The following is a 72089-nucleotide window of genomic DNA, read 5'->3' on the forward strand; positions in this document are numbered from 1 at the left end:
CAGAACACTATGGGAGTGGTGACAATGTTAGAACCACGGAAGTGGATGCATGGTGTTGAAAAGGTCGAGCTACTGAACTTATTATAGGTGTCACATTTCCACTGCGCACCCATAACCATTTTCGTCATCAGGCAACTATTTTTCCTAGTGCATGATGGGTATCTATGGCTTGAGGAGCCCATCCCCATCATCGCAGACCTCATTCACCACATTTCTCGGCTCCCCTGCAAAGGAAAGGACCCTGTGACCATAGCCAAAGTAAAGGGCCGTGATTTGGCCCTCGCAAAAGCCATGAAGACAAAATACAAGTTTGAGAAGAAGAAGAGGGGCTACGCCATCTCTAGGATCAAGGACAAAGGGGTATGCGTAGCAACCCATATCTTGGCCGGAAAAGTTATGAGGAAGTGTAGTGCCGATGAGGTACCAGTGTCGGTGGTCGCACTGGCCGAGCAATGCGCAGAGGGGGTCCAGTTCAACTGGTCCAAATTCCTCTGCGAGGAATTTTTGAAAAAATTTCACGAAGCCCAGGAGCAAGGTAAAACCTTCCACTATGCGTGTTTGTTGTTATCCATAATGCTGGTAGTGGGGGAACTGTCGGAGGACAGTCAATTCCCTAGCATTAGTAGAGAATTACTGGAGGCCATGAAGTACGCTTCGCTCTGGGCCACAAAGGATGCAAAATGGATACGCGACACCAAAATCTTCTAGGTGCTCATGGAGATGAGCATCTGGAAGTGGATCAATTGGAGGCCGCACCTGTCACCCATGGTGTATAATAGTCTATAGAGTTTTGTAGACTTTAAAGCTGATATGCACAACATTTTTATCAGGGGCGTAAGGATCCAACGAAGCAGTGGACAACGCTACCTTTTTTAGCCACTGACGACACAATTTTTATTGTCTTGGAGACCTGGCCTCCGGAATGGCGCACCCCAGGTCTTGTAGAACTTGAGAAGGTAGTAGCGCAGAAGAAGAAGGATGATGCCAAGTTGCACGTCACACAATTGGTCGAGAAAAGGCAGAAGGAAACAGTAGCAGCAGAGGTAAGGGCAGTGTGTGAAGCGGCATAGAAAGTTGCTTAGCAGAAGAAGGCCGCAGAAGCAACAACAACATCACAGGCGGCAGAGGCAATAACCATGAAGGAGGATGAGTGCCAAGCAACATCCTCGTAGGGGTAGGAGGCAGAGGAAGTAGAAACAACAGAAGCGAGCGTGGACCCAGGGACCACATCCACACAGTTAAAGTGCCCACACATGGCAGAAAGAGGACCAAGGAAGAAGGTCAAGGCCTTGAAGTTAGCCATTGACCCGATCACCTTAACAGAAGGTGATCTGCATGACATTGGTGACACAGTTCATGATGTCACAAATGAGGCCCTTCAGGATTTTATGCAGGAGCATCAGACTGTGTTGGGGGCCCTCAGGGCACAGCTACAAGAGTTACAGGTGCATCCCCCTCAGGTGGGTACCCTTTCCACCCACCTCGTAAGAGGATCCTCGACAGCAGAACAGATGTTGTGCTCACGAATGGAAAACACAATAGTGTTACTGGAAGGGGCCCTAGTAGCAGTGAATGAGACCAATAGATTTGTGTTAACATGATCAAAGGCCTTGCCCTTAATTTGGCTACCTTTCTGCGTGAGACACTGTATCTACTATAGGATGGGATAATGGTAGAGCTGCGTGCTAGGGAGTCGCACGATCCAAGTTCTCAACGAGCAAAAGATAATCATGGAACATCTCAGCTTGTAGCTCGATGAATTGGTTTTATAGAATCAACAGTCAGTACAAGTGGTAGACGACGCTTGCTGATGCATCCCGGAGCTGGCCATCCCAGCAGATCTACCAGTAGAGGTGCGGATCCACAAGTTGGAAACCAGAGTCCGCGAGGCTAGAGAAGAAAGGACCAAGGTTTAGCTGGAGCTAAATCTTCAGATCACCAAGCTGCAGTTAAAGGTGTAGCCTTCCACTCCCCTGGAGGTCCAAGAATAGTGCGCTAGCACTATCGCAATGGGATTGGAAGAAATTGGAGCTGCAGTGCAAGACTGTACCACTTTGTTGGAGCAAGCACTTGAGGTCCCCACAACTCTGCAGGAGGACCCCAACATCCAACGCCTGGAGACAGAGGCATGAGAACTCCAGCAGCAATACGATAGTGTCCGAGGAACTACACAGACAGTAGTCCTCACTTAGCAGCTTGCGAGGATGCAGCAAGCTAAGGCATTGAAGGAGCAGGTGGACGCGATGCGACATAAGGAGGCAATTCTCAAAGCGCGCGTCCAACTGTGGATTGACAAGGGTTTCACTATCATAGAAAACATCAAAGGAAATATCACGCACATACAGGGGATGCACACGTTAATGTAGAGAAGCGCCCCAGACACAGAGGTCTCAGAGCAAAGGATACAACAGATTCAGCAAGCAGCGGCTCAATGTGCTGCCAACATCAACACAGTTCGAGGATAGTTGGAGGAACTCCATTCCAAGATCGCCACGCCAACAGAGTGACTCGAGGGCAAGTCATGATGTTTGTGTTGGGGGCCTATTGGGCATGGAATCCCCCTGAGACATGTTTTTGGGCTCAAAGCCCAAGTTTTGACCCAATGTTGTTGTAAAGTCTCCGCGAATTGCCAGTGCGGAGTGTGAAATGTATGATAGAGTCATAGGGTTGTTCGCCCTAGTCTTGTAATGTAATTTCGGCCTACCCATGGTCTGTGGACCATGGGATTGTATAAATAGAGCGAGGCTCTAAGTGTAAAAAGAGAAAGGTATGAGATAGCAAAGTAGAAGAAAAGAGCGAGGCTCTAAGTGTAAGAAGAACAAAGTATGAGATAGAGAAGTAGAAGAAAATAGCAAGAGTCTAAGTGTGTCTTGGGTCGTAGAGTAGGAGAAGGCTCTATAGCTAAGTGCGCAGAGGCCTAGATGTCTGCAACTGAGTGTGCGGAGCCCTGCATCTGAGTGTGTAGGGCGGAGTCAAGTGTGTAACCAAAGAAGAGAATAATAAAGAGAAGTTTTATCATAATTTTGTGTATCTGTTCTAGGGTTATTACATGTTTGATATCAATTTCAATTGTACTATTTATTTACTCCATGCACCTATATGAATGATTTATATTGCTAAGTATACTTTACACATGCAAGTGAGCTAAGTTAATTAACTAGTAGTGAAATACTTGTAAAGGCTTGGGTAATAACAACATTCGGCCCCCAAGTAGGGCTGCGCAAAGGCAACATCTCAAGCTGCAAGGTACGGGTAAGTGCACGTAGCTACGTGCGCTCAAGGTCGAACCACAGACTACTTGAACTCATCAGACATCTCCAGGGTGTGAAAACTTGGTTCTAGCACCCTCCCATACTACTTCGGGTGAGACCTCAGTCCGTGCTCTATGGATTGTTTCCAAAAGGGCCAGTAGTACTAGGATTTATTTGGCTAAATCACCTCTGAACTTGGGTCAGGCCCCAACAAGGCAACATTATTTTTCTTTATTTTTTGATGACCATATTAGAATGATGTGGTTATATTTCATAAAATATAAATTTGAAGCATTTTAATGTTTTAAGAATCTTAAAGCTCTTGTATAAAATGAAAAGGATTCCAAAATTAAATGTCTTAGAACATATAGAGGAGGAGAATTCACATCAAAAGAATTTGATGAATTCTGTAAAGAACATGGAATTGAAAGATAGCTCTCTGCTGCTAGAACACCTAAGAAAAATGGGGTAGTTGAAAGGAGGAACCGAATTGTTCAAGAAATGGCCAGAACTATGTTACTAGTAGCTGACTTGCAGCCAAAATTTCAGAAGGAAGTAGGTGGGACAACATTTTATACCTTGAATAGAACTCAACTAAGACCAAATAATGAGAAGACTCCTTACAAATTATGGAAAGGAATACTTGCTTCAGTAAAATACTTCAGGATTTTTGGAAGCAAATGGTTCATAAAGATCAATTATGACTCACCACGAAAATTTGATTCTCGAGTTGACAAAGGAATATTTCTTGGGTATTCTACTAGAACCAAAGTTTACAAGTGCTACAATAATCAACTACGGAAAATAGTGGAAAGTATTGATGTGAAGATTGATGAAGGGCTTCTAGAAAAGAAAATTGAAGATCGTGAAATTGATCCCTTAATTCAAGAAAGCGAAGAAGAACTTGAAAAGGAAGAAAAAGATCAAGAAAAAGAAAAAGAAAAAGAACCATCTCAAACTCCTTCAAAAGTAAAATTCCTCCAAAAACATCACCCAGAAGAGCAGATTATTGGCAATGTAGATGAAGGAATACAAACCCAAAGAGGGATGACAAGTACACCAAAGAGAAATGATGTTTATCTCCTATCTATGATAGAACCAGAAAGTTTTACTCAAGCAAGGATCCTCATTGGGTGGAAGCCATGGAAGAAGAAATATATCAAATCAAGAAAAATGAGACATGGGATCTGGTACCACGTCCAAAGGATAAAAATATAATTGGAACTAATTGGGTGTTAAAAAAAGAAAAGAATGAATGAAGATGGACAAGTCATCAGAAATAAGGAAAGACTTGTCTGTAAAGGTTATTTACAAATTAAAGGAATCGATTTTGAAGAAACCTTTGCACCAGTAGCTTGTATGGAAGCTATAAGGATGTTCTTGGAATTTTCATGCTCAAAAGGATTCAAAGTCTATCAAATGGATGTAAAATCAACATTTCTAAATGGGGAACTCAAGGAAGAAGTCTACATGGAGCAACCAGAAGGCTTTGATCTAGCAGAAGGAAAAGACTTTGTATGTAAGTTGAAAAAGGCATTATATGGTTTGAAACAAGCTCCTAGAGCGTGGTACGCAAGATTGGATCATTATCTACAACAACAAAACTTCAAACAGGGGGTGGCAGGAAGTAATCTCTACATGAAGATGGATGAGGATAAATAACTAATCAACCTTGTATATGTTGATGATCTGATTTTTGCTAGCAATAATGATGAAATGAGCCATGCGTTTGCTCAAAATATGTCAAAAGAATTCGAAATATCAATGATTGGTGAGCTATCCTACTTCCTTGGACTACAAGTATCACAAACCAAAGTAGGCATGTCTATCTCTCAAACAAAATATCTCAAAGATATGCTTAAAACATATGGAATGGAAGAATGTGCACCTATGAGCACACCGATGACCACAAACTGCAAATTAAGCAAAGATGATGAATCCCCCCCGGTAGATGCAACTCTTTATAGGTCAATATTTGGAGCTCTCTTATACTTAACTACTACAAGGCCTGACATTATGCAAGCAGTGGGAATGGTGAGAAGATTTCAATCAGCTCCTAAGAAATCTCACATGTTGGCTGTGAAAAGAATTCTCAGATACTTGAAAGGAACCCCTGACTTTGGTATTTGGTATCCAAAAAGCACAAATACTATATTGAAAGCTTATACCGATGCTAATTGGGATGGAAGCATGGATGATTGTAAAAGCACCAGTGGAAATGCATTTTTTATGGGGAATTGCCTGGTAGCTTGCCTCAGCAAAAAATAATCATCTATATCTCTCTACAGCTGAAGCCGAATATATAGCCCTAGCTAACTGTTGTACACAAATATTATAGATGAAGGAATCTTTGAAGGATGTCAACATAGAAACTAACAACCAATCACCATATATTGTGACAACACAAGTTCTTTCGGTCTCAGTAAAAATCCATTGATGCACTCAAAGACCAAACATATACCAATCAAGTATCACTTTCTCCATGAATAGGTGGCTGAAAAAAACATCAAGTTGGAATATCAATACTAAGGAATATATTGCAAATATTTTCACCAAACGTCTTCCTCGAGAATCATTTGGACATCTCCATCAAAATATGGGGGTTATTGCTTTAGCATCACACTAAATCAATTCTTAAGATGTCGCATGATAGAGGGAGTAGTTTGACAGGGGGAGTAGTTCGACAGGGGGAATCCTTGTGTACTCATTTGCCATTGATGTCAAAGGGGGAGAGAACAAGAATATTGCCACCAATTTAAGGGGGAGATTGTTGATCTAGATTGTCATTGATGTCAATATGACAGTATTCAAGGATACCAAATGATGATGTGAAGCCAAGGAGAAGCAGATCTGTGGAGCAATAGGAGCAACAAGCCAAGGAAGAAAGCCATCAAGGAATTCAAAGAAGAGCTATTGGAAGAAAGGAAGAGTGAAGAGAAGTCATAGGAGCTAAGAACCCAATAGTGCTATCAGGAGTCATAGGAGTGAAGAGAAGCCACAGAAGCGAGAATCCAACAGTAAGGGGCAGAAGGAATAAAACAGTGATATTGGAGGAGCTAAGAAGCCAAGAGTGATATTGGTGAAATATCCAATAAAGAACCAAATCATATCATATCGATGATATATAATATTTGGCGTTTTTATTAATGTATTACCGCTCAAAACCTCTGATTGCGACATATGTTATGGACCTAATAGAACTATCAAAATAATTTTATTGAAATATCGCATCCACAGTGAATCGATAGCACAGACAACAACCTGTTGCAAAGAATACAAGGATAGGTTTTGGTAAAGAAGTCCTTGGAAGCAGTATAATACAATCAAACATTTCTTGACAGAGTAAATCTATAGGGTTAGAGCCCTTGGGGTTGGTTCCTCAGAATTTGAAGGCTTGGTGTCCTTGGAGTTGGTGCTCCTAAATTCAAGGTCAGTGCCTTGGTAAGATATGGTTGGAGCCCTAGAGATTGGAGCCTCATCAAAGTCCAAGTTTGTGCTTGGAAAAATTCATCATATATTGTATTCAATATTTTTCTATATTTAATAAAATCATTTCTTTGATTAAAATTGTAAAGAATCTAAAATTGTAATAATAAAAATTGAAAAGAAATACTTATTCACTCCCCTCTCAATATTTCCAACAGGTACATGGAGCAGCTCAAGCGAGAGGCCACCAGTGATGACTTGGAGATGAGTGCATAGAACATGCAGAAGTACATCGGTGGTCTTGTCGTAGTCAAGACCATGTTATACATGCTTAAGGATGATTTGGACAAAGGTTCCCAGATCATATACCCACAAGCTATGGATGCAAGAGTTTTCTTTCAAAAAGACACCATCAAGCATTATGGGGACACAATAGCACAATACTAAGCTTGGTATTAGTACATCACTAAGAGTCATTAGGTGGATGTTGCTGAGTTGGTCTTCCCCCAAACTTCTGAATCATAGTGTTGTGTCTTGTCTGGCTGTCTCTAGCCTATTTTGTCTCACATGGGTACATGTGCAAATTGTATATTATTTGTGAATATATTGTAAGTGAAATTCCAAGTGTCATTAGTCGAATGTAAATAGTCACTATGTCATGTAATGAGTTATTTGTAAAGAAGTTGAAGAGTCATGAGGGTAGTCAAAGAGTCAAAGGGGAATGTCAAGGGTCACCCCACTGTTTGTTATAAATAGAACCTCATAACTCATAGAATGGGCTTTTGGGAGCCAAGGTTTTGGCCAGACTTAGGCTTAGAGAAGGCTTGGGTGTATTGTGATGAGCCTTGGCTTCTCCACAACGTACAGTGAGTATATTTCTTTGGAGGAGTAGGTGTTCACGACTGTAATATTCCACTATTGGGGCTAGAGGTTGTCAATGGTGTATGTATGGATGGAACTCTCACATATAATAATAATAACTGATCCAACACGTTTTCATTCATATGTTGTTATTTTAGTTGGACTATTCTGGTTGCTTTAGCGATGTATGTTGTTTAACTTACACATTTTCTTATGAACTATTTGTTTGCAATTATATGAATCTGGTTGAGAGCATGTTGTTGGATTAGCTCGTCACTTTGTTTTTTGGACTATTCTACATTGCATCTTGTGATGTCATTCCGCTCATGTGTTCTTTTCAGGTTATGTACTATTACATGATTCTAAGGGACACACTTATTTTTCCCCTCTATGTGTTAGAATGCCCATGCATCTCACTTGACTCGTTGCATGGTCACACACTTGCTTTTGACCAAATTTATCATACTTATCTTTACGTGCTACCGCAATCAAGGCACTTCATTACAACCCATTGTTGGGACTCCTACTCCAAACAGTCTGAGGTCTAGTTGGGACTTCTTACCAGGGAGATCCCCTTGAATGTTGGTAGGTACAACACCATCAACACAACATAAACAAATCAACAATTACCTTGCCATGCTAATACCAAACATGTTGCTTTGCAAATGTTCACACATGTCAGTCACATCTTCCAAATATCAATACATCATACATATTAATTTGAAATCAATATTTTACCAAGATTAGCAGCCATGATAGTCTGCGATCAACTCATAGTCATTAGCCATAGTGCTATAACTAGCACCCTCTTGCACATATGTGCATATCATTTGTCTCAACACACATTGTGTTAATACAATTATCTTAAAAAAATATCATTCCTTCATGCAATCTCATAAGCACATACTCATTTTGTGCACTTATTCAAACACAAAAAAAAATACCTTAAGGGTGCATAAGTTGAAGAGTCATAATCAATAGTTTTTAAAACCCATATCCAAAGAAATCCACTAACTAGTAACAAACCTCTCATTAATGCACTCACAACTTTGTCACAATATGCATATCAACAAGCATAGGTGTCACTTGTGCCATTCTCTCATCAACACCTTATTTTCCATAGCCTTGGTTCCTCAAGGCTACATACAATACTCTCATTGGTTTCCCAATTGTGTTGTCAACCTACTCATGGTTACCTACTCATCATTAACCACTCTTAGTCATCTGGATCATATTATGACAACAAAATGAGAATATTTATGCACGCACATCCATTGTTGTATGCACTTAGCATGCCATCATGCATCTAACATTGCATTATGTAATATCTATTTAATGAATATGCATCTCTAGAATAATTCAAGTTTGGCATTTTACTCTGCATATGCTATTATTCATCAGCTTATAACAACTTCTTAAAACATCAAATAAAATTATAAACTATCAGTAGTTAAGTTGAGAGATTCCCCCTCATAATTTTGGCTACATCATTCAGTCATAAACTTTTTCCATCCTTGTTGGGATTCTCCAGGGAATCTAGTCAGCATTATGCATGTTTATCTTGTTGCATAAACTCAAATCAACTCTTTAAGCAACATCAGTGTATTCATATATACATCAAAATAATTTCACATAACCACATATAAAAGTAGTAAATAATCACTAGCAAAATTCAACAAACAATAATCACTTGCACCCAAAAAGCAATAATTCTCAAAATAACACAATGCCAAATTTTTAATCTCCAAAGGTCTCGTCTAGAACCTTTTCTCTTAATTTCATTTGTGATAGAGCCCATCTAGTCCAAGTATTTGAACCTGGAAGCTTTGATAACACCTATAAACATAACCCCTTACAACCCATGGTCCACAATAAGGTAGAAGGAGGCAACTGCTATAATATCCCAATCTCCATTGTCTAATTATGCAAATGGGGTCTCCAAAGTTAACAATGCAAAATCAAAGTTAGAAATAGAACACATCATATGAATAGAGATTCATTACAAATATCTACTGGATCACATGAGATCACTTGTTGCGTACCTCTACTCAATTTAACCACACTTGCCAAATCTTGATTTTCATTTCTCATACATTTTGTAAAGCACTTTGCAAGTAAAACTTCCTTCAAATATTGTTATATACAATTAATTTAGTGGACTTTCTCTTGTATATCTTCTTTGAAAGTTTTGTATGAGATTAAATCAGAAGCATTGCACTTATTCCACTTGTAACATATTAACTGAAAACATGCCACATAATCATGCCATTTTTCCATTTCTTTGCATGCAAATAGGCATAGATTAGCTGCAACAGTGTTATCACACAACAATAATATCCCATCCATAAAATAACATTTTCTTCAAACAATTACTATACTATCACATCTTCTTCAAACAATTACCATAATACTACATTTGCATTTAAGAATTCTTCAAACACTTTGCATGCAAACTAATGTAGTGAATGATTTAGTGAATATCTCCTAAATTGTAGAAGTACAACTTATGGAAACTAAACTAGATGATTAGTGAGAATCTCCCTAACTATGGTTCAAGTTTCAATTTCTGGAACCTCATAGATGAAAATTTATAACCAAAAATACCAACATAATCCTATTTGGTGCACAATTCTAGGATCATTCAGGAAGCTCTAATTCCATTAGTCATATATCCTAAAATATAGCAACCCAATATCTGAAATTTTTACCAAATTATAACTGTGATTTCCCCTCACCGTGGACAAATTTTCCGCTTTTGATACCACCCAGAAGAAAAGTTATAGCATAAATTCCAACATGGCCTATTGTATTCCTAATTTTAAGAGCATTCAAGAGGCTCAACTTCCTCTACTCATATCTTCTAAAATTTTAAGACCTAAAATTTGAAATGTTTACCACATGATCAACAAGATTTCCCCTCAATGTGGATAAATTTTTATCTTCTAGAACCTAATAGAATATAAGTTATGGAAAAAATTCCAACATGACCTTTTTAAAGATGCATTTAGAAAGCTTATCTTCCTCAGATCATAATTCCTAAAATATTGTGAACCAATATACAAAATTTTAACCACATTATCAATGGGATTTCCCTCACTTTGGACAAATTCTCAGGTTTTGCATGCTAGCTACTACAATGATTGAATCATTTCTGACACATGTTGTTCCAACACCTTTTACACAATGAGAAAAACACATTTGTTAATTCATAAGCTAAAGAAATCATGAACCATGCCATCAATGAACATCATTTTAGACTAGTAATGAAATAGGCACATATAGATGTACATATGTATAAAATTATTGATTTCTTGAAAACATGAGAGATACTTATCTCAAAAACTAGTGGGAAACTGAGTTTGGGACTATGACTCTCCACCCAACCATAGAAAACTACAACCAAGTCTCACTTGTAGCTGTCACCCCTAAGCCAAATTCCAAAGATTGAAGGATCTTTCAGTCAAGTCATAAACACAACCATCAGCTAGACTAGGGAGTCAAGATAACCATCCATCTCCACTCACTAATTTAATTGAAAATCAACACCATGCATAGGGATTCCAGAGCCCAATGGTGTCCACCCATTCAAAACACACATACTATGGTTCCAACCAAAAACCAAGGATTCTAGAACTCATTGTAAAATCAAAAGACAATAAGGAAACATTAAGAAATCCTCCAGGAAATTTCAAAGACCAATTCCTCCACCGCATCCCATTGGGATTTCTTGAGAAACACCATCTCCACCCTGCAAGAAAACAGTGACTCAAGGGATATTTAATTCCACACCTGGGATCTCTTCTTGCTCCCTTACCAACCGAAATAACTCCTTCCTCTCTATTGTTTCATCTCTCTTTGAATTCAAATTTTCTTTAGGAAAAAATCCCCTCCAATGTTTCTCAAATGCATTTATTATTATTATTATCATCTGGCATTTCTTCATATTCCTTTGGTGTGTCTCCTCATATTCTTCATTAGATTTTCTACATAGTAATATTATTTTTCAGAATTAATCACACTAGCCCTCTGGGATTTGTGTCTCATTACTTAGCCCATTTTTATTTTTATCATAATGTTTACATTGCATACATAAATATAATCTAATTTGGCGTTGTCAAATCACCTCCAACACAATACCCACGTGGCACCATCACCCCTCATGAGGTCCAAAATGAAATTCGTCAAGTCATAGCAGCATAGCACTACTATGCCCTCACACCACACCCAATGCTAAGAGAATTTCACTTCCTAGACTCACATGGCATGTCAAAAATTTCCATGTCAAGTCATGGGAATGATTCTCTGCCCTGCAACTCTTGTCAACCATTCCTTGCCTATGAAATGCACTACAAATCTCTCTTGGAACCTTCACTTCCATAGTGACATGGCTCTGGGCCACATCGACTTCCTCGTCAACACCACATAGCTTCCTTAGCTAAGTGGCACCAATACCACCTCCATGTGTCACCTAGGTGCCACATTAGTGCATGATTCTATGTCATATGTTTTTTCTTACATGATGACATCACGATGATTTTTAGATGAAGTTACTCTGCCACATGGCGCCCTTCCATGTTGCCACATGTCCCCTAGAAACTGGCCACTTGACCCTCCAAAAAGGTCATTCCAACCTACCATGTGCTAGATTATTAGCGTGCCGCATCGATAGCTCTGCCATATCATGTACCCATGTGACATCCACTTAGCCTCTCTCGGCCTATGTACCCTTTGCCAAATCAGCCTAACCAAGGTGGCCACCGATTCCCAACCCTTCATGTCAATCCATGACTTGGCGTTATGCAAGTTATGGTCAATTGGCGACCTTTCCACGTGAAACCATGCATTTCCATTAATCGGATGTACATTTTTTTCTCGTCCCCCAAGAAAAACACAAGTCTATGTCCCGACGTAATATCCTTTTGTCCATGAATGCACACTCTGCCTCCCTTGGCCTACATATCTCCATCTATTGATGGGAACAATTTCCCAGCACACCCCTCACCTCCCGTCGATAGTGCCATGCACCAACACCTAGGCGAAACCTCGACCACATCTCGGCATCTTGACAGAGAAACTGACAACAAGTGACATATATTTTCCCACTATGTTCCTTCAATCAGTTGTGCCTCATTTCACAAACACTTCCTAGCAATCCCAACACGATGCGTTGTGAATATGCCACGATAGTGAACGGGGACCTTCTTGTCCCGCACTAACACTATGCCTTGTAGCTTATGATTTTTCCTTTATACATTATTAAAGCTTGTTTGGCAAGAACACATGCTTGTCAACATATGACATGCAATCTTAAGAAATCAAGGATTTCAGGGAATTCACCCAACTTCCTTGTAGACCATCGTGGGAGGTAGCACCACTCCCTTTGTTAGCACTTGCAATAGAAAGAACAATAATAAAGAGATAAGATTAAACATAAGTAGGGTTTTCAAATTTTGATTATTTGTTTTATATATATATGAGATTATCAAAAAAGTTAAAAATAGAAAATTATTATCAACAATTTTTTTATAAGTTTATAATATTTTATAATTAATTATTTTTAAAATAATACCATAAAAATTAATTAATTAATTTATTAAATTGTTTTTATTAAACAACCTCTATCTCATATAAATAGATTCAAAAGGATACACTTTATAACACTAATGTCTAAAATACACAATGTTTTCTTCCATGTCTCCTTAGCGAGAATGTAAAGCCATAAGCCATGGAATTTCATTTAGATAAGGCAATCCACAAGGTTGTCTTCCCTATCTCCTTAGGGAGAATGTAAACCCATCAGCCATGGAATTTCATTTCGATAAGGCAAATTGGGTGGTAATATGAATTTCATAGAGATTATTATTGGAAACCATGATCCACAAGATTATTATTTGATCCCCCACAACATTTTTTCCATATCTTATTAGGAATGATGCAAACACATAGGCCATGGAATGTTATTTAGATAAGTCAATGTTGGTGGTAATATGAATTTCATTGGAATGAGATAGTCATTGTGGTTACATTTTCTATAGTGAATCAAATAGTGATGGTGGGCAAAAAAAACCATAACATAAAAGAATGTTTGAATATTCCATTGTCACCATCCAAAATGATACAATATGTAATGATGAAACCCATTTAAAATACCATATTCATTATAATGGAACTTTGATGCCACAATGTGGCAAACACAAAAATATGTTAGAATTTTCCCAAGTCATGATCCAAAATGATACAACATGCAATGATGAAACTCATTTAAAATATCCTTTATAATGGAACTCTTATGCCACAATGTGGATAACGAACTGAAAAAGTGCAATCATGAAATCTTGTTTGTGAAAAAGTGATGGGATTTATGACAAGCACTTATGCATGTCACTTGTAGTGGAACTATGCCATTATCCAAATGACACAATATGGATGAAGAGGTGACAAAATACAATGATGAGACCTTATTTTCTATTACCATGCTAATTATATTATTCTATTTCTAGATGGGACTTATACTTGTTAGGATCCACCTTTAATGGAACTCTTATGCCACAATGTGGATAACGAACTGAAAAAGTGCAATCATGAAATCTTGTTTGTGAAAAAGTGATGGGATTTATGACAAGCACTTATGCATGTCACTTGTAGTGGAACTATGCCATTATCCAAATGACACAATATGGATGAAGAGGTGACAAAATACAATGATGAGACCTTATTTTCTATTACCATGCTAATTATATTATTCTATTTCTAGATGGGCTTATGCTTGTTACGATCTACCTTTAATGGAACTCTTATGCCACAATGTGTATAAAGAAGTGAAAAAGTGCAATCATGAAATCTTGTTTGTGAAAAAGTGATGGGATTTATGACAAGCACTTATGCATGTCACTTGTAGTGGAACTATGCCATTATCCAAATAACACAATATGGATGAAGAGGTGACAAAATACAATGATGAGACCTTATTTTCTATTACCATGCTAATTATATTATTCTATTTCTAGATGGGACTTATGCTTGTTATGATCCACCTTTAATGGAACTCTTATGCCACAATGTGTATAAAGAAGTGAAAAAGTGCAATCATGAAATCTTGTTTGTGAAAAAGTGACTAGATTTATGACAAGCACTTATGCATGTCACTTGTAGTGGAACTATGCCATTATCCAAATGACACATTATGGATGAAGAGGCGACAAAATACAATGATGAGACCTTATTTTCTATTACCATGCTAATTATATTATTCTATTTCTAGATGGGCTTATGCTTGTTACAATCCACCTTTAATGGAACTCTTATGCCACAATGTGTATAAAGAAGTGAAAAAGTGCAATCATGAAATCTTGTTTGTGAAAAAGTAATGGGATTTATGACAAGCACTTAATCATGTCACTTGTAGTGGAACTATGCCATTATCCAAATGACACAATATGGATGAAGAGGTGACAAAATACAATGATGAGACCTTATTTTCTATTACCATGCTAATTATATTATTCTATTTCTACATGGGACTTATGCTTGTGATCCACCTTTAATGGAACTCTTATGCCACAATGTGTATAAAGAAGTGAAAAAGTGCAATCATGAAATCTTGTTTGTGAAAAAGTGATGGGATTTATGACGAGCACTTATGCATGTCACTTGTAGTGGAACTATGTCATTATCCAAATGACACAATATGGATGAAGAGGTGACAAAATACAATGATGAGACCTTATTTTCTATTACCATGCTAATTATATTATTCTATTTCTAGATGGGACTTATGCTTGTTATGATCCGCCTTAATATGATGGTTAGTGTGTTTATTAAGTAATATTTGTTAGAATTTTTATAAATATTTTCAATTTTTTTTTATTGAATTATAAATTTAAATTATTGAGAAAAGAAGTATTTTTTTTTAAATTAGTGTATATATATATATATATATATATATATATATATATATATATATATATTTTAATTTTGAATTTATTAAAATATTTAAAAAGAAATCGAGATGCAAATTTTTTAATATTTAAAAGATTTTGAATTAATATAAATTTGTATTTTTATGTATATATAAATTTATTAATACTTTTATTTTTATGTGAAATAGGTGCAGAAGGAAATGCAAAACATAATTGGGATCCAAGATGTTTGGAGTGGCTAGTTAATTGAGGAAGATTTAAAACCATGTTGTGAAAATGTGAATTTTAAAGCATATTAGCATGATCATAGCAGGTGGAATATGGATTTTTATTGCTAGAAATGTTACCATCTTTGAAGTGAGATAAGTGCATCTTTGAAGTGAGATAAGTGCATTTCTCCATTATAGAGTGCTTAAAATATTGAGATTTGAAAAACTTCAATCATTTTAAAAAAAGAGACTCATCGAGTAGATCATTGTGGAGCAAATCGACGCATATGGGCCTTGGACATGCTTGTACGCAGCTTCAAGGGGATGGTAAATCTTGTATAACAAAGAGTTTATTATTTCGAAGAGTGCATTAAAATTTAAAGGAGTGATGGGTAACAACTTTGTTGCATTGGTGGTCATTAAAATAGTCCTTACCTTAACTACTAAAAAATATACCTAATTGGTAAATCTTGAATTACACTTTATTTGTAATTAAATGGATGAACAAGGAAAATAAAGTGACCAGCGTTATGCTGTAATCTTTGGATGAGATAAAGTTGTAGTGTTTTAACTTTTAATTCTATCACCTTTTAACACATATAAAAGGAGAGGGAAAGGAGCTTACTAGTTGATAGAAAGGGAAAGAAACCTACTAGTTGATGGTTTGTGTAAAGAAAGAGTGTGGATAAATCAGAGAGTTTAGTGGATCATGCCTGATGATGATGACAGTTCAAATATAACTCTAATATCATTGTAATGTTAATGGATTTAAAATTTAAATTTTAAATTAAAATATTTATTTTTTTAATTTATGTATATGTAGATTGTTTTCATATATGTGATTCAAATATATATCTTTAGGAAAAAAAAGAAACATATCGATATTGTTTGTATGAGAAATATATTAATATATCTATACTGAAAAAATTTAAAATTTATTGATTTAGAATTAAAAAAAATAAATTTATATAGTAAATTTGAAAACTTATTTATAGTGTTTGTATTTTACTTATTGTTAATATTATAAATATTTAATATTTAGCATAAGATATGCGAAATTTTTTTAGGTTTTTTTAATGACAAGTTTTATAAGATTGATTTTGCACTTTGCTTTTTTGTATTTATATTTTTCTCGTGTCAGTATCATGTTATGTTTTTCAACTTTTTCCTTTTTTCGAGATTTGATTTACCTGGTGCGAAGCAGATGGTGTTGTTTTATTGTCAACTAGTTTAGATGGTGAACTAAATGAAGATTGATTTGGTTGATTATGAACTGAATAGTCCATTTATTAGTTGCATTTTTTTTTCTACCCGTGAAGATTTATTGCATGCGAAATCACAATTTTTGGAATTCCAAATGATGATCTAATGTCCATCCACTTATGCCAAGTGATTATGTTTAAAATGGTGAGGGACTTAAGGGATGTGATGGAACTTCAGTCGTAGCACATGATCCCCTAGCCCCTTTGTCTCTCCCGCAATTCCCCAAGTTTGATTTTGAAGAAAAGTAGAGATGCAGTAAAACCCTAAGGTCTAGAAAATTTCACATTATGGTGGTCAGGGAGGATTTTGACTTGGATAGGATTCCTAAGATGCTCGATCTTGGACAGTACCCTGAATTTTCTATGAATCTCAATGATCAGAAATTGATGTGCCATTATGGGATGTTTTATTGGAAACTTTGTCTGTCTAACTATGCTATGGAAGTGGGTGGATGAACAATAGAGTCAGGTGGTTAGATAAGATATAGTCCTTAATGTCCTGGTTAGGGGTTGGTTAATGGTAATTTTCAGAAAACATGAAAATGTGGTGTGTATTTTGAGTACTTATTGGAAGTGCAGAAAGTTTGGGTTGGTGATTCAACCTTGGAGACTATATTTTTCCCTAGTAAAAGAACCAATGGCCACCTAGAAAATCTAGATGGTTTTGCCTGGGCTGTTGGTGCATTTCTGGTATAGGGATTTCTTTGTTGCAATTGGTAACATTATGGGACATTTTGTGGATATTGAGGAGGATTGTATTATTAAATTGGACCGCATGTGTACTCGGGTGCTAATTGAGATAGATATGCAGTATGGCCTTGTCGAGGAGATTGAGTTGAAGTTTCATAGTAAATCTTGGTTATAGTTGGAGAAAGGTTGGAAACATTATGAACTCAGATCAAAAGTGCACTTGACTACAAATATTCCTTTTAAGGGGATTTGCTTGTCGATATCCAAGTGTTGGTCATGTGAGATGTAAATCCAACTTGTTGACTTCCCAAAATAAAGCTAAAGAATATATTCATTTAGGAAAGAAAAACAGTATCTTAGGGGTCATTGGAGCACAAAAAGCCCCACGAGGGGTCTCCCAATGATTTTATTATCTCTAAATTTACGGGGCTTTTGGGGTGCCCTAATAAAAAGGGCCCTCAAGCATCTCTTGATATAAGTTAACATAGACCTCTTGATGATACAAGAGACTATGATTGTGGGCACTAAAGCCCATAAGATAATTGAAACCTAGATGAAGGATTGGAACTTCTACACCTGTGATGTGGATGGCCTCTCAAGAGGTCTCATCACTGGAGCCCAATATTTCAGGGTTTTCCATCTACCAATTATCGCAAAGTTACTTTTGTGGAACTAGAGGTCCATATCTTTTTGGAACCTTTTAAATGTTTTTGGGTCCAACAATGATAGGAATAAGTTTAAGGAGATGTTGAAAGACTTTGATGTCCTATATAGACTATCTCTAATTTTGTGAGAAGATCTCAAATTTGTTACATCCATCAAGGAAGTGTGGAGGGGAAACCCAAATTTTAATATGTTGGAATCATATTTCTGATATTTATTTTACTCTCTCATGTTGGTTGACGCTGGTCCCATTAAGATTTCCCCTACATAAAGGAATATGTGAAGTGTTGAGAGTGTTATTTCTAATAGGTTGGATAAATTCTATCTGTTTGAAAATTTCTTTCTAAATAATCTAATTATCAATTCTTGGGTCAAGTGTGGAGGATTATCAAATCTTTGTTAAATTATATTACAGATTGAAACTTCGAAGGACCTCTCACCTTCCTCTTTCAAATTTAAGCCGTCTTAGCTAAAAGAACTAGACCTCATTAAGGTAGTCTAGGACTCTTGGATCCACATCAAAGAGGAAGTATTGATTTCACACATGGATCCAATGTGAAACAAGAATTAACATTGAAAAATGTTGAGTTACAAATTGTTGATATCTAATCTTCTAATGTTTCAGGTGTCTTATCCCCTGCTAAAATGGAATATTTGAAGTAGCTTGAGATGATCAAAAGGGATTATTTGCCATGAGAGGAGAATTCGTGGCAATAGTAAAGTTGTGCCATTTAGATCAAGGAAGGGAATCCAAACACCAATTTTTTCCACCAGTTTTCCAATTTACGAAAAAAAAAACATTAAATTATATATGGGAGATTGAAGACAAACATGGGAACTTGGCCTTTTCCTTTTCTAATAAATCAAAAGTAGGGGTAAATTTCTTTAAGGCCCTCTTCAGTGAGACGCCGTCAGACTCTTTCCCCAATCTATCAACCAAGAAACAATGAGGCTTTAACAACAAATGTATCAGAGGAAGAAGTGTTGAGATCACTCTCACATATGCATGAAAGTAAATGCCTAGGGCCTCATGCCTTTATCATTGAATTATATTTGGGTTTCTATGATATTAAATTGGTCATATTAAAGATCATCGAAGAATATTAGAATAAATGTTGCATGCATGGGACTTTAAACTCTGCACACATCTATTTGATCCCCAAGAAGAAAGATTGCAAATATTTCAATGATATTATACCAATATCTTGTTGTAATGTCATTTAAAAGTTGATGTCAAAGATTATTTCCATGAGAATCAAGCTGGTCCTAAGTGAAATTGTATGGGAGGAAAAATTTTGGTTTCTTCAAAACTACCAGATACATGATGTTATAGCCATTTCCCATGAGACTTTACACTCCATAAAATCCAAGAATATTCCAGTAGTGCCTATGAAGATCAATTTTTCAAAGGCATATGAAAAGGTTAATTGGGCCTTTGTCAGACTATGTTTAATCCAACTTGTTTTTTACTTGAAATTTGTTAATTCAGTGATGGCTTGTCTATCTTCTATCAACTTTGTAGTTTTAATCAATGAGCATCCTTCAACCTTTTTTAAAGCTTCCAAAGGGCTAAGACATGATTACTATTGTCGTTTCTTCTTTTCTTACTTGTTTCATCAATACTTAGTAAAATTGCTTAAAATAGCATGTCCGATTAGGAATTAAAAGGTATCAAGACTTTTGTATAGGTCCAAATCGCTCAAATGATTTTTGTTGACATTATTGTATTATTTATGTATGGATCTAGTTCACATGTTAATTCTATTCAGGATATCCTAGGTTCTTTCGAACTTGTAACATGAATGAAAATTAACACAGACAAATCCTCTATCTTATTTAATAACATTTTTGAGCTTGTTAAAAATATATTGGTGATTATTATCCCTTTTATACATCCGACATCTAGGAAGGATTTAGGTAATTGGGTTTTGTTTTACGATCAAATGCATACAAACTAGAAGACTAGATATGGATGATAAAGAAGCTCGAATCCAGGGTCTTAGTTTGGGTGAATCATTTGCTTTCAAAGGAAAGTAGACTCATTCTTATCAAGTTTGTGTTGGAAGGAATTCCACTTTATTGGGCTTCAATTACTATTACCCTAAGGGAATCCTTAATAAGATTAAGAAGCTACATTGTAATTCTCTCTGGGTAGGTAATCACCAGTGAGGGGGAATCACTCTAGTGAAATGGAAGATGATCACACAAAGTTAAGGGGAAGACGGGGTTTAAAAGGTCATCATCTCTTCAATCATTCTTTAACTAGAAGAAGCATATGGAGACTGATGAATAATAGATCCTTATGGGGATATATAATGAAGGATAAGTATTTTAATATCATTTTTTAATATGAATGGATAAGGAATCCAAGAAAGTGGACTCCAAACTCCTCCAAGGTTTGGAAATCCATGCGCAATGCCTTTCCTTTCATTGGTGAATGGTTTGCTTAGCAGGTCAGTAATACAAGGAGCATACAGATTGGTATTGATCCCTAGATTGGGGCAGGTGATAATTATAGGCTCTTTGTTGATACTATTAATTCGTTACATATTGCAGATGCGTGCTCTCTAGTAGATGCTCACAGTAATGATGTATAGGAGTTGGGAATTAGAGGATGGCTACCAGTCATGGATCTGGTTCTTAATAATTAAGAGCTAGTGGGGTGGAAATTTTTTGTCTGTCTCCTTGCATCAACAATGATAAGACTTATAGATGAGGATGAAGACATATTAGTATGGTCCATTAATTCTTCATCAGGTGACTTCACTAAAAAATTACGCTATGAGGCCTAGATCGAATCCAATTTATGTGGGGAAACAACATGCTAGATTAAGTTCTTTTGGAAACACAAAATCCCACTCGAAATGAAACTAGATTTGTGGTTGGACCTATCTAACAAACTATTGATATGGGATAATGGTCTAAAACATGTTTGGATTAGTTTGAATTAGTGTTCTCTTTGTAGAAGTTAAGAATATACTTTATCACACATGTTTATAAAATGTCAATTTGGTAAACATATATGGATTGTCCTAAAAGAAAAATTTGCTCTTGTATCATCCAGTTGGAGCAAGGATATATTGGAAGAGTGTGTGAGGGATTGAACATTGGATGGGTTTGTGGTGCCTTTCCTAGTAATTCCAACTTCTTTAATACAATCCATATGATGGGCAAGGAATATGGCCATTTTTCTAGAAAAATATCCTCCTGCTAAGGTGGTATTAGCTGTGACTTGATTCTATCAGAGCTCATATGGTTGAGGAAAAACAAAAGAAGTTCAGAATCTTGATTATGCCCCCACTTAAGGAAGGTAATCCATGGGGATACTTTGATGGAACTATCCAAGGCAATCCACCAATGTGTGGTGCAAGTGTTGTTATTTTTTATTAATAATCATTTAATGAAGCATATCATATTTTGTCATGGTGGTGGATCAAGAAACAAAGCAGAGTTTTTAGCTTTATGGACCCTATTATTTGTTGCAAACTACTTTGAGGTAAAGGAACTGTAGATCTTTGGTCATTCCAACATTGTCACTGAATGGATCACTGGTAAAATCAACATGGTTGGTCCTCATTTATGCCACATCATTTAGGAGATTAAATAGGAAGAACGTAAATTGGAATGGTTGGAGGCTCAACACATATTGAGAGAGATGAATACTGAAGTAAATCGTTTGTCCAAAGAAGTGGTCCAAGTTTTCCCAGGTGCTTTGGATATAGCGGAATCTTTGGACGATCAGGCCTTAAAGATCATGTTCATCCAATTTAATTTTTCCAGCTATGCAATTTCATTTTATGTCTGATTTTGAGAATTCCAAATCCATGTATATATTTATGACTAAGAAAAAAAAATAAAATAAATAAATAAATGAAGAGAATGATGATATAGGTCAAGGATAAGGGCCTTTACGATGATTGATGGTTTTGAGTCCAGTTCAATAAATGGTTTTTGTAGGCTTTTTGAGCTTGGGTCCTATGGACGTTTTATAGCCTTTTTTGGTTTTGGTCCCATAGAGAAGAAAAAATCATCATCAAACCAATGGATCATCCCAATGCATATTTTTAAACTTGGAAATATATATTTTTTTCTAGAAATTAATAATAATAATTAATAATTATAGTTATGTATATAATAAATATTAATATCTATAATTTAAATATATTTAATTTTTTAATATTTAATTTTAATTAGTTACATCTAAAATTGATCTCATCAAACTTCTTTGTAAGCCATTTTGATAATATGTTTATTATTGATTTGATTCTTTTAAATTATTAACTCAATCATCATTGATTCATTACTTGAAAAAAAATTGACCTAAAAATCTTTCAAGTTTTACTTGACAATTCATTACTTTTTCACTTTCAAAGTCATGATGCCTCTCTTGGGATAAAGTTTTCAAAGAAAAGAATTCTTATCCTAGCCTTATGAATTTCCTTACTTCTACTGAATTCAATCCCTTCCACAGATTTTGAAATGACCCATTTTTAACTTTCTATTTTATTATTATTTTCCTTCTTGGTACGGTTTCAAATTGATCGATTTCTACACATTTGAAAATGGATCATATTTATCTTTTTATTTTGTAAAGTATAATTTTTTTCTTGGTAAGTTTTTTTTTTTTTTTTTTTCAAGATTTCATTAGGTTACTGAGAATTTACATAGAGTACATGCATGTAGAAGCATAGATGGACCATGTCCGAATTGAGTGTGTTCAAGAAATAAAAACACTTGTCTAACTGGGAGCTAGCTTTAGGATGACCATCTTCCCTCAGATGGGAAACTATATGGTCTCCCTGAGTGTCATGAGACTAGTTTTTATCATATAAAAAACCAAAAGAGCTTGCAAAAAAGACAAAAAAACAATAGAGACATAGGAGGCCTTTCTTGGTGATTGATAACAATCCATGCCATCGTGAGAATTACTTGAAGGGATCGTTATGACCTTCTTAGAAGCCATGGTGGTGTTTCCCATTCAAAAAATTTCCATCTAGTGTTTATTTTGGTGTTTTATTACGATGTGTCTTCCATCAGATTCTTTTCCATTGCTATGTTGTTGTCAGTGGCTTCACCTCATTGCTTGATGAGCCTAGTTTTCCATAGTTCTTCTCCATCCTTTGTGAAGACCCCAACTTTTTAGGACTGGGTTGTTTTTCTCCTTAAGAAATTAAATTTGGGGGAATCAAAGAAGAGGGGTTCAAGTTGTCTAAGGAGTTGGAGGAAGCAAGAGATAGGGTTGGTGGAGGGAACTAAATTCCCAAAGAACCAACCAAGACACATAGAGTTGACTGAGCTTGAATAATAAGGAAATACAAATCAGTGATCGACCCTCCACCACACATAGAACTTATTCCTAGTCCCTCAAGTGTTGTCTAAGAAGATTTCTCATTGCCTAGTGATCATCCCTTATATTTTCTATCTCATCCTCTTCAATTGTAGTGACCATTCACCTAATACATTATGGAAGGTCCTTGTCAAATTGGTTTGTTCCTAGACCATGCCATGGTGGAGGAAGTAGAAGACTCTTTCCTCTCCCTTCTCTCTTGGAGCGACTGCAATAACAACCATGGCTATCGAGTGAGATTTTCCCCATTCGTCACCTCCAAACTTTGTGTCTTTCTCAGCTCTGTGAATGCCATAATGAAAAATCACCTATGGATGATGCCAATATTTGCACCTAAAGTATGTATTGAATGAAAAATAACTGACGTGCATCTAACCCAACCCATGCAATGAATGGGGCCAGTAAAAATGGAAAGTGAGGTGTGTTGCCATTCCCTAGCCTTAAATGTGTTAGAGAAAACCAATCATAGAAATAATGATTGACTCCAGTCATCATTTGAACACCCAGATGCAAGTCTCTTGGTAAGCTTTTGAATGGATAGAATTCCACAAATTGTAAAATGGTTAGAAATTATAATTTTTTTGTAAGTTTTGAATTGATTTAATTCCAAAAATTGTGAAATGGTTTATTTTAACTTTTTTTCTTTACAAATTATAATTTTTCTTTTGTGAATTGAGACTATTTGTATTCATAAGGAAAATAGAGATTTACGTAGATAGTATATATCCTCGATCAACCCCCAAAAATATAAGGAACCTAAAATTAGTTCTCGCCCCCATTCCAAACACAGAGCAAAGGGTGCTTCTTAGTACAAGACTAGCCAAATAACTAGCCTAGATTGTCTTCAAACCCACTACATTATGAAAAATAAAACATAGAACAAGAATAATTGGATTAGTAGCTTCCACAATTGTCTTTGCAAAAGAAATGTCACAAGCTCTCATTCCAGAATGCCACCAGATCGTATACAAAGAATTCCAAGAAGCATGAAGGCCCCACATGATAGCATAAGGAGACAATAGAAATTAAAATGGTTGACAAATGAAGTTTTGTTAAAAAAACTCTCGCTCATATATTACACTGAATAGTGTAACCATGCATATAACTTATAAAACATACATTACTCAACATCAGCAGAATAAATTTTCCATAGTCCACAAACGATATTTCTAGAAAGCCAAAGGTAAGAGAAATTCATGCTGCAGAGTGTACCCAACTACAAAGTGAGTCAATTCAAAAAAAGGAATGCAGTAAGGTGCAGGAGGGACCATAGACCCTGGAGTAGACACAATGCTCCACAGACAAACATGTAAACCATATTGAACAACCACCGTTGAATCAGGGACAAATAATCAATAATAGAGTCCCACGATCATGCACATTAGTCAAACAAGATACCAACTTCATCATTGAGGAATCCATAAGAAAAGTAACTGTGAACTAGACAATAGACATGATGACATCCAGTACAAAAAGAGCTTAATATGAGAAAATTTCACATCATAACCAAAAAAGTAAACAAACCACCTTAGAAAAACCATAGTTGTAGGAAACATCATCCAAAAACTTGTAAAGAAAATTATATGAAGCCCAACACCATTAATCCTAATAAGAGGAAATGATAGTGGGATTTTGACCATGATCAACTAAAGGATCAGTGAGGTTTCCTGAAGCAAAGTCACTCACCATGAATCCTTCAACATGATCCAAACGAGAATCAACATTATCCAAACAAAACCTAATATTGTGCAACATTCGTTTCATATCTTCTATAGAGGACAAAATATTGTATGACTCCACCTATTTATCTTTGAATATCAAGCACAATAGAGTGACCATTTTTTGGTGTAAGGCCAACAAATTCATGAATTGAAGCCTTCTCTTCTTAAATCTAACAGGGTCTAGCACCCATTTCATATCCTCATCGACCAATTCAGAATTTGAATGATAAGGCCTATCCCATACCTCTTTGATTTCTAGCAGTAAAATCCCCTTTCTAACCTCCAAAAAGACAATGTAAAAAAAAGTAGTGATAGAATTATAGGCAAACAATCAACTTATTTTAATGTTGATGTTGCCTCCTCCACCTCTCCTGCTAGCCATCCTCTATCTAGGAAGCATTGAAACACCAACCAAGTAACACTGGACATAGAAATGACAAGAACCTATACTTTCAAAGCAAGGAAAGGGGAAAGTTATAGCACCCTGGTTTCCATACCTTAAAATTAGCAAATCATCCCCCAAGCACAATACAATAGGACTAAATTCTAGCAAATTTTCAAACTACGTACATCTTAGAGACATGACATAATTCCACGGCCATACATGGATTTTGTGACAACAAGGACTTGTGAAAAAGGGACTATAGAAATACCCAAGGAACTTGACTCTACTAATTAACACCAAACTTTGGCTATAATAACCAAAATGAAATGGATTAGATAGCTAAAATTCAACAACATGCACTCTAGACCTTGAAATGTTTTTAGCACAAACACCATGAGAAAAAATAAAAATAACACACATAAATTTCACTTGTAAAGATTGAAAACAACAAGGAAATGGAGAAACAACCTTTAAGAGAACATGAAAGTAAGATATAAAGACAAGATTTTCCTGGGCCAGAATACCAATCCAAAAATAGAGAGACGACAATTTTAAAGAAAATGGACAAACTGACCGGTAGAGAGAGAGGGAACCTGATAGATACCAACTAACAAGATAAGATAGTAAACCCCTCTTTAGAGCCACCACGCAATTTAACGAATACCAAATTGAGACTAATAAGGGGGGGACAAGGAGCATACCTTGCCTCCTTTTACTCGCACTTTGTACTTCTAAAAAGTCATCACTTGCACAATAAAATTATAAACTCGTACCCACATATTCTTCTTCTCACGATTAACCATCACAAACCCCTACCATACCACTATGTAGATTGGCACACTAGTCAATGCCTGAATCACACCCCATCAAAGTATAAATTATAATTCTTTATAAATTATATTTTTTTATATAATTTTTGAAAATAAAAATTTCCAAATCAAATTTATTTAATAATAATAATAATTCAACTTCTTTAGTTTTATTAAATTGTAATGGTTATATCTTTTTCTCACACATTGTGGCATACCTCATATTTTCCGTAAAATTGTAAATATGAATAAGATAAATTTTATAATTTTCAAAATATTATAATTAGTTTAGATTTTCCATTAATAAAATTGCAAATATGAAAAAAAGTGTATATATATATATATATATCAAATTGAAAAATCAATTCAATATTTTAAATGAATATTTTACATTATCAAAAAGAATTAAATGATACAAAACATTGTTACAATAAAATAGTATGCACTTAAATAAGTATATTATTTTATATTCTTCTTAACTATGTTAAGAGGGATCAAATCTCCTAAGGTGTAAACTTCTAGAGTGAAAAGAGTTTTGATCCCTCTTCATATTTGGTAGATATTTCTCACTTTAAAAATATTCCCCCCTTTAAATAGGTTATATTCCACATGAATACCATACCATGCATCGATACCATGGGTGAATGCATTATTTTTATTTTTTAACTTATGATTATTTTTATTTTTATCGCTTTACTATTTTTGTTTGCATAACATAATATGAAAGGATAAGACATTACAACATCTCTTTCATATTGGACTAGAAAGACATCTCGACACAATAAAAGAATAAGTAAAAAATTAGAATATAAATTTCATCAAACTTAACATCTTATCTTAAATAACCTCAAACTTAAACAAAAAAAATTTAAATTAAATTCCTAACTTGATATTTTAATATACTTATTCCCCATACTTTCTAACCCTAATACTTCATATTTATGTCTTATTTTTATAATTTTACATGAACCCTCAATTACTTCCTATTTATCATTTTTCTCTTCCATCTTTATTTTAATCCCCTAGACTAATACTCCCTTCTCATGCTTTGGTTTGAGTCTTACTCACTTTTTTTAATAATCCTTTCTAAAAACTTGCCCCTTCCTTTTCCTCTTATTCTCTTTTTATTTTTATATTTTATCCTTTAGACTAATACTCCCTTCTCATGCTTTGGTTTGAGTCTTACTCACTCTTTTTAACAATCCTTTCTAAAAACTTGCCCCTTCCTTTTCCTCCTATTATCTTTTTATTTTTATATTTTATCCTTTGATTCTTAAATAGGTAACTCATTAACCAAATCCTTTTATTTTACATTTTCATCATGAAAAAACTTAGGGAATGAAAAGAAATTGAATGATGAAAATACTTAGAGAATGAAAAGAAATTGAATATTAATAAGAACATTATACTCTGAATATAGGATTCCTTCTTGACATGACCTAATGTTAAAACCAAGCCTTCCAACACCTCAAACTTGGTGGTGGCACTCGAAATGGGGTATGACAACAACTTTTCACAAATACATGCTAACTATGAGATATACGTGGTTGTACTCGAAGTCATTACTTTAAGGTCATTTTAACAATGATTCATGATAAAAATCTAGGGAAAATACATAGTCATTTCATTTATATGACATTTCTTTAACAATGATTCATGATAAAAATCTAGGGAAAATACATAGTCATTTCATTTATATGACATTTCAAAACTCATTCTTGAAGCCCCAAAAAACCATTTTTGGTATCTTGCTTAATGGCAGGAGGTTTCCTTGTAAACAAGAGAATCACATCACATCCTTGGAATTGAAAAATCCACACCATAATCTAGGTGTGTAAAAAGCTAGAAGCATATCTTTTTGGTTTTTTCTCCTTTCTTAAAATGTATGAATATGGGTAGACTCTATTTGTTAATATTTTTAATTCTTTTTACCTTTTAACCCATCGAGATACTTTGTGAGACAATCAACTATCATGGTCATGTAGTTTTAGGTTACTGGAATACTCTTCCAAACTAAAACCCTCTATTTTATTTGGGGAAAAAAGAAATTATGCTTTCTTTATTACTATTATGTCATCACATAACTTCACTTGGTATGATGTGACACTAATGTATACTAGCTTACCTTTTTCGATTATTTTACATACTTGTAAAGTATCATTAGAGATGGAGCATTTCCAACAACATCTTCAATAATAGCACAACCCCATCATCCAAGTATAATGAAAAAAGTTCTTGCAAACCTTCCTAATGTGTTTGACCTACCGAGTTTGTAAGAGTCAACTTATTATGTTGGCTTTTTTAGATCGAATCATAATAAACCCCACTACAAATTGGTCAACAAGTTTGGAAATTATAAAAATATGCACACAATATCTTTGTTACAGTCTTACCATGACAAACAATTTCCCACTTCTACACTTGTATCTCAGAGGATACCAAGCCCCAAAGTAACCTATTGATGGGTCACAAACTTGTAATTCTTATTTATTGTAATCCTGTAATGACTAGTTAGGACAAGGCCCAAAACTACCATTAACAATTTCCTCTCAACATGATTTAAATTGTCAAATAATTATTTATATTGAACATAAACTTTATAATTTGAATTTTTTCATAACTATAATTAAACTTTTAACTTAATTTATCTTTAATTTTTAAAATTATAATGATGATCTTACCTTTGAAATTTTAAATTTACTTATCAAAATACCTATAATAAACTAACACTTTATATAAATTTAAAAATATATACATGTTTAATTGAGTAATAAAATTTTATATATGCACTTTATCAGGCATAATGTATTCCGTTGATGTGTTGCTTTTATATAAATTAAAAAATATATACATGTTTAATTGAGTAATAAAATTTTATATATGCACTTTATTAGGTATAATGTATTCAGTTGATGTGTTGAATTTTAATATTTTCTCAAATAACCGAAAATTAAATTGCTATTTTTAAGGTTAACTTTATAAACAAAAGGTAATTTATTTTGTTGATTATTTTAAAATTATTTGTGTCACTTTTGATTGGTTAACTAAGCTCTCATCTTATTGAGTAATCATGAGTTTGTGTTGGATTGATATTCCCATGTTGAAGTTATTTAATAATGACTGTAAAAATCATTAAAACTATGCCATTAAGCTCCTAACACGTGGTAAGTGAATGCTTTAACTTTAGGCATGCTTACATGCTTCTAAGTTCATGATCGTAGCCTTGCCTACTAAATCTATTTATCTTAGTTCGTATTGCCGAGTCCAAAGATTTTTTACCACTCGAGGTAATCACCACAGGGGCCACCCAGCCAATATAGATGACATTTAAGAGAGTTATTGAGCCGTCTAGGAAGCATGAATCATGATTAGACACGTGTCTATTAGAATTAGGAGGCAGATATGTTTTTTTTTATAAATTAATTTAAATTCAATTTATAGTTTGAAGAGAAATTTTATTGTGAAATATGTATTAATTTGAAAAAAATGATTTTAAAATAATATTTTTTTGTTATTTATAAATATTTTTTATCTAAAAAATTATGAATGTTATTTTATATTTTTGTATGAGAAATTTCAGTAATTTCTAATTATATTATTTTATCGTATTTTTTTAGATTTGAGAATATATATATATATAAAAAGAAGGTAATAATAAACTTTTACTCATTCAATTCATATATATAATCAAAATATAAATATCAATACCCTTATTTATATATATGAAAGTGGTGTGATGATATTATTTATTTGTGATGGGAATGTAATAGAAATTCTTGAAAATTTAATATGTGAAGAAAAAATGCATTGTACTTTCAAGAAATAAATTTGAACATTATACATTGTTTCTTAGACTTATCAACATGGTAGAATAAAAACAACATTTTCCTTTTATAAAGTAGGTATGCAAAAGAGTAATTTTAGAGGTTTGATATACAGATTGTAAGTTGTTGGAGTTTGGTTTAACTAACCAACACAACAATTTATAGGATGTAATTCTCCATTAAGCATTCATAATTGTCACTTTAATTGCTTTGAATTTCGAACATCATGTTTGTTATGAAGATATAACAGATTAATATTTAATGAATATTTGATAAATTGTTGTAATTTTTACACATAACATTCTTATGAGTCCATATGGTGTTTATACGAGCATTTTCTCATTGTCAATAACAACATCACTAGTTTATTAACACCAAAAACTATTGTGAGCATTTTCTTTCAACAACTCACTTGTCAATGACACTCTAGTTGACATTGTTAATAGAAGGGGGCATGGGGGAAATATTGACAACATTTGTAGAATCTCTAAAACTTTTTGTTCATTATTTTGCATGATGGACACCAAGTTCTTAACTATGCATGTACAATTTAGTTTCTTATGCATCCCAAAAATTCCAATATTCCTTGAGAATATTGGTCTTACATGCCGACCATTTGTGCGAGACCTCATAAATCCATTACCACAAGATTTATTGCCACTAGGGAAGAACAATATATTCTTTAACATCAATATGTTGACAAAAATGTTGCTTTAATTTGCTTTACATATGAGGTACATTGAATCATCTAAAGTCAATCCTAACAAAAATGTTGTTTTAGTTTCAAGTTGGGGTATGCATAAGACTTGTAGCAATTATGAAGGGAAAACACCAACAAACAAAATGCAAACGTAGCAATATTGTATGGCTACTAAAAACACATTATTCTCCATTCATGTATATATTTATTTATTTTTACTCTAATTTAAGTATATTCAAAGTTTAATAATTAAACCAACTAGTAGGGAACACTAGCTATGCGACCTTGTTTTTATTTCACTGCCCTAATTTGTTACTCCATTTTCGCTTTGTTCTTTATCCTTTATACATAATTCATTATTAAGATGTGAACTCAAATTGTTTTTCATATTTATATGCATTGGTATTTTTCTTGTTATTGAGATAACATTATTTGATTTTTTATTTTTAAATTATATCTAGTTTTATTTAATATTTTAAATTTAATTATATTGATAAATGTTCTTATTTTGAAATAAATTTTTCAAAATTTTAATTTAATTAACAATAATTATTAGATTAACGATCAAGATTTAACTTTATAAAATATTCTAGAATATTCAAAAATTAAAGATTAAAATTTATTTCAAAAATTGTTATGCTCTTTATATATTTTTAATTAAATTGGTTATTTAGAAAAATGTCATATAAACAAGTGTCATATGAAATGAGATATGTTTTTTTGGACATGTGGTATTGATAAGCCATGATATTGACCCATAGTATTATAACTAAACATATTTATAGGTTAATAATATTCATAGTAAAGTGGGAGTGAATCTTCAAAGTTAAGAATTTTGATACATATCTTTTTAAATATATATATGTTTAAGTCATATAGCAATTACTTTTATTATAAAATTATAATTTAGTTTTTTTTTTTTTTTAAATATTAGTAATATAAGATGTATAATAAAATAAATTTAATACTTATTAGGAATTGACTTCTATACACATTTACTAATCATTTAATTTATATAACTATAATAATATTATATTTACTTACTTTACTATATATATTTTGTTAAACTTTATCTTCATTTATACCTTACTCACAAATTAAACTTTATTTTTTATTTTTTATTTCTTATTATTAAAATTAAATATATTTCTAATTCCCTTTTTATCTTCGTCCTCTCTTTGTCTTTTTCTTAATTTCATATGTTCGTCATCTCTTTGTCTTTTTCTTAATTTCATATGTATATTCCATATGCATCAGTTTGTATCTTTTAATAATTATGATTATTAGAACTTGACCTTCATTTGTTTTTATTTAAACCCGTACTTTTAAAGTTGGTATGTCTATTTCACATGACCATGTAATTATGAAAATGAGACTATAATTTGTTTTATTATTTGTAAATAACTATTAAAATTTACTTTTAATTTGTTGCGGGCTCTTTTAAATAATAGTTATATTATTTTAATGGTTTCAAAATTATGGGAAGATAATATATCGAATCTTTATGTCATTATTGAAACTTGACAAATGATTATTTTGTTTTTGTTTTTGATTTTGATTTGATTTGATTTTTTTAATTTCTTATATTTTAAAAGTTATATTAAATTGTCTTGAATGAGATGTTTTTGTTTTAAAAAGAGAGAGGATGTTACTGTCTCACCAAATCAAGTAGTTAGGGATGTAACAACATGCCTTTATAAACATTCTCTGTGACCACTACGTTTTCGAGATCTTGCTTTAAGTTAGTTGACCGTAGGACTTTTGATCTCAAGCCCGAGAAATATTGTTACATTGAATTCCCACTTTTTTTTCCAGACTTGTTATGTCTCTACTCGTATGATGATTGTCTTCATTTTAATATGACTCATGGATTTGTCTTCCATAGTGTTACTATCATCCAATATGGTTGGGTGTCAGATCCCCCTATCTACAACATTCCTTTCGACTCTCGTCAACACGAACTGGGGGAATTCACTAACCCACTTCTATGAGCCTTGGCCAAGCCCTATCTTTCCAATTTTGGTTCTATTTAGTTGCTTCAAGAAAATAAGATATCTGCATCTCCAACTAGAGACTCAGTGACACTTTCCAATTAGATTCCTAGTATATTTGCATGGCTCTATTATTTCCCTTTCGTAGCAGCATTGATGTGCATGTTGTGGCTTACGATATGAGTTCCCTTAGCATGTTAGTTAACAATTCCTTTGGGCAGTGGACCTCTTTAGCGAGAGTTGTCCTGATTGTCTTTGGATTGCATTCATCTCTTTGCTTGTTTTTTGTTTTTGTTTCTGAATCTTTTACTGGTACTCCTCTAGTCCAAATTCTTTCCACCCACTCTCCAAGTATTGCAAGGTCTAATCTCGAGGCCTTGTGCTCCTTCTTTGGTATATCTTTCATAGACTCTTGCTTCCTTTTTCTAGCTTCCTTGATGAGCTCTATGTTTTCCTCTATGCTCTCTCTTGTGTTGGCACTACTTTCCCATAGAAAGTTAACATTTTTATCCTCCTCTAACCCCCGCCTTCATCTGATGCCTCGTTACCAAGCCCCTTCTCCACCTTATGTGGCACAACTCACTGGGCTTGCGGCTTGTCCACTTAGCTCCCTAACAATTTTCTTTTGTATCCTTGTCTAGCTCCTCGCCATGTCCTATCACCATTCATGTGTCCGTCAAGGGGAAACATACTACTAGGATAGAGCTTCTTGGGGACATACATGTGCCCACCATCATCTAGAGGAATCAGCTGCCAAGTTTCGAGATCTCACCCTGAGCCCCATCCAAGAAGAGATAGCTCCTATAGAATGCAAAGAAGCCTCCTAATGGAAACAAATTTTAGGCATAAATGTTCTTATTGAACTAGTTGATTTGGTGTCAAATGTTGGACATACCCAAGACCATTTTAACTAGTAAATGTATACCATTGACCTATATTGGCATTGAATTTTCTACTTAGAAGAATTCTAATGGACTGGTTGAAGCATCGAGAAGACATCCTACACTCTTTGGAGCATCTACATCATCACATGAGGGACATGGACTAGTGATTAGACTACATTGAGAAGCATATTAGTATTCCTCTCCCAATAGGAAACACCCCTAACAAGAATGAAGCCCCCATTCAGGTTGTCATTGGTGACTTTAATCCCTATGCTTAGTCTTATGCTATGCTCCAGCATATTTTGCACTTTGATTTCACGACTCATCCTAATGGCTAATCCAACCAATTTTTCAGTAAATGTATCATCATTTTAATCTTTTTGAATATTATGATTCCCTATGTCTCTATGTGAAGAGTACACTTTTATTTATGGTATGGTCTTTCGAGTGAAATGTTGATTTAAAATATCTAACACATCCATGTATATTCTAGTTTAGAATGCAATACAATATTTACCCAAAAAAAAATGTCATATTAAATTTATTTTTCCTTATTATTTCTCCCTACTTCATAAATATATGTTTCTGGATTACTTTTGAATTTTATTGTTGTTTATTCAATTAAATTATTTTTATTTAATATTAATATTTTATGATTTTTTAAAATATTCTTAAAGTTGAAGATGATGATTAATGTTTTTTTAAAATCAATTTAAATTGATTAAACCTTAAAAATAAAGATAGGAAAATACTTAATCTTTCTTTAACATTTTTTTTTGTTATAATTGAAAGAAGCTTTATTAGATTTTGTTACAAAATATAAGGATCGATAGTTTTATAAGTATTTTAAATTGAGATTTAAGGTACTTTTTAAGAGAGACCACTTTTAATCCTCCACCATCTTAGTTTTATAAAAGATTTTAAGATTTGTTCAACGTCTCATTTATTATGAAGTATGAAGTTTGTGAGAGATAGTTTTATTTTAGTAATGTTGGTTTTCTGCTTTAAGCTAGTTATATTAAAATGATATTTTTGATCTTCGATCTTGAGGTTAAAGATTTGTTATAGTATATTAGTTTTGTTTGTTTTGTTTTGTTTTGTTGTTTTTGTTTTGTTTTTTTGTTTTTTTTTGTTTTATATCATAATTGATCTTTAATAGTATAAATAATCTAAAAAGTGGTCTTTCCTTCTATTCTTCAATAGTTTAACAAATAATTATCATAGTTATGCCACATTCTCTTAAGCCTCAAGTGACTTTGACTAGAATTTGAAGCATTGCTATGGAGTGTCTTTTCTTACATGTTACTTATCTTTTTGTATACATACCTAAAATAATAAACAGTTCTAGATTTGTTTTATTTTCCTCTAAGATTTTCTAGAGATGTTAAAACATTAATATTTACATCCATATAAAATAACTAGACTTACAAGCACTGTAAGAGGGCTTTCCCCCTCAGACTAGAAATATATTGATTTACAAATGTTTTGAAGCTAAAATAGCATTTCTAGTTATGTTTGTGATGAAGGTAAACTCCAAGATATTTTTATGATTAACTTCCCGAGTGTTGTTATAACTATACACAAAATTAGAGTAAGTGGTCTTCTTAGATTTGATCATCTTAACCTTTATTTGCTTGGTATTTACCATATGTATGACATTGTAAGAGAATGTGCTTTTTATCTTCCACCCTCTTAGTATCATAAACAATGACATTATCTTTATCCCCACACAATTTTAGGATTTGTCCAACACCTAGTTCCACTATGAAGCTTGTGAAAGTTTATTCTTATTTTAGAAATTTTGTCATTTTTCTTTAAGCTAATTCTAGTAAAATGTTATTTTGATCTTCTAGCTTGGTGTTAATGATATATTTATAGTACATTAATTTTGAAGTTAATTCTTTATTTTTTATTGAAACACAATTTATCTTTAAATGTAGATGTGATAATATTTTTAATGGTATCAATAATCTACAAAGTGACTTCCTCTTTTGTTTTCCATTGATTTAGCCAATAATTAGCATCTTTATTAAAAGGTCTTTTAAAATGTGAGTGACATTGACTATTGTTAGTTCTAGCCTTCGCAGCCTGTCACCAGGGATCAACATGAACTCTTACTATGTCTGGTTTTGTTAGATGTTTTGCACATGATGTTCAGCACAAAACATGTCACAAGTGAGTCCATCAGAAGAAGCTCGGAAAAATCTTTCCAACGGTATATCACACTCCTGTAACTGGCTCCCGAATTAGAAGATATGATCGAAATGAATGAGTGATTCTTGGTTATGCATGTTTTGAGGTCAGTTGCTGCACACAATGACAAGTTTAGTACAAAATTAGTTTTTGAAAGAATGGTAAGGAATTTTTCAAAAGTGAAAGAGGTTTTTGTTTATCACATACCAAATAAAAAAACCCTCCTTCAGTTTATGCACAGGTGCTACTATGTGGGAGATATACAATGATATTTGGAGCCTACATTAAAACAAAGCAAAATTTTCATATTTTTTAATGTTTTAGTCATTTTAGTGTGGGGTCATTTTACAACAGATGGAAAGTAATTTTGAGAAACCCAAAGAGTTTTTTGTTAAGCACGAGCCATATAAAAAAAACCTCTTTCATTTTATTCACAGGTGTCATGGATTGGGATATGTGACTAGATCTTTACAACTCATTTTCACAAAATTAAATTTTTAATGATTTTCTGTTTTAGAGATGATTTTGTGGAACATATTTCGAGCCATTGGAAACGAATTTCTAAAATTTGAGAGAGGTTTTTCTCCAACATGACCTTATCTACAAAAACCTCTTTCCGTTTTGTAACAGGTGCTATGGTTTAGGAGATACGAGTTCATCTTCAACACCTATTTTCAGAAATTCGGCCCAAGTTTAATGTAACTGATTCTATTTTGAAGAAAATGGTTGAGCTCAATCCCTTAGTACAAGGATGAGAAAATTTATATATTTTATGAATTTTATAGTGTAGGGGTTGGATTTTGGTAGAAGGTTGGACTTTTGAGAAAGCCTTGAGCTTCATTGTACATTCATATCAGCATTTTGGCTAAGGAATTGAGACCAGGATTTGCAACACTTTTTGGGATCCATGTGGCAATTTGTCTTGGTACAGTGCTTTCCTTTGTAATTGTGAAATTTACTTATGTGTTATGTATGCCATTATCTATCTTGTTTCTTCTGAACTAAACAAACAAGAGTGTAAGTAGAATCCATTGAAATTGCAGTGCTCTACTTGAAGTTTGCTTTAGTTTCTTGATGTTTTCAGTTGTTTGGGGAGGATCCATGATTTCTCTTGCCCTCTTCAACACCTCACCTGTCTATTCCTTCCATCTTATTCAATTTTAAGTGCCAAAAACAATTGCCTACCTTGCCCCATTGAGATCTCTGCAGGACTGAGCCTCAATCCCCGCACCCAAAATCTACCTTTCCCATATGAGCCAACAAAGCATTATTTTATTAAATAAAATTCTCTTGCATATATACCTAGCCTAAGATTAGTAGTAAAATCAGTCATCTCAAGCCTTTAGTGATTATAATTTGTTGAGATTGACCCGGAGAGAGCCCTCTCCTGACCTGGTAGGGCTAGCTACCAGGTTGAGCGTGGTTTGATGTTGGCCCTGGATCCTACCTTTTCAGCCTGAGGTAAATCTAGGCTCTAACAACTATAATTTGAGGTGATTCTAGGAAGCGTATTTTCTTTCATGTTAGTTGTCTTGTATTAGATATATAATCACAACCATACTCTCAAGAAGTTAAAGACCATTTTCTAATAGAAGTATTGGATAGGAAGCACTACTTTTAATTCTAAGATTAAAAAAGATGAAACACTTATGGTTTTGATCAATTTCTTCTAAGTTTATCTAGAGATGTAGCACCAAATTTTATATCCATATAAGATAACTAGATTGACAAGTGTTTCAAAAAAGAATCTATTTTCTTCATTGAACTAGAAACATATTGGTTTACAATTGTTCTCAAGCCTGAAATAGGTTTTGCATCCTCCATTAATCATTTCCTTCTTGTTCTAGTTCTAGTTAAACTAGTGATGAAGGTCAACTCCATTATACTTTTATGAATTAATTCCTTGAATCTGTGATTGTCATACAAAAAATTTGTGTAAGTGACCTTCATGGATTTGAACATCATAACCTTTTTTTGAATGACATTTACCATATGTAAGATATTCTAATAGAATTTTTTTTCATCCTTCACCCTATTGGCAAAGATGACAATGACTTTTATCCCACAATGTTTTATGATTTGTTCAATAATTACTTTTATTATGAATCTCGTGAGATTTCATTCTTCTTTTAACATTGTTGATATTTTTCTTTGAGATATTTATAGTGAAATGATATTCTATATTTATTCATTGCACCAAAATATCTCTTTAAATTTAAATATGATAATATTTTTAATGGTATCAATAATCTATGGATTGGCCTACTCCTCTATCCTTCAATATTCACACTATACTTGGATGTAGAATGCACCTAACTTTTATAGGTGCAATGAAATTCTCAAGAAAATTCATTTCATTACTTTTATTCATCTAATAAGCCTTATTGGTAAACACCATCACCACCATCATTAATATTTATTTAAAATAATCATTGTTTCTTCGAATTTACATATTAGCATAGATATTCTCGTTTGTGACATTGATTTTTATATTTTTACTAGTTCCTTGTTAGATAAAAACTTTCGAAAATCTCATCAACATACCTTAATGTTTGCATATTCTATATGAGCATATCCAAAAATCATGATCAATATAAGCTTCTCATCATTTCCTTGCAATTGTTTTTACTTCATCTTCAGGTAAAATGAGGTTGGAAAATGGATACATTGGAGAAAAATTGGGGTCTAAAATGAGTCTCTTATACACTACTACTATTGATTGAGTTGGAAATTTAAAATCAATAGAATTTCAAGAAATTGGGTTAAGGATAATTGTTAAGTTGGATCTATAATAGTATTGTCTGCCATGTTTTTTATTTGAGAGTAGTTAACTACATATAAATCAAAAGTTTGGTAAGATCATCTTGAGATATGATAAACATCCTTGAAATACTAAATATGGATTATTTATAAGTTTTTCCCTTTCCTAGGCATATTATTCGATCAATTTTGTTTGAAATTTTATAAAGATTTGTTTGAACTATAGGTTTGAATTGTGAAGTATGTACAATCGAAGTGTGGTTTTTCAAGATATTAAATCCATTTATTCATTGAAAGACACTTAAAACAATTAAACTTTGTATATTATTTCTCATTCATTAAGACAAAAATATATATGATAAACATTTTATATGGCTTAATATTTAAGAAGGGAATAAAATGATATCTAAATTTAAAAACATATTAATATGATAAAAAATTGTATTAATAATAATTAAAATTAAAATAAAATTTAATTAGAATAGAAAAAAGATAAAAGAATAATCATTTTATTATTAAAAATTAACTAAAAATGCATATGCTATAATTGTCTCATCAGTGGCATTTTAGAATAGTCATGCTTGATGTAATAATGGAAGTCGATGTGTTGAAGTTAATGATTCTTCAAATATTTTCGATACTATTAAAAAAAATAAGTAAAACTTATCTATATATATATATATATATATATATATATATAAAAGAAATTATAATAGCTCAATTGGGACCCTTTTGGTATTAAGTATTATGTAAACTATGAGATTTGAGGTTCAAATCCCTCGGATAAGTTTGATGCTTATTTGTAATGGAGTAATATTACATTACAAGTATAATGTATAAGATATATGTCATAAGTGTGTCTTTCAAAATTTAATTTTTTTCTAAATAATTATAAGGTGGATAGTAGGGATTTAATCTACATGGAATATTCAATGTATCTTGAAGTAAGTTTTTTGATATTTATTTTTCATATATTGATTTCTATTGAGTTACACTAACTTTATAATATTGTTACAACTATATAAATATATGTGTGTGTGTGTGTTATCATATGAAACTGCAGCCAAATTCCACTTTATACAACTCATTTGATGGATATAATGATTGCATTGAATTCCTCTTTTCGAGAGGACCAAAATCGACCCAAATATCACTCAAATAAGATAAGCAAAAATGTACTTATGAAGAAAAGCCCACATATCCACATTTGGACGGGTCGGCCCTAAAGAAAAGTGGACCCCCTTGGAAGGCTATAAATATCATTGACCTCAACCTCATTTGGACATCATCATGGAGCATTCTTCTATTATCTTCTTTGGTTTTGGCTCGCACAGGTCTGAGGCATATCCACGGAGGAATAGCTCCGCATGAAGGTGAAATTGTAGGGCATGAAGCTCTCATCTCATTTTTAGGGTTTTGGACCTCACTCGTAGGCGCAGAACAGAGATATCTTGACTGTAATTGCTTTCTGATTGGCTCATCCATGTGACTAAATCCTTTCAGTCGTACGCATAACATGTCCTCCATGTGAACAACATCTATGGTTTCTAAGTCTCAGTTGTAGATTGCAGTTAGTGGCTTATAGATTCCAGAGAGCGACTGGAACCTTCTCAATTGCATGCATGACTTCTCATCTATGTGATTGGGACCTAAATGATGAAATTTCACTTGTCTGAAGATTTCACTTGGTGACTACAGTGTTTGGCAGTTGACCGCAGATAGGGATAGTTCATTACAGGCTTCAAAACCATAATTTTGAGTATAGGCATTGTTGAGTTCATTTCATGGATATTGTATAGTTGTTTTTGCGGATACTTCTATGGATGAAGATATGTATCATTGTACTCTCTTTTGTTGAATCATTCGATGACAATATAATAAGTGAATAATTTGAAAGGTTTTTCCCCATAGTGGGTTTTTCCCCGGTGTCCGACCAATCCTCGTGTCTCTATGTGTGAATGCTTTTCTTTTATTGTTCCTTTATGTTATGTTGCATTGATGACGATGATATTGTTCTTTTTATATAGTTGCATATGTTGTTGAATAATGATGTAAATCTAAATAATGTTATGATGCTATGGGGTGAACTTAATATGTTAATGAAGAAATACAATTATCAAAGCAATGAACAATATAGCCCTAAGAAAAGAAAAGAAAATATATGTATGTATGTATATATATGTGTGTGTGTGTAGTAATAATATTATAAAGTTAGTATTATATATATATATATAAGCATCATCAAAATACTTACTTCATTATACATTTCAATTATTAAAGTAAAAAAAAAAAAAGTTCATAAGAATCAACTAATTTATAACTTTATTTAAAATTATTATTAATGATAAAAATAATTAAAATATAAGTTAAAAATATACACATGGCCTGGCTTAGAAAGTAGGAAATAGTGGCAAACTTGATCCCTAGGTCAATTGTGGAGATAACTATCACCTTATAGATGACTTGATACAGTCTCTAAATGATCAAGGAAGCTATACTCTGAATTAGATTGCTGAGCCTTTGAGCTCCTCAATTTGGGCCCAAGGATGGATCACTTATGAGTACCTCAATTTACCCCCATCTTTTTAGGAAAAGTATAATAATTATATGCTAGCCCTAAATAAAACACATGTGCGCATGAGAAAGGAGGAGGAGGATACTCTTCATTGAGTCCACTCCTCATGGGGGGAATACACCCCAAAAGATGGTTATGCACATATAAGCATAAATAGATACCCTACTATGTTTTCCTGGTGGTGGAAAACTTTATGGAAGTTAAAAATTCCTCCAAAAACTTGTATTTTCATGTCATGCTTGCTAGAAAATAGGACATGGACTTGGGATATCCTCCAGAAAAGGTGTATGCAATGTCGAGGTTGGTGTGTCCTATGTAAGAATTCAACATAATAAATAGATCACTTATTTATATCTTGTCCTTTTATGGAGGTTGTTTGGGATATTATTACGGATCAAATGGTAGGAGTCATGAATTGGTGTTAGGTATCTTTTTCGGATGCTTGGAAGCATTGGTGAGAGTAGTTTAATCTGAAGAAAAACATAAATCTTCCTCCTCTAGTAAGCTAGGGTATATGGAATACCATAAATAGATCGATTTTCAAGGACAAGTCCTTTGTTCTGGAGCATATGGAGGAAACAAGTACTGCTAATTTTGAGCTTATTCTTGTGGAAGAAGGATCTCATGTGTTGAAATGTGGCAACAAGAATATTCCAATTTTAATTTGTCCTTGAATTAAAATTGAGAGTTAAAATTCGAATTTAGTCTCACCAGCTGCTTGAAAAATAATTAATTAATTCATCTTGAGTTAATTAGTTGGAGAAATTCAAGCTAGAAGTCTTTGTGAAGCCATGCAACAGTTATCCCTTAAATTAAGGAGATTATCCCTTAATTAAGGAGATGAGGATGAGTTATATTTGAGTTGTAATTAATTAGCTCAGTTAACTGAGTTAAATCCAGTTACATTAGTTCCAAACTGTTTGAGGAACTAATTGTGAGTTTAGTCAGTTAATGCATGCATGCATCCAACTAGTGTACTCCAGATAACTGAAGATTCTCTCATCAGTAACTCATGCGTGTTTATTCAGAGAAAGACCCAGTTGAGATTAAAGACAGGGGCAATGTACTATCAGTTGCATGAGTTTTCCTATAAACAAAACTCATGCACACAGAAGGAATTCATTCCTTGATATTTGCGCAGTTTTATAGGGTGTAAGATTAGTGTGGGTGATCAATGTTACACTTGGTAACAGCTGGATCACCCATGAGAAATAGCGCAAGGAAATAGGATCTTGGAGGGCAGAAGAGAAGGCATATGAGTAGTCTATTTTGTCTGTAAGCATCAGAGAGGGATTGTACTGAGAGTTGGGTAGCTGTGAGAGCTAAAGCTTTGTGTAATCTTGATATATTTCCACTTGTATGATAATACAGATAGCAGGGTTTTTAGCTGAAGCTTTCCCCAGAGTATTCTTCTATGTTTCATGTGCATTGATTCTTCTTCTGGTTATATGTGTTATGCTTGATCTTACTTAAATCTATTAAGCTTCCGCAAGTTTGATTGTAGAAGTAGATTAAAGTATTTTGCTTTAGTTATATTGCATTATCAGGTTAATCTACAGTCATAATTTCTACATGGTATCAGAGCAAAGGTTATCAGAGTTGTGAATAGTATACTGAGAAGAGAATTCGAAGTTTGAAGTTCGGGGTTGCAGGTACAAATCGAATTCATCTCATACTTCAAGTTGGTCAATGGCATTCTATGGCTTAAGACTCAAGTATGCCTTGGAAGGCAGCTTGAATTACATAGCATGGAAAGATAGAATGGAAGTTGTATTAGAAGACAGTGGCTTCAAGGATTTCATTGATCAAAAAATCCCAAAGCCAGCTACATCTAATGCACAAGAATTGGTTGAGTGGAAGAAGTGTGTGACAAAGGCGAGATGGATCATCCTAGAGGGAGTTCGAGACCATATTGTCTCGAGTCTCCATGGGAAGGATACTCCATTTTCAATGTGGAAGACATTGAAGGACCTCTACCAGAATAGTAGCGACCAGAGGAAATTGGTGCTCAAGGTTAAGCTTCGAAAAATCAAGATGGAGAAGGGCGATACTATTTCCACATATCTGAACAAGCTCACCACTTGTATATATGAGCTTGGTAGTGTGGGAATAATAATTTCCGATGATAATATGGTGAGCCTTGCTCTCCTCGGCCTTCCAAAGAGCTGGAATAGCTACCAGGAATATGTGAATGGAAGGGAGAAACTGCCGGATTGGGAATGATTGTGGTTGAATCTGATGGAGGAGGAGATCTGGGGGAGTACATGAGATGGTTCTTCATCCAAGAATGATGATGAAGAAAATCTGGCCTTAGCAAGTAAGGCAAGGAAAGGGAAGGGGAAGGCTTCCCATTCCAAATCGAATTCTTCTCATGGAGGGAAGAAGGTTGAAAAGTCTAAAGTGAGATGCTTTAATTGTCACGAGATGGGACATTATGCAACTAATTTCCCATCAAAGAAGTCCAAGAAGGGATCCTCGAAAGGATCGGAAGGTGAGGCATTAGTCTCTCAGATCAAAATGGACTTTACCCTCATCGCATGCATGGTGTCATCGATGGTGGGTTGTGTTTGGTATCTTGACAATGGAGCCCCTTTCCACATGACTAGCGATAAAAATTTATTCAGTACCTTCTAGGAGAAAGACCTCAAGATGTGCATAGAGATGGGTGATGACGGAAAGTACAGAGTTTCAGGAGTGGGCACGGTTGCTTTTCAGAGGGAGCATGGAGTTCCTCTCACCTTGACAGATGTGAAGTATGTGCCTGGACTAAAGAAGAACTTGGTATCTATCACAATGTTGGAGGAAAAAGGCTACAATGTTGTATTCAGTAAAGGAAAGGTGTTCTTAAGACACATAGCCACGGGTCAGACCAAGAGGATTGGGATTCGAGTGAAGAATATCTATAAACTAGAGGTGGAGGATTGTGCAACATTGAGTTCGAAAGCAAAATTGGTGCAAAGCCAAGACATTGGCGAGTTATGGCACAAGCGGTTGGGCCATTTGCATCATGGGGCCTTGAAGATAATGCAACAGATATCTACAGGACTTCCCAAAGGTAAACTTGAGCAAGTTGACACATGCAAAGGTTGTACCTTGGGAAAGTATGCCAAGTCTTCCTTTCATGATCGAGACAGTCAAGCAGAAGCAATCTTAGAGCGAGTTCATACTGATTTGTGTGGACCATTCTTGATGGCATCCACAACGAAGCAAAGGTATTATGTGATTTTCATTGATGATTATTATCTTAAATGCTAGATTTATTTCATGCAAAAGAAGGACCCAACCTTCTCAAAGTTTTGTGAGTTCAAAGCTTTGGTTGAGAAAGATTCTGGGAAAAATATCAAGGCCTTGAGAAGCGACAACGGTGGAGAATATGTCTCTCAAGAGTTTAAGGACTTCTGTGCAGCGGAAGGAATTAAATTAGAGTTGATGGCACCTCATAACCCACAACAGAATGGGGTGGCCGAAAGGAAGAACAAAACAATTGTAGGGGTAGCTCGGGCGATGCTGCATGACCAAGGCCTACCACTTCATTTGTGGGCTGAAGCATGCAACACAACGATCTATTTGCAGGATAGAAGCCCGCATCGCATAATTGGGATGAAGACACTAGAGGAATCTTTCTCTGGTAAGAGAATATATGTGGGTCAGTTTAGGATCTTTGGCTCATCGTGTTGGCATTATGATGTATGTGTTGTACTTGATGGCAACCCACTTGTAGCAGAACAACTCACTTGTATATGGTAACTAGATGAATCTACAGAAGAGATATCAGATGTGACAGAATGCATGACAGTAGTGTTTACAGATGTGATGAAATGCAGGGCAGCTGTTGGACAATTTATTGGACTTAAATTGCTGCATAAATTATCGACCAGGGAAACTCGTGAGCTTGTGATGATGCCAGCAAAATATATGCAGGAGTAGGCAACTAACTCTATCTAACTAAATGATTTATGATTCAATACAATATGCAAGGGAAGAGGCTCCTAACTGAGGAGGTCCTGGTTGTCCTTCCCTACAGTATCATAGAGAAATCATTCATAAAACCAGAAACTTGAAATGAAGACAAGAGAATGAACTTAGTTATTGTTCAGATTCAAGTAGAGAGAGAGACTAACTTAGTCTCTTGATTGTCCTCTCATGTACTAATCCAAACTAAACTAAGATTCATTCATAAGAATGAGAAATGAAATGACTTGAAACATAAACAGAAAAGAATGAATTTCAATTACCATATAAATCAATGGAGAGAGAGCCTAACTTAGACTCTTGGTATCTCCTCATATGATACTTGAAACATAAAAGCAAAAGAATGAATTTTAATTATCATGCAAATCAAATGGAGAGAGAGCCTAACTTAGACCCTTGGTTGTTCTCTCATATGCTGATAAGATTCTAATTTAAAACTCATTCATCAATCACAAACAAATCCTCAAACATCTAAGCAACTAAATGAAATAAGATCTAATATGAAATAACATGTTCCTCTCATCCTTTTAGAGTGAGCTCAATTCTCTTAAGAACAAGACAAATTATTCCATATACTACATTAAGGAAACTTATATCTAAAAACTACATAATGGAAATAAAACTACATAATGGAAATGTATGAAAAATGAAGCTTTATTCTATGCCATCATAAGTTGGATACAATGCTCTAAGAGTCCTCCCCTTGGAATGGAGGAGGTACTCCTATTTATACAATAGGATGAGATAACAAACTCATAATGATGATCCACTAATCTCTCTTTTAGTTCCATACATTTCTCAACCATCTAGACACATAACCCTATCCTCCATGATTTCCTCCATGAGGTCCATGATTTTCTCCATGATCTTTTCCATGAGGCTTATCTTATCAAATTCGAATTTGATCATTCATAGATAATTCTCGTGCTGTTTCATGATAGAAATTTGTGGTTGGGGAATAAGATCCCCATAGATCTTATGTTGATTTGGAGGATCACAATATTTCCATACCAAGGACGGAACCTCGCAGAGGAGTTTGTTGGAAAGGATCAGGACTGTGCTATGGCAGAAAATATGAAGAAATTATTCTTGTTCGAATTTGATGTATTATGCAGAGGATACGATTACACCACCGATCCCCAGAAATTAAAATTGTTCCCCTCCACATTAAAAGGGGTTGCTTTAAGATGGTTTATGGGCTTAGGTGGTGGGGTTATTAACAATTGGGATCAAATGAAAGAAGCCTTTTTAAAGAAATATCAGGATTACTGTAGGTCAAGAGAACTAAAAGATGAAATTTTTCAAATGTCAGCCAGACCAAACGAAACTCTAGAAGAATATGTGGAACGTTTCCAATATAACTTGCAAAGATCTCCCTATGCATCGTTACCTCTGCCTGATAACGTGTTGAAAACCGCATTAATTAGAGGTATGAAAGAACAATGGATTGAAATGTTGAATATTATGGGGAAAGGAGACATTTATCAGGAAAATTTTGCTGATATCATTGATCTGTGTATCAGGAGCTCAAGAGGCAGCACGAGGATAAAACCAGCAGAATATGATCGCTTTACCAGAGATAACAGAACATCAACAGAGGGAGTAACACGTGTGGAACTTGGAAATTTGCTAGAAAATTTTAAAACTGATATCCTGGGGACATTAACTACACAGCTTGATATTGTGCAGGCTAAACAGAAGCAAGCAGAGGCGGAACAGAATCTAGCGGTTTTCTGCCCTCGATGCAGGAAGAAACATAGCCACAAGGAATGCCCGCTGGATACAGTCCAAATATGTGCTATCTGTACCAAGGACCACCTGACTGAAAGCTGCCCCTCACTTCCTGGTTTGAAGGTAGTATACAAAGAAGCAGAAGAGGAGCCAGAATCGGCATATTTTATTAACCAGCGTCGTCAATGGCAGCCTAGGCAATCTGGTATGTTTTCAGACCCCTCCTCTTCTTTTCAACCCCCGCAGTTCAATGCTCAGCAACAGAATATGTGGCAAAACCAGTCTCAGCCCCCGTTTTCGAATTGGCCACCTCAAATGTTTCCTACTCCGAATCCTTGGATGACCCAATTTGGTTGGCCAAACTTCCCTTATCCCCCACCATATTGGCAGAATAATTCATATCCTTCCCAGTGGACCCCTTCTACTTCGCAAGGTTCACCCTGGCAAACAAGCTGGCCAAAATCGACATATCAGCCAGCAGGATCAATTCCACTCCCTCAACCAACTCTGCCAGCCTTACAACAAAATCCCCAGCCTAATCTGAGACCGCAGCTCCCAGGCCAACCCAACCCCAATCCAAATAATAGACCAGTTCAATCTCTTCAAATTATAGAATCCTCAGAGATTGAATTTGATCTGCGGGAGTGCAATGACCTTCAGTTAAGATCTGGGCGAATAATAGAAACTGAGGGACATATAACAACTCACATTGAAGATCAGTTACCTATAGAACAGTCGTCACAACAGGAAGATGTAAATAAAGACCAGGTTCATCAGCAAGTAATTACATCTCCTCCACCTTTCCCAGAACGATTGGCCATTCCACGACCAACACAATATCCAGATTTTGATATTCTGGGAGAACTACAAAACTTGTATATAAGAATTCCATTCCTTCAAGCTATACAGGATATCCCCATATATGCAAAAACCATAAAAGACCTGTGTAGCAGAAAATCAAAAAGAAATGTAACCTCTAACCCAAGAGTCCAGGTAGTCGGCACCTTATCCGACCTCCTGTCAGGAAAAGAAACACCAGTTAAATACGAGGACCCTGGAAACCCAATTGTCACTGTTCAAATCTATGGGCAGACCTTGACCAACGTCTTAGTTGATCTAGGGGCTGCAATTAACATCCTGACAACATCGACTTGCCAGAAGCTCGGAATTACATCGGTAGAACCTACTTCCACTTTGTTAGAACTAGCTGACCGATCAGTAATTAGACCAGAAGGCACCTTGTATGATGTCATGGTTTTAGTGGATTCCTGGGAATACCCGACCGATTTCCTGATAATTAATCCGAAAACCCGACTAGATGGACATCCGCTAATTCTAGGTAGACCGTGGCTCGCAACTGCTAACGCCTACATTGGTTGCCGGCAGGGAAACATGACCATAACCAGAGGGCCGGATATCAAAAATTTAATCTTGTACCCTCCAGCGCAGCCAAGCATCACGATGATGAGAACCAACCTGCGCCCTGCCTCATATATCACTGACAATATTAGACCCCCATTAACAGTCCAGGAAGCGCTAGATTTCAAAGATCAAACGGAAGACGATGCCATCAATAAATTCATTAATCAAACAGAATCCACATCGTATACACAATGTTTTATGATAAAAGCGGCATTTGATAACGAATTAGAGGAGGATCCTCTGAAAGACGAACATGACCAAATTATACCTGTGACTTCTGTCGCTAATAGCAAAGTAGTGCAAATTGAACCGGGGAAAACTTTAAATATTAACGCTAATCTGACACCAGATCAAGAGACAAAACTCATCCAGCTATTACGAAAGTATCAGGAGGCATTTGCATGGGACTATCCCGATATGAAAGGGATTGATCCCCAGCTATGCACACATCATATTTATATCGAAAAAGATGCAAGACCTGTTCGTCAACCGCAAAGAAGACTCAACCCCCATTTAAAAGATGTTGTAAAAGCTGAGCTTCAGAAACTTTTAGATGTTGATTTTATTTATCCTATTTCTGACAGCAAATGGGTCTCTCCACTTGTGGTAGTACCTAAAAAGAACGGGAAATGGAGGATCTGTGTGGATTATAGAGAATTAAACAAAGCCACACAAAAAGATCACTTCCCTCTTCCATTCATAGATCAGGTACTGGACACCTTAGCAGGCAAGAAATTCTTTTCTTTCTTGGATGGCTTTAGCGGATACAATCAGATTCAGATTGCCCCTGAAGACCAGGATAAGACTACCTTTACTTGTCCCTGGGGAACGTTCGCTTATCGAGTCTTACCTTTTGGTTTATGTAATGCTCCAGCCACATTCCAAAGGGCTGTTCTTAGCATCTTTATAGATTTAATTAATGATGGATTGGAAGTCTACATGGATGACTTCACACCATATGGAGATGACTTTGATCCAGCTCTAGATACTCTCGAAAAATTCCTACAGCGCTGCATCGCTACCAGACTTTGCTTGAGTCACGAAAAGTGTTACATGATGATGACCGAAGGACTCATTCTGGGACACTATATTTCAGTAGCTGGTATTCAGGTAGACCCGGCTAAAATTCAAATACTTTTGCTTATTCCGACCCCCACTAATCAAACAGAGGTACGCAGTTTTCTTGGTTTTTCTGGGTATTATAGACGATTCATACAACATTATTCACATATTGCCGCACCTTTACATGCATTAACTGGAAATGTTGACTTCTTATGGACAGAGAAATGTGATCGAGCCTTCAAAGAATTAAAGAAGCTGGTATCTACAGCTCCAATTCTCCGAGGACCTAATTGGAATTTACCATTCCAAATTTCAACTGACGCCTCAGACACAGCAATCGGTGCAGTTCTGGGCCAAGAAGAGGATAAAAGACCATACGCCATCTATTACATCAGCAAAAATTTGGCTCCGGCTGAATTAAATTACACTGTCACCGAAAAAGAATTTTTAGCTGTGATACACGTTGTTAATAAATTTAGACACTATATTACAGGCTATCCCGTTATTTTGTATACAGACCATTCTGCTATTAAGTATTTAGCAAATAAGCCTGTTACAAATGGAAGAATAACCGGGTGGTTGATCCTGTTGCAGGAGTTTGATATTACAATCAGAGATCGACTGGGGAAGGAGAACCCTATAGCTGATTTCCTCTCACGAATACCAAAATCAGTTGAAGCAGCAGCAGTCGAGGACCAATTTCCAGACGAACACTTATTTGCTGTCGCTGTTCAGACTCCCTGGTACGCTGATGTTGCTAACTATCTTGCAGTAGGTAAGCTTCCAAAACATTTAACCCCCAATGAACGGAAGCAGATTGTTCAGAAAAGCAATCGATTTTCGTGGGTTGGGCGCTATTTGTTTCACACAGGAGCAGATATGGAAATCAAAAGATGTATTCGAGAGGACGAAATCTTTGATATCTTGAAAGCCTGCCATGACGGGCCATGTGGAGGACATTTTGCTGAACGAAGAACATCACATAAAGTATTACAAACGGGATATTACTGGCCTACAATTTTCAAGGATGCAAAAAAAATTGTCCAGGCCTGTGATAGCTGTCAGCGTGCAGGACGACCTGGTCCAGCCGACGAAATGCCTTTGCGGCCTCAATTAGTGATCGAACCTTTCGAACGCTGGGCTCTGGACTTCGTCGGACCCATCAGCCTGCCATCAAACCAAAGAACCTACATTTTGGTGGCAACTGAATATGTTACCAAATGGGTTGAAGCGGAGGCATTGCCTAGAGCTACAGAAGATTCGGTAATACAGTTCTTGTTCCATTTGTTTGTACGTTATGGTCTTCCGAGGGAAGTAATTACAGATGGAGGACCACAATTTGTGGGGCATAAATTAGCTGCAACACTCAATAACTATCGTGTCCAGCATAAAATTACTACCCCATACCATCCTCAGGCAAATGGGCAAGTGGAGAGCAGCAATAAGGTAATAGAGTCTATTTTGACAAAAACCGTTGCCTCACATCGGCGTGATTGGGCCGCCCGACTACCCGAGGCACTGTGGGCTTATCGAACCACATGGAGAAGCACCACCGGCTATTCACCATATCACTTAGTGTTTGGAAAGCAGCCCATTTTTCCTATAGAATTCGAGATCCAAACGCTGCGAACGGCCCAAGAAGTCGGATTGGATTTAAGTGAAGCACAGAAAAATCGGTTACAGCAAATTAATGAATTAGATGAATAAGGCTCTCTGCATTACAAAATACAGCACTCATTCAACAGCAGTGAGCCAAATGGCATGATGCGCTTATCAAAAACAAGATATTTCATGAAGGAGACTGGGCTCTGTTATATGATTCTAGATTTCAGGATTTCCCGGGGAAGCTTCAGACTCGTTGGTTGGGACCATATGAGATTCAAAAAGTCCATGACAATGGGACCCTTACTTTGATCACAATCGATGGGTCTGGATATACATTTAAGGTAAACGGCCACCGAGTTCGTCTGTACCGCAAACCGCTCACTCGGGAATCTTTTTGTCAGCAGCTACGCCAAGATACTAACATTGAGATTATGGGCGAGGAAGCAAAAACTTCCTCACCTATAGATCAGTAAGAAATTCATCTTTTATTACCACATCTTGTATATAAGATTGTAAATTTTGTATATATGTTTTTAGTATTTGTGCGTGCTGTTCCTTTTCAAAAGGAACAGCACTTGAGTGTTTTTGCTGTTCCTTTTCAAAAGGAACAACACTTGTGTGTTTTTGCTGTTCCTTTTCAAAAGGAACAACACTTTTGGGTTTTTGTTGTTCCTTTTCAAAAGGAACAGCACTTGTGTGTTTTTGCTGTTCCTTTTCAAAAGGAACAACACTTGTGTGTTTTTGCTGTTCCTTTTCAAAAGGAACAACACTTTTGGGTTTTTGCTGTTCCTTTTCAAAAGGAACAGCACTTGTGGGTTTTTGCTGTTTCTTTTCAGAAGGAACAGCACTTGTGTGTTTTTGCTGTTCCTTTTCAAAAGGAACAACACTTGTGTGTTTTTGCTGTTCCTTTTCAAAAGGAACAACACTTGAGTACTTGTGTGTTTTTGCTGTTCCTTTTCAAAAGGAACAACACTTGTGTGTTTTTGCTGTTCCTTTTCAAAAGGAACAACACTTGAGTGTTTTTGCTGTTCCTTTTCAAAGGAACAGCACTTGTGTGTTTGAACAGCACTTGTGTGTTTTTGCTGTTCCTTTTCAAAAGGAACAGCACTTGTGTGTTTTGCTGTTCCTTTTCAAAAGGAATAGCACTTGTGTGTTTTTGCTGTTCCTTTTCAAAAGGAACAGCACTTGTGTGTTTTGCTGTTCCTTTTCAAAAGGAACAACACTTTTGGGTTTTTGCTATTCCTTTTCAAAAGGAACAGCACTTGTGTGTTTTTGTTGTTCCTTTTCAAAAGGAACAGCACTTGAGTATTTTTGGCTGTTCCTTTTTCAAAGGAAACAGCATTTGTGTGCTTTTGCTGCCTTTTTTTTAAGGCAATGCATCAGATGAACTCCTCCTTACCCTCCCTTTCAAAAAGGAGTAGTATGCTCTTGTCCCTTTCATATAAAGGATGTGTTGTCCATCCTCTTTCCAAGGCCATAAGTAGCAGCTATACATTTATGCAATGAATATAAAAGTCAGGATATATCGAGATCAGCATATCATAAATCGCTATCTTTAACAGCCCTAGTATTGATGCAACAACAAAGGAAGGATCCACACACTCATCATTTTTGCTATCATGATCTCACCTCCTCTGCCTTGTTGGAAAATTTCATCATGTTGAGTTCCTACAATTTTCTCTATTATTACTTGGAAATAAGAACAGAAGATTTATATCTTCCTATTGGGATGACAAGACTTCTTCCGCCATTCCCACTCTTAAGGAGGGCTGAACCACCCTTATGTGTAATTACACAAGAGCAAAGTCTGTTTAAAAAAAAAAAAAAAAAAACGGGCAAAAGCAAAATAAAAAGAAATTATTTGTCAAATGCAGGATAGGGGGTTTCATTAAAGAACCAGCCTACTATGATCATAAGATTGGAAGCGAAGTGGCATTCCCATCATGGCCACCACACCAGGGATATGGTCCAACGGGTTCACTACATAAACAAATCTTGGAACAAGGGGTCTCATAATGAGCCGGCCTGCCCACGTTTCGCGCCTCTCTGGTGAATGGCATCATGGTTATCTGGTTACCAAGCCAGCATGATGGCCTGCATTTTGACAAGAATTGCTCTTCAAAAATACACAAAGGACCATGGTTCCAAGGTGAAATAAACAACTCTGCCAAGGTTATGAACACCTGTCGGCAGCAGAGCTCTGTTAATGGTATCAGAGTCGTAATATATACACCAATTTGGATCATATCAAATACTTCTTTCTATCCTCGTAATAATTATATCTTACACTCTGATGGATACGTCGCATGAATATCTATCACCACCAATCATGGCAAAGGTATTGACTATGACTACCTCAGACCTTATATGAGTGCCAGACGTCCTATCCTCCTGTTTTGCATCACATCACGCAGGCTTATGCAAAACGCGATCTACCTTTTGCCTCGATCTCGGTATTTCTTTGTCTAATCTGAAACATGGCAAAACTCTATATGCTGTTCCTTTATGACTTGGTGACGGGACGGCGGCTCCTCCTCCATTTGACGGCTGGGACAGCCTATCATATTGCGAGGGGGGAGGTGACCTCATTACTCCGCCGGCCACGTGTTAGCACATCATTCATAAATGATATGGTACGAAGGTACGGTATGGGTTAACGACATGACAATGCTATTTTTGCAAAAAGTTGTTATTTACAATCAATTTTCATGCATGCTCTGTGTTTTTTTTTCTTGCTGCGATTACGTTCTTTGCGACAGGTAATTGTTGTTCCATCTAGGATCCTGAAACAGAACCATGGGAGGAAAGGCTATCAGAAGCAAGCCTAGTGAGCTAGTAGTCTCTGAAGCTGCTCGGGAGATCCTAGAAAGGGCGGGGTGGCTAACTTATTTTAGCCGCTTGCGTGAATCAAATGAAACTGTGGCCGTGGAATTCCTGCAGAATTTGCAGGAAGAACACTCCGTAGTGGGTGGGAAGCAGATAATGGTCACGAAGGAAATAATCGCGGAAGTAACAGGATTACCAGCCTCAGGACCAATATGGACGATAAAGAAAGAGAGGTTGCAAAAGATCATAGAAATTTTCCAAGACGAAGGACAAAATCTAACAGTGAAGGGAAAAGGAGTGCTGCCGGCAACGCTAGGAGAACCCTGGAGCGAATTGACAAAGGTGGTGCAGAGCTACATCACCTGCGAGGGGCGAAAAGATGTGGTAAGACTGCGTCACCTTAAGCTCCTGGCTGTGTTAAAAGGAAAATGTTCTGTGAATCTCCCTGCATTGTTAAATTGATTACTGCATGATGCCTCTCGGAGCCTGAAAAAGGCACGCCATGAAGACGCAGTGGTTAGCCACCATGGGTTGATCCGCCTGATAGTGAGCTACAGTCTCACTCAGCAGCAGAGTAGCTGGGGGGAGCTTATTACAGCAATTGGAGGAGGAGTGGCATCACCATCCCCAAAGGCTAAGCATCCTGCTAGTACCTCTGAAGCACCCAAGGAGCCCAGAGAATCACCAAAACCCAAGCATCCCTCGGATACACCCGAGCAACCCAAGAAACGCACGGAGTCAGTAAAATGAAAACATTCCTCTAGAGCATCTGGACATGCAGAAAAACATAAGGAATTGGCCACAGAAGAGCGTGCTGCCTCGAAACGTAGGCATTCCTCTGGCACGCCAGAACAATCTGAAAAACGCAGAAAGGTGGTGGTGGAAGAACAGGTGGCCAGCACACCTGAACAGCCCGAGAGGCCTAGGAAGTCAGCTCGGTTGGCAAGAATAAAAGGCAGGCTGGAGAAAATCCAGCTAAGCATTGACCAGCCGATCGAAATAACAGATGAGCCACCAGTGCCAGAACAGGAACCCTTGAGGGAAAATGTGGAACAAATTGAGAACGAAGCAGAAGCCGAGGAAGGAAATGAACATTCTGACTCTGAGGCCGAGGCCGACTACCCGGAGGCAGCCACTGAGCAGCCAATTCAGGAGGAGGAGATGGAACAATTGGGGGACAGCCCTCCACAGGTCCCCGTGGAGGAAGAAGAGCTGGCCACCATCTTGGCCAGCCTGGGAGATTATGCTTCACCTTCCAGTCCAGCAGACCCTCCTGAAGGACCCTCTGGGGAAGAGACGCATGAAGAATTGCATGAAGAAATGGCAGGAGGAGAAAACCTCCCTATTGTTGACAAAGCAAATGTAAATACCAACCGGGAACAATCCGTTCCCAAGACACCAGAAGAAAACCCACCTGCTGATGACGTGGAGAATGAAAATGCTTGTCGGGAACAGTTCGTTCCCAGAATGCCAGAAGAAACCCTCGATGAAAGAGGAGCAGAACTGAGGGCCACTCATGAGCCCACTGCCGAGGCAAGAGAAATTAAGAAATTGAGGAAGAAACAATAGAGACTGTTGAATATTATAGCCCAGCTTCGGCAGAAAATTCGAAGTTTGAAAGCCAGTCTGAGAATAAGAAGGACCATAAGGAGAAAAAGAAGGACAAATGCAGCAGGGTCCTGTCAGATGAGAAGGCAAGGGGCTTATAGGCGTCTCATAGGTCAATACTCCGCTGATAGACCTACGACTGTTCCAACCAGCACTCAGGAACAAAATGCCGTTCCATCTAATATGGAACATCAGAATGCCGTTCCTATTGATGCTGAGGAACAGACTGCTGTTCCAAATAGCCCATTGGGACCAACTGCCGTTCCAATCAAAACCGAGCCGCAAGACGACATTCCATTTACAGAGGGGCCATCGTACCCCTTTATTCATGTTAAGAAAGAAAGGGAAAACAAAGCAGTCCAAACTGAGGCACCACCTTTAGGGATAATTCGGGATACGAATTCCAGGCAGCGAAACGTGAAGGTCCAGGTAAAACTCCCTGCCTCTGAGAAATCATGGAAAAAGGATCCAAAAACCAAGGCCTTGCACCACGAGATGAAGCAAGCCCGACAGGAGGCTAACCAGCTAAGGGAACAAATGATCCCTCGGGAAAAATACGAGGAGTTGCAGCAGGAAGCTGAGCAGTTAAAGGAACAAATGATCCCTCGGGAAAAACATGAAGAACTGCAGCAGCAACTGCGGAACATGAGTCAATCAGAGAGTCAGGCCTTTGAAGGATGGCAGAAGGAAAAGGAAAAGGTTGCCAAGGTAACACGTCGACTAGATGTTGTTATTAAACAATTGGACACTGTATACTCGCTGTATAATGATGTTTTGACTTGCAGGGCCCCTGCAAAGAATTATGCTTTATTTCTCCTTGAAAGATACTTAAGATTGAAAATAAAAGCTGTTAGGGCAGGTGCCCCTATTCAGATTAATACTGTTAATGATTTTATTGATTGTTGCAAACATTATGGGGTTAAGGTCCAACAGTTACTATGTGAATTTTATTTGCACAATATGGTGCTTGAGCAGGAAACTGATTTAAACCCTGGCCCTTTCGTGGGAGATATACAGCTACAAGCCTTTGTTTCATTTGGGGTCAATCAGTTAAAGTGGCTCAGGGCTTACAATGCCTTTCAGAGGCAGGAGAACAGCCTAGATCTATGGGTCAGGGCCGAGCCTAGAGACCCAGTTCACCTATGGCAATCACACAAAAGCCTTATGAGAACCCCGGGCGTCATAGAACTGCTAGGACCCATGCATGAGGATTTGATCTGAAATAGCTTGGAATACTTTCTGGCTATTAAGGATTCTGCCCTGGGTGCTGCCAAATTCCGCTATCGGATTTCTACCCCAAGCATCCAGCTCAGGGAGCCATTCAAATACGAGAATTTTGAGCTGGCTGCTGAACGGTTGAGCCTTTATGGCCAGCGCATTCTGCAAGCTGGGCCGTCTTGGTTAGGATACCGGTTCCGTAGCCCAATTATTTGGCACCTTGCACCTGGGTACCAGGCCTTGTATAATATGCCTGCAGATCAATTGAATCAATTCTTTGATAATCTGGTTGCTCACCATGGTTGCAGACCTCCTCACGAGGTACCCTCTCCCGCCTATTCTTACCGCTCTCCATGTTAATTATAACGTTTTCATGAGGCCATGAAACAGAGTAAGCCGGGGGGTGTGTAGAGCATTGGAAAGGTATGTTTTAACGAATAACTTAGTGGTGTTTCAAGAAATAGTTGTAACCTTTTCTTTGTTATAAAATAAGGAGAATGTAATGAGAATGAGCACGAATGACCCAATCACTAATAGTTATCTTCTCTATGCAGGAAAAGACAAAAGTAGGAAGGCGCGGTGCAAAACGAGAGTTCCATGAGGAGATAACGGTTGTCCCTCCAAAACCAAATAAAATCCAGACCAGGGCGAGTGAATCAAGGCAGATCAATCCGGGACGAGATGAAGGACTGTCAGTTCGGAAGGCTAGGCAGAGAAAAGAGAGGAGTTAACAGTTTAACAGATCCCTCAGGATCTTTGATCCTGAGGGATCGTTACTTTCAATTATTTTGTTGTTTAGTTAACTCCGCCATTACTTGTATAAAAAGGGGAAGCATTGAAGACTTAAGGGACTTTTGATTATCTTGTATCTTTACTTTCTGTTTACAGACTTCACAGTTGGTTAAACTCAGACTATCGAGTCTCTTTGAGACTTAGTTTTGCTGTACTATCATCAATGCATTAATATAATATATTTGGTGTTACTTTCTCCCTGCATCTGAAGTAAGTTACAGTGGTGTGCCATTGGAAGCTAAGGGCCCGGCTCCAACGGACACTGGCTGATTGTATCATTACAGTTTGGATTTGTGTGGTTTGTTTATTGTTCTTAATAATCTGATATACTTACATGCTGTTCCATACTCGTTCATCAGTAGTTTTCCTTTTGTAAATCTTTGTAACAAGTTTACATCATATTTCTAGAATTGATCACATAACATTGTTCTGAGTTGTTCACTTCTGTTACAGAATTTATAAGTGGAATGTTTTAGCTACATCTGGTTGGAGTGACGATCATAAGAAGATGGAATTAACGTTGTGTGTGGACTACTGGTGATCATTTCAGATTATGTGTACATATGATTGACGTTTCCTGTTTATGGTGGTTTGTTGTTCCATTTGATTAAGCTGTCTACTTGTACAAAAGATTGCTCTTTCTTTGTATGTAAGTTGATGCCAAGAATTGGGAGTGTTGAACTCGCGAGATTTAGTTTCTTTACTGCCGTTCCTTTTACTGCTGTTCCATTTCTGAATTGCCGTTCCATTCTGCTTTCTTGCTGTTCCTTTTTACTTGCATTCATTGGTTTGGTGTGGGAGGAGGATCAAGGCTGTCGTGAGACACAGCAGACGCTATTATGCTCCCAGATCCATGATCCATACTCTAATTCCTTTTCCTTCATCAGTTTCTAGAGGGATGGGTTACTATTTCCGTACCCTTGACTGATAAAGTTGCCGCGTGTGATTCCTTTATGCAAAAGTAATTTAGCCATAGCTTAGCATCCGTTTACTCTTGTATTTCTTAGACCTATACTACTAAGCATTTCTCTGACAAATAGCCTCAAATTGAGATACCCTTTACAATAACAAAATGCTCCCGGATTGACTTGTAATGTGAGATAACTAGAGGTGAAAAAGACCCTTGTTACAGCTCTACAATGAGTAGGCACAAAAATCATTTGAATTCATAAAATATGCATTATAATAAGCTCCATTAATTAGCTCTACTTTCCACAATAAGGAATATACTCTTTACCTATCGGCATCTGACGTTACAATTGTTGGGGTATTAGTTCAATAAGGACCTAATAATAGAGAGCACATAATCTATTACATCAACAAGAACCTCTTCAGGCCTACCTTGAAGTATGAGCTAGCCAAAAAGGATGCCTTAGCCCTAGTACACTCCGTACAAAAGATTTGGAATTACATCATGGTGAGAGCCAGTATTGCAGCAAGGATGCTGTAGCTCATGGGCTACCAACTTTACTTTTACCAACCCAGTAATTCGTAACAAACTTGGAAGCGTCGGTGCTATATGCACAAGTACTAGTTCTCACTGCAGGTTGTCACTTGGTCAACTGGCGCAAGATCACTAGGAGCTCAAGCCAACTTCTATAGATTTCAAAAGAAGCTCTATGTGCGATGAAAGGAAAGAAAGGTTATGCTACAGATGCTATTCTAACTGCAGAAAGGAGAAAGACTGGGATGTAAAGCAAAACCTAGTAAACCCTAATTAACAAGCTAATTCTACTTTTGCCAAAAACACTATGAAAACCATAAAAGAAATGCCATTACCTACTTAAGGAAGTAAAAAACATCTAACCATGCTATTTTTGGAAGTAAATAAGCAAAAAAATATATTTTTGGATTTTTATGTGTTTTTATGTGAATTTAACATGCATCTAATTTATTGTGTGTGTGTGGCAGCGAACAGGTGGTGTTAGAGGGCAGTTTTGGAGCTTGGGAGGATGTAGGATGGTGTGGATGGGTCCTAAGAGGACTTAGGTGGCCTTCTGGAGGCTTTTTCCACACTCGGCCTTCAAAAGAAAGCCTACAGGAAAAACTACAGGAGGACGCAGGAAAACTACAGGAGGAGGCTGAGAGCAATTTTCGCTGTTTTGAGGCTGTGAGAGTGGGTGAAAAAGGTGGATGAAGCTTGGAATGAGGTGTTAGGGTGCCTAAGTTCTACCATGAATCACCAAGAGAGAGAAAGATGATCGGTTTTGCTCAAGGAGAGAGGAAGAAGTTCTATGAAAAATGAAAGAAACTAGGGCAGAATTGAGGTGAGGTTTGGGAGACCTATAGGGAATGGATCAGATGGAGGTTGTGATTGCTGCTAAGCTGGCCTACTGCTGGAAGAGATCTACTGCATGGAAACTGACATTCAACCAAGAAAATCAAGCAACCAATGAAATGAGTGCATCCTAGGAAAAACAGAGTTTTGCATTAAAATGGCCTAAACTATGATGTATAGAAGGAAATGCTAGTAAATGTTGTAAGAAAGGAAAGCATGCAAAAGGAATATTGAAAATTAGGAAGTGAACATGATAAAGAAGATCTAAAGCAAAGCAAAACTGGACTATCAACCTACTAGAGAGCTGCAAACTCTAGAAGTCCTAGAAATGAGGAAAATCTGTGTTTTTGGGGCAGCAAGAGAGTCTTTACCTCAAATCATGGTCCCAGAGGGAGGAAGAGAGGCCAAGGAACTATTGCTAGCCTTTTGAATCTTCTGGTCACTACTTGACCTACTACAGAAAGCACAACTGGAAGCAGGCTACTAAATCATCAAACGCAACCTATTCTTAACCATAAGAGAAATACATCTAACAACAAACTAATCTACAAACTGAAGTAAAGCATACAAATACAAGTAGAGAGAAGCTTGGCTACTTGTATTGGGTCCTAACCTAAGAGCTTCATCCCTCTGAGGTAACTCATTGCTAGCTCAAAAAGGATTCCATCTTCATTATCAAAAAATAGCAACATTACATAAAACTATCACAAAAATAGTAAGCTCGAAATTTGAGCCGAGTTTACATAAGCAAAAAGTCAACCCTAGTGAGGCCCTAGGCCTCTCTACCTATACATTTGAAGCTACCAACAACTTCCTTAAAATTAGGGAGGCTTGGCTCCCAAAACTCGAGATAACTGTCAATCATCTTCCACTTTCTCGGCTACCTTCTAGTGAATGATTCGGCTGCTTGTACTTCGAGCTGAATGAAGGGGAATTCAAAGTAAGGAGCAATAAATGAGGGAGATTCACTCCTATAAGTTCTCTCCTCTATCTACTTCAAGTTATTGATGCAGTTTGACCATAGATCTTTGACTTTGACGTTGAAATCCATCAATAATCTACATTATAGACATGTTAGACCACATGGCATAATAACTAACTCAACTCACCCTATAAGCATAAACATAATCAGAAAATCATACAATAAGCTAAGAGAATGGTTGATTTGACTAGGTTAGGAGGTAAAATGAACCCATATAATTACCCATTATGAGGCTCATCACCACCCCCCTACTGAAGGTGTTGCTCATCCTTTGAGCAACCTAGTCAATCTCTTTGTCTTTCATGGCCGTGGTGGCCTCCCTAGCATTCCAAGCTTCTGATATGGTCTGCTCATGTTCCCCATAAAATCCTGCTTTTATGTCTATGTCCTTCCACTGCTCCTTCTCTTCTTCTTCTCTTCTGCCTTCTAGCATGCCTAATATGAGTGGAGGATTCAATTTGAGGCCAATCCAGTTGACCTTCAACCTTTGCATGGAGTGTTTGTACATTGGCGCTATTTTCAATGCCTCCTTCAGCCTCATGGGGGAATGGTATTCTCTGATTTGCAAGCTTTGGGGTAGGGTGTTCCATCTTCTCATGCATGTATGCACACAGTCATCCCTAAGTAGCATAAACATATCTTCAAAGTTTGCAATGGCTTGTTCCTGATTGGCTAGATATTTAGGGGAAATCTGAGGGTCATTGGCAAGTCAGTTGTGTGTGCTGATGAGTGCCATCGGATCTGATGGCTCATCTTTTATCATCAATGGTTCATTCTACTCTTTTATTAACAATCTTTTCATTTCTGCTGCCCTCAATTATTCATTATTCATCCATGACACCATCGCCATTAATTGTAGATCCCCTAGCTTGGCATTAGGGTCCCCCACATTCAGGTCTATGAGGGCCATGTTGTGTAGATAGAACTCTGCCATCTTTGCTTTGTCCTCAGAGGTGCTTTGGTCACACAAATCCATGAACTGCCTGTAGTATTGGAAATACATTGTGCCTCTTTGTGCCAAAGTTTTTATTTGTATTGAAGCCATTGGTCCTTCAGATAGAGGCCATAGGATTTGGCTGGTGTTCTGCATTGTATTGCTTCTATGGATAAGCTGGCCATGTATGCCAAATGAGTCTCTTTCTCCTCCAGCTGCCTCCTTAGTAATTCATTCTCATTCTCAAGGTGGCTTCTTGTAATGGCTTCTTTGTCTCTGAGAGCACTCAATTCCCTGCCCATTTCCCTGAGTTTGTTTTCCATGTGGCCAATATCCTCAACTTCTTTGGACTTGACTATCTGCATGCACCTATGCGTTCTCACTCTGTCTTTTTCCAATTCGAAAAACAATGGAATTGCAAATTTCTGGGGGATTATCTTGCCTCCCTCAAGTAGTTTGTAATAGGAGTCAAGATTAGGCTAGGGGTCAAGTTCTTGTAGCTCTTTTTCTTCCTCTTTTACCTCTATTTGTCCTCCCATATTTTCCTCAAGTTTTTGTGTCTCCTGTAGTTTGGACAGTGTCTCTTGTAGGACTGTTTTAGCCTCCTGTAGGTCTGGTTTGGGGTCCTGTAGAATTTCCTTTCCCTTCCATATAGAAGATCTTGTAATCCTCCTTTCATAGGTTATGGGTGTCTTGGAAGGAGATTCCTTCACCTTGGCAGATGGTGCATATTCAATGTTAATGGGAGTCTTTAATGAGGGCTGAGGTTTTCCTGTTTTAATTCTGGTACTCTTCCTTGCCCTGATATACATGGAGGTTTTTCTTTTCCTCTTCTGCTTTTGCTTCACTGGTGTACCTAGGGCAGTGAGGGAAGCTGTTGCTTCTCTTTCCAAAGTTTCAAGGGACTCTTCTCTTTGCTCTGCCCTCTCTGCCTCCTTTTCTCCCTCTTTTGTCTCTTTTTCCTCCTCCTTCTCTGTCTCTTCAACTCTCCCCTCCTATGTTTCTTTTCTTTCCTCTTTCCTCTTTCCTCTCTTGCTCTGCTATGTCACCAATGGCTTCATCTTCTCCTCCTTGCTATTCTCCCTCCTCACTAACAGCAGGACTGACATCATAGGTTAATGCCTTGATGTCATCCTCAGTTGTCATATTTCTGAAAACTTCCCATGCTATAGGGATTGTAAGGGTATGGAGGGCTTCTTCTACTAGGATCTTGATTAGGCCACAGTGAGCTAGCTACTGTGAATCTCCTGCTTGTACCTTAGTGCTGGAGTCAATGAGGGATTGAAGGAGAAAGTAAGGGATACTGAGCTTTTGAGGTGTTGGGGTATCCATGCCATATCTCAATTCTTGGAGGATTCTGAAACGATATCCATAAACAATGTTGTGCCTCCCCTCACAAGAAATGTATTTGATCACTTGGTAGCTAACCTCATCCCAGGGATATGGTACACTAGCCCTCCTAATTCCATTTTTGTCTTGAACAGGAGTTTCATTATCTTGGAAAAATTTCCTCTTACCAGCCTGGCCAATTGTTTTCTCATCTTTACTCCAAGGCAGTCCAAGAGGAAGGGTAGTGACCCTACTGATGAATTCAAGGGAGAGGCCTCTAATGGTTACAATAGCATGAGTTCTTGTGTGAGAGACCAGAGAGAGAGCAAATTCATGGGAAATTTCATCATCAAACCCTCTAAACTTCTCAAAGAAATTCATCCAGTTTTCCCTTGTAAATATTTCCACCACTTGAGGATGTGCATGGAGCCTAGTGGAGTTAGTGCGCTCTTTTCTCATAAACCTCCTCGTCATACTGCCTGTACTACTTTTGAAAAACTAGATATGGAGGTGGAGACAAAGAATTTTGAGTGAAATAGAAGAACAGAGGGGACTATGTTTTTTTTTTTTTAACATAATTTTTTTTATGTATTTCTACCTTCTTAAATACTCATTTTACCTTCAATTTAAGACCAATTCTTTCACATTTTGATATTCAACAGAGGGAATTCATGAACACTACCTCTTCAGACTGAAATTCGTGCCAAAAATTCATTTTTCCTACCTTTAAAATGACTCACTACCACTCCTATAGAAGCCCACTGTCCCTCCTGTAGATTTCCTGTAGGTGCTCCTATAGAAAATGCCAAGAGAAACAATGGGGAGGAAATCGATGGAGGATGGTGGATACGAGGCTGTGGGGGAATAAGAAGACTGCTATGTAGCTAAGTTACGAGGAGAAACTGAAGAAAAGGTGGTGAGAATGTGCGGGGAGGAGTGCTCATTACCTTTTATGCTTGTTTTCGGTTATGAGTGCTGAGCTAGAAAGGTGTACATTGCCCAGATTAGGACCGTTGGTCCCCACTTAGTTGGTCATCATGACCCCCCTCGTAATCATCCCCACATCACTGCATTGGAGTTAACTCTTCCTCCCACTACCTGTCCTTCGCATCTTTTGCTTGAGTTGACTATGCGCACGTGTGGGTGATATCTAGGTTAAGTAGAGTCAACTAAATGAAAGTGGCCAAGTTAACTGGCCACCTTTCCCTCTTTCAATTTCAACCATCTTGTTGCCTTCGTATGATTTCTAATTACACAAATGCAGATAGAGGAGTGACTTAGCTACTTACCTGTGATCCGAGTGTATTTGCTGCCATCGACTATGAGGTGTTGTGGCTTTCTCTGCTGCATGCCTTCATTTTCCTTCATGCATGCTGTCTCTGCTTGCTGATGTGTTTTTGTGTGTTGTTGTAGGTTCCTCTTTTGTTGGAGCTGAGCTACATGTGCCTTTTCAACCTTCAGATGTGCTTTCCCTTGCTACTGGTGCTAGACTTCTATGGGATCAGCTGCTACAGGAATTCCTACAGGAGCTCCTGTACTTGCTTCTCCCCTTGAAACTTCAGCTATTCCTTGTGCTTGGAGCTTGAGAATGATGCCATAGGTGGAGATGAATGATGGAGGGATAGTAGGTAAGCTTCAGGTAAAGTTAATGGTGCATTTTCCTCCTTTTATTTTTGTTTTGTTTTTAAAACTGAAAAATTGTTTTTTGTGTTTTTATTGGAAAGGAAAAAAATAATAATGATGCTTGGAGTGTGATGCAGGCTTGGAAATGATGTCAAAGAGGTTTGAAGATGGTAAGAGGGATTATAGGTTCCTCATGAAGCTTTCTTGTCCCTCAAACTGCCTCTTGTAGACACTTTTGACTCTCTGTAATTCCTACGGGAGCCTCCTGTAGAAAATGAAGGCATCTAGAAGTTTTCTCAGTATGCTGCATAAATCCTTTTCCTGGGAAGTATATAGGGATGGATTGATTTTCAATGTTCTTTCTAGGCTAAACTCTATATTTTTAACACAGGGAGAAGTGAGGTCAGCCACACAGAGATCAGTTGATGGGTTGTTTTGGGTTTCTCTTACTATGTCTTCTAATGGTGATACACTGGGAGGTGGATTTTGAATCAAATTTTCAATCATATCATCCTCATCTTGTGGTTTTCCCGCCATGGCAATTTCTAATGTACAAAGTGGTGTAGAATAAACTTCATCCTCATCCTCCTCCTCCAACCAGAGAGGTAGATCATGTTCTAGCAAGGGTTGGGTAGGAGGATATAAGATTAACTGCAAGGACATGTGCCCGTTATTTATGGTCATGCTCCCAGCTCAGTCGCTGATGTAGGCATCGACTGTAGCCAACTAGGGTCTTCCCAGGATGAGATGATACCCAGTGAGCTTTACCTTTGGCTGGAGAACTAAGAAATTAGTAGGGTACTCCCAAGAATTAATGGAGACCATCACATCTTCGACAATCCCCTCAAGGATCACTGTGGAGTAGTCTGCTAGCTGCAGCATTGTCGTGGTCTTCCTCAAGGAGCCTTGCAGGTTAAGTTTGAGCATTGTGTCATTTTTCATCACATTAAAGGCAGCTCCCAGATCAATCAATGTATGTGGGACCATTGTGCCATTGATGTGGACATCAACTATTGGGCTTCCAGTGTCCAGATATTTTGGACAAATGATCTACCCCAACATCAGGTCAGACAGTTGTCCTATGATATTGATGGTTGGGGCATCTCTCTTGCGCCTTCCTAGATGCCTAAAGCACTTCTCTTTGATCAACCTATTGTAGATAGGCACATCTTTTATGGCTTGGAGAAGTGGTATCTTCACACATAAATGTTTCAATTCTCCCAACAGTTCAGTCTCTTCTGGGGTAGGCTGTATTGTCATGGATAGTCTCTCAGGAAAGGGTGGATTTGCTTTAGGTTCGCTTTCCTCTTTATCTTCCACAACGTCCCTGGGTGGAGGCTGGCTATCTGGGAGAACTTTCCCGAATCGCAAGTTAATTTCTTGAATCTCCACAGAATAAGTTGCGTCTGATGGTTCCCCACTATACACTTGTTGAGCCTGTATGTTTTTCAGGTTCGGATTTGGCTGGACAGGCATTTGGGGTTGCCTTGGTGGAGCAGAAGGTAATGGTTGTGGTTGGGCAAGGGGTGGAGGTAGAAGAGTGGGAGGAGAGTTGTATTGGGGCCTCCATGCATTCCACTGAGGTTGCGGCTGAGCATAGAATTTAAATGAATGGGTGGCTAGTTGGGCATGATATTGAGATGTGAAGGGCCAAGGAGGAAGCGTGGACCAAGAAGGATGAGCAAGGGGGCCCCAAGAAGGTATGGAGGTGACTTGGTTGGTGTTGTAGTATGCATGAGATTTCCCTTGCATCCCCTGCTGGTATGGTCTAGGTCCATGCGGCCTCCTTTGGTTTATGTAATAGATCTGTTTACTGACTCCTTCAGCCCCCTGGTATATAGTTTTAAGTCTAGGCAAGGAAGGGCACTTATCTGTAGAATGATCTTCTTCATAGACTGAACAAACCTCTATAGAGTTCAATGGGAATTCATTCCTAGGATGCCTCCTCATGCATTTAGGGAAAAGAATGGCCAAAGCCCTCTCTGCTTCCTCTTGTTTTCTTTTGATATGTAAGGTATCCATTTGCATGGAAAGATTCTACAACATCTCACTCTTGAAGTCTTCCAGCATGTTTCCAATTTCACCTTTAATGGATGAATTGGAAGAAGAGGTACTGGCTATGGGTTGACTCCCCCTACCTTTCTTTCTAGCTGCTCTAGAATGGTTTCTACAAACAGTCTTTATGTTCTCATAGGATAGTTGGTAGATGTCTCCCCCGACCAGTAGATGGAGGGTGTCTAAAAGGTCTTCCTGAATTCCCCTGAGCAGGACAAACTTCAAAGACTCAAGGTCAAGTGTACACTTGGCCCTTTTATAACTGAGCTGGAACCTCTCTTCATAGTCTTCCAGGGACTCATCACTTCCTATGGTCATTCGGAAGATTTATTCTCAAGTATCATTTGACCTACAATAGTCTCGATACTTGTTGTTAAAGGCCTATTGCATCTAAGCCCAAGTTGTGATGCTATTGCCAGGTAATCCCATGAACCAGTGCAGTGTTGCATCCTTGAGATTAGAAGGGAATAGTTTCAACTTTTTCTCGTCTTCTTCATAGTCATCAGTTTGACATATGACAACAAACTTGAACAAGAAGGTGTCAGGATCTTTTGTAGTCATACCGTGGAAGTGAGGTAGGGTTGAAGGACTTATATTCTTCATTTTGGTGTCCCCATTGGTCTCCTGAATGGGGAAGGTACCCTCTATTCTCTCTCCATTTCCCCTAGCATTTCTGTTTTCAGCCATTGGCTCCAGAGGAATGTTTTCTTTTTCTTCTTCCCCTATAGGTTCTTCAAATATGTCTAGATGTTCACCTAAAGGTTCTTCTTGATTGCAGCCACTGAAGAAGAGAGAAGGTTGGCTGTGTGAAGTAGTGGGGGTGTTGGGCAAAAATTTTCCTAAGTTATCTCTACTCCTACGAGGCATGAAAGGAAATATTTTTGGTTGGTTTTTTATTTCCTTTTCCCCACGCTGAAAGTATCTGTAGAAACTGAAATTGTGATTGAACAAAACAAATTGCAACTAGCTGAAATGAACTTGCTGAATGGAAATTTGCAGAATTGAAAAAGGAAAGCAAGGAAATGCAAAGCTGAAAGAAAAGAAATGACTAGTCTACTTTTGCCAAAATAAACTCTTAGCAGAATGTTGCAATAGGAAATAGAAGAAAGCAGTAATCATAAAATACTCTAACACTTCCCCGGAAACGGTGCCAAAAAGTGGTGAGAGCCAGTATTGCAGCAAGAATGCTACAACTCCTGGGCTACCAACTTTACTTTTATCAACCCGGTAGTTCGTAACAAACTTGGAAGCGTCAGTGCTATATGCACAAGTAAAAGTTCTCACTACAGGTTGTCACCTGGTCAGTCAGCGCGAGATCACTAGGAGCTCAAGAAAACTTCTATAGATTTCAGAAGAAGTTCTATGTGTGATGAAAGGAAAGAAAGGTTACTCTACAAATACTATTCTAACCACAGAAAGGAGAAAGACTAGAATGTAAAGCAAAACCTAGTAAACCCTAATTAACAAGCTAATTATACTTTTGCCAAAAACACTATGAAAAACATAAAAGAAATGCCATTACCTACTTAAGGAAGTAAAAAACATCTAACCATGCTATTTCTAGAAGTAAATAAGCAAAAAACATATTTTTGGATTTTTATGTGTTTTTATGTGAATTTAACATGCATCTAAATTATTGTGTGTGAGTATGGCAGTGAACAGGTGGCATTAGAGGGTGGTTTTGGAGCTTGGGAGGATGTAGGATGGTGTGGATGGGTCCTAGGAGATCTTAGGTGGCCTTATGGAGGCATTTCCCACACTCGGCCTTCAAAAGAAAGCCTACAGTAAAAACTACATGAGGACACAAGAAAACTACAGGAGGAAAATAGGGAAACTACAGGAGGCCTACAAGAGGAGGCCAAGAGCAATTTTCGTCATTTTGAGGGTGTGAGAGTGGGTGAAAAAGGAGAATGAATGTTGGAATGAAGTGTTAGGGCACCTATGGTCTACCATGAATCACCAGGAGAGAGAAAGACGATCAAGTTTGTTCAAGGAGAGAGGAAGAAGTTCTATGAAAAATGAAGGAAACTAGGGCAGAATTGAGGTGAGGTTTGGGAGACCTATAGGGCATGGATCAGATGGAGGGTGTGATTGATGGTAAGTTAGCCTACTACTGGAAGAGATCTGCTACATAGAAACTGATAGTCAACCAAGAAAATCAAGCAACCAATGAAATGAGTGCATCCTAGGAAAAATAGAGTTTTGCATTAAAATGCCCTAAACTATGATGTATAGAAGGAAACACTAGTAAATTTTGTAAGAAAGGAAAGAATGCAAAAGGGACTATTGAAAATCAAGAAGTGAACATGATAAAGAAGATCTAAAGAAAAGAAAAACTGGACTATTAACCTACTAGAGAGCTGCAAACACTAGAAGTCCTAGGAATGAGGAAAATATGTGTTTTTGGGGCAGCAATAGAGTCTTTACCACAAATCATGGTCCCAAAGGGAGGAAGAGAGGCCAAGGCACTGTTGCTAGCCTTTTGAATCTTCTGATCACTGCTTAACTTGCTACAAAAGGCACAACTGGAAGCAAGATACTAAATCATCAAAAGCAACCTATTCTTAACCATAAGAGAAATACATCTAACAGCAAACTAATATACAAACTGAAATAAAGCATACAAATACAAGTAGAGAGAAGCTTGGCTGCTTGGAAATGGCCCTAATCCAAGAGCTTCAACCCTCTGAGGTAACTCATTGCTAGCTCAAAAAGGATTCCATCTTCATTATCAAAAAATAGCAACATTACATAAAACTGCCACAAAAATAGTAAGCTCGAAATTTGAGCAGAGTTTACATAAGAAAAAAGTCAGCCCTAGTGAGGCTCTAGGCCTCTCTACTTATACATTTGAAGCTACCAATAGATTCCTTAAAATCAGGGAGGCTTGGCTCCCAAAACTCGAGATAACTATCAATCATCTTCCACTTGCTCGGCTGCCTTCTAGTGCATGATTCGGCTGCTTTTACTCCAAGTTGAATGAAGGGGAATTCGAAGTGAGGAGAAATAAATGAGGGGGATTCCATCCTATAAGTCCTATGGGGGGGAACGGACTGTGGAAAAGGCTCAGTTGAAGGAATAGGACTAGAATCCTTTTTGTAATATGACATATTGATGGATGAATAAAATTTTGTTATGAACATCTTTTTCTAGTTCTTGTCTCCTGGGGAATCTTGTGAGAAGGACAGGGCCCACCTTCATCACAAGATTCACCCATTTTACTTTTGCAGTGTGTTAAGTGTGTCTTTTATTCATGCTTTGTTAACAGAATTGTTTACTGAGTATCATTTTGTTGAAACTCTGTTTTCCCTTTCAATTGATTGTTGCAGCGTTTATTTTATCAACAGTTAATTCATGTGTGTTGCAATTAGATTTACAGAGCAAGGTGGCAGCTTGATAATCAGGAATAGGTGCTGAAGGTTCCCGCTCTAGGAATAGGGTCCTATTCTCTGTTACAACATAGCCATCACTCTCCTGTGCAGATTAATTCTTTAGATTCCTTTCTTTAAGCATTCTTTGGTAGTTGTCTGCAATAGGTTGTTTTGCTGAAACTCAAGAGTGGAACTTCAGTTTGCTTAAGGAAAAGTATGACCAGTCTTTACTACAACTTTTGTTGCTTTTAGGATTGAGTACATATAGTACGCAGTTGCCTTTGAAATAACAATACTTCCCTGGGTTGATAATTTATGTAGCACTTTTTTGTTTAATTCAATAAGCAATTAAAGTGACCAACATTTTGGCGCCATTGCAGGGGAAGGCAATTATAGATGTTAAAAGCACTAATGATTTTCTTGTAGATATGTAGGATGCATGAGAGGACGCAAGAAAACTAATCCTACAGGTGGCAAGGGCAAAGGAAGAGGAGGAAGAAAAACTTTCATCGATGAGATTATTTCAAAAGATGAGACATCCCAAAGGCTAAGCTCTCGAAGGCCACAGACTCAGCACTCTCTCCAAACGGACTACCAAACAAAGGAAGTAGTGGGGCCTGAAAGGGTTGTAGAAATAGTAGAACATACTGAGGAACCAGTGGAGGAAATTGAAAAACCAATAGAAGATATTGAAATTGAGGAACCAATAGAGGATATTGAAGTTGAGGAACCAGTTCAGGACATTGAGATTCCAACAGAAAACACTGAAGACCAGGAAAGTGCAACAGGAAAGAAACCAATGGATGGAAACAATGAAGGAATCTTTGGTGGAGGATGTAGAGGCGAAGGAAGAGGCGAGAATTCTCTCTGCACCTTGGAATTCCCTATTGAGGAACTTCCCAGAGGTACAACTCCTATGAAGAATATTCCACTCTCAACCCTACCTAACTTCCATGGTTTATCCTCTGAAGACCCTAATGAGTTTCTTTTCGAGTTTGATATATTGTGTAGAAGTTATGATTATGTTAATAATGCTCAAAAATTAAAGTTGTTTCTAGCAACATTAAAAGGAAATGCACTAAGATGGTTTATGAGCTTGCGAGGTCATGTGATCACAACATGGGATCAGATGAAGGAGAAATTTCTGGCCAAATACCAAGACTCTTGCCGAACGAGAGAAAAAGGGAGGAATTATTCAAGATGGTTCAGAAGGAGGATGAAAATCTGGAGGACTTTGTGGAAAGACTCCAGTATAATCTGCAGAGATCTGAGCACCCTGATGTAAGTAAAGATATTCTTAAAACAATATTATTGAAAGGGGTAAGGGATGATTGTTTAGATATGTTAAATATGCTTGGTAAAGGGGATATATCTAAAGAATCGTATGATGAAATCGTTAACCTCTGCAAGAGGTGTTCAAGAGGAGCTGCAAATAAATCAAAGAGCAGGGATAATACTTATTCAAGGGTCCAGAAATCAGCCAGTGGAGGAGTAACAAGAGCTGAAATAGGTAATCTACTTGAGGAATTCAAGACTGAAATGTTAAGTTCTTTTGCTTCACAGATTGATACCTTACAGGTTAAGAAGAAACAAGCAGAGGCAGAAGCCGCTTTGGCCATCTTCTGTCCTAAATGCAGAGAAAAACATCCGTTAAGGGAATGTCCACTGGACAAGGTACCAATCTGCACCATTTGTGAGAAGGACCATGAAACTCAACAATGCCCCTCTTTACCAAGGATAAAGGCAGCGTTACAACCAACTGAGGAGGAAGCTGAAGCAGTTTATCTGTTGACACAAAGGAGGCAATGGCA

Source organism: Pinus tabuliformis, chromosome X, assembly GCF_031772625.1.
Source record: "Pinus tabuliformis cultivar Carrire ecotype Pingquan chromosome X, CPIR1, whole genome shotgun sequence".
Lineage (NCBI taxonomy): Eukaryota > Viridiplantae > Streptophyta > Pinopsida > Pinales > Pinaceae > Pinus > Pinus tabuliformis.